Source organism: Candoia aspera, chromosome 7 (assembly GCF_035149785.1).
Source record: "Candoia aspera isolate rCanAsp1 chromosome 7, rCanAsp1.hap2, whole genome shotgun sequence".
NCBI lineage: Eukaryota > Metazoa > Chordata > Lepidosauria > Squamata > Boidae > Candoia > Candoia aspera.
The window spans coordinates 37769577-37841665 of NC_086159.1; the positions used below are offsets into that span (position 1 = coordinate 37769577).

The window sequence follows — 72089 nt, forward strand, 5'->3', positions numbered from 1 at the left end:
AGTGAGATGTAATGCCACCCCACCCCCAAGATGATACACTGAAAGCACAATCATTGTTATAGCACGTACTGAGTTTTTCCCTTTTCTATACAGAGTGGGAGACGTGGATTTTTCTTATTTCAGAAGCCATAACAAGACCCTGAGAGATTGTATTTGACTTTCTTATTGGTTGGTTAGAAGGAACACTGATTGGAGCCTGCCTGTTCCCAGCATTTCAAGGTTGGCAGGAGGGAAGACAATTGTATGGCCAGCTTTAAAATGCTTTGGAAGGATTTGGGAGTGGAAATAGCATATTTCCATATACAAGTGTAAAAAGCAGCTTTCTCTGACAGAGCCCTAATAAGTAAAATTTGCATGAACCTCTTAACCTAATGATTTTTAAGTTTCTGGTTTGCTTTTAGTCATGTTCAGAAAAATGAACTAGCTAATACTTCCAAACCTCCAGGTCAAATAACACATCTCTCCTTCTCCCCCTCTTTCTATCTTAAAATAACTTTAGCTGATAACATTCACACCTGGTTGCAGCCTGAGGGGATGGAGAATGGTGCAAGTCTAAACACAGAATCACAAATCCACCCATTTTATATAAGGAAGGTAAGAACAGGCAAGTTCCATCCTCCATGAACTTATTTGGCAGTTGCCTCTCAGTCCTGCCCCTGTGTGCTGTGAAGCAAGCAACACTGAATTAGGTGGGCTTTTTTTTTTCTAAAATAGGAATTATGGGTAACTTTAAATGCTAATTATTGTAATTGTCTTTGCTGAGACATGCATGAACAGGTTTTGTAGTTCAGAGAGTCATACTACAACATCTTCATCAAAAAACGTATGCCATATATAGTTTCTAATTTTAAAAAAAGAAATGAAAGTCTGATATTTATACTGGTGGGAGTTTGTTAGATCTTGGTTCATACAACTGCCCATTCTGCACTTTCACCTACATTTAAAATTGCTGGTATGACACATCTGTGATCATACATGAGAAGCATCATTCTAGAAGTACACTCAGTTCAGTTTACCTTAAGTAAGGGACACAGAATTGCAGTTTCAGACATTTTATAAAGACCTTGTGGCTTACTTTATTACTATGTAGATATAAAGATATTTGCCAGAAAATCTATTATTTAGCATTTACTCTCCACTGTAATTCTGTATCGTGTCACTCAAATTTCACTTGTCTGCCACTTCTTTGAGTATCATACACTGTAAACAAGAAACCTTTCCAAATAATATTCTTCCTCTGAGATACGATTAAAAGCTGGGGGGAAAAAAAGCTCCAAAGCTAGAAAGTCCTCAAATTAAGTATGAAGTTGGGCATGCTAAAGGGGAAAAAAAAAATGACATCCAGGATTCATGCTGATCTGTAAAAGCATTTAGGAAGTAGAGCACATGAAAAAGAAATAAAGGAAAAGGGAAAAAAAGGGGGCTGATAAAGTTTCTGGCTACAACACAGGAGACATATCATTACCATATGATGTACTGCGGGTGTCAGCAGCCTGGAGTCTTTTCATTGAGGAAAACCTTGCTTTTTAACTGTGCTATGGAATAGAAGAAGCAGGAGGGGTTCCTACCAAGTGACAGTCACGGCTCACTCAACTACCCCTCCTCCTTTCCACACCTGCAGGATCTTCTGCCTGGCTGGAATCTTTTCACTTAATTGCATCTCAGTTCTGAGGGTGCCTGTTGCAAATCCCTGGATTAAAAGGTATGGCTTTCATTAATAATTACTCTGAATGTTCCCACTAACATCAGATTTAAAAAGCAAACTCTGTCTGAGAGTATAAGAAAAGTTCTTATCTGTGGGTGCAAAATGTTGTATCTGCAATATTTGGGGACGTTATGGAGACCATTTGATATTTCCTAGCCTTATTTTACATTTAGGGAGATCTATTTTTTTATTAGTTTTAGAACAGTTGGTATGCTTCTTAAGGCACTTTGCAGCAGTACATTTTCTTGCATTGTGTAGTTTGGAGTGGTGATATCGTAAGAGGAAATAACTGTGAGACTTCATGGTTGCACTTGAAAAACTGGAAGGTTTTCTTTCCCAATTATTTTAACTCAAAGAAGGAATCCATTGTCCATGGAATCAAAATTCTTTCTAGACATTGTAAAGTTGTATATTTCATATGTAAGTAGTGATTAGATGTTTTAGCCAAGGAAGTTCTCAATTGGAAGTACTAAAGATAAACAAACATAGCTGTACAGTGGTAAATGGCAATGAACTGTAGAGGCAGACATCCTATTTGAAAATAGATATTAATATATTTCTCTAAGACTGAATGGATCCTGCAGAATATCATATTTAACTCATCAATACCTAATTAGATTTTGGTGCCTGCTGTAAAATGCAATCCAATTCTTGTTAGTATAGCTTTTCACAGGGTAATTCTGAAGTAAAATAGAGCTGTAGTTTCCTCTAGTCTAAAGGCAAGATAAAGTATTGTCTTCCACAAGTCAGTTAAGTTAAACATTTATTCCAAGGATTGTGGCTACAGCTGATTCATGTTGCAGGAAGAGATCTAAAATCCTGGACAGAAATACCACAACATAATGCAGTATGGAATTAAACCACCCCCCACCTCTGTACTCAGTGTAATGTAATGTATTGCTTCACAGTATAATGTTTCCTGAAGCTGGTTTATAGTTTCTCTTGCTTGTTTATTTATCTTTCTTTCTTCTGGTTAGTGTTTCCCCTGCTCTCATTTTACTGACCTTCTTTTGTGTGTGAATTAATATACTAAAAATACCAATTGTTTTCCTCTTAAGGAATTCAGAGGCTTTGCATTTTTTTTTTCATAACCATGCATATTTATTCTGAATTTCCTATCCAAATTTATGCAGAAGAATATCTCATTAGGCTCATTGGGATTACTCCTATTATGCAGCCATGGATAAGCTAATGAAAAAAATCCTACAGTTACTAAAGGATATTGCAGGATAAGGCCCATTGTTAATTTAGTAGACCTTGTTTAATTAGTAGATTATGAAAATGCTTTTTAAGACATTTCAAAAAAAGTTTGTCTTCAAAATAAAAGATATATTGCTACTGTTTATTGTTGGAACTCAAATTCATGTAGAAAAATAAAGGATGTGCTGCTCTGCGAGACTTCCTTTTGGCTATGATTTACATGTGATAACCATAAACCAGTTATGAATACAGAGTAAGAACCTCCAAACCAATTATCAGAATTAGTTTTACTAATTTGCTACATTTTAAATTGAAAACAATCCTTTAAAGTGTACATTCCACTCTCTAATTCAAAGCACCCCTTTGTTTTTATAGTATCATGATATTTCATTGTTATTAGAGAATTAAAAAATAATGATAATCATATGTATTAGTCCATATGCCATGACTGACTTGGTGAAAGAAATAACAATTTTATTCTATATTTTCAGTTTTTAATTCCCTAGAACATGTGTTCACATGATATTCTTTTGAAATAGAAATACCAGCTATATTTATTCAGTATACATTAGTGAATCAGTTAATCCAGAATCAAGCTATTGGCTGGAAATTTTGGAAACTCTAGTCTAGTTCTAATCTAAATAATCTAGATAACTTTGGGTTGAGGTAGTTTTTTCTAGAGTATTAGGACTGAACCAGGGAGATCTGGGTGCAAGTTTAAACCCCATATTGCAACTTAAGGGGTGACTTTGGGGCATTTTCCCCACCTGCTTGAATCCCTCACAAGATGATTATGGGAATAAAAGGTAGTGCATGCAGATGTGAAGTAATCATGAGGATAATCCAATGTTACACAAAGGGAAATCCATTTGTACAATGGGATTTCCCTTCTTTTCTACATTCTGTGCCTAGAAAACATTTATGGAAGGCTGCAGGGAGGAAGGAAATTGCCTCCTCTTTTCCTAAGTCTAGAATAATTTCCACCTCTGGAAAACCTCATTGGATTTCATTCTCTACATTGTACCAGGTTTTCTATGAAAATGTGAAAGTCTATCGATGCATTACTTTCCATTCTAATTTCCATCCAGAGATTAACTAATAAATTATTGCTGCAATAAAATGGTATGATGGTTTTATGGTATAAGATATAGTTTGTTTATCATTATGGCAAACAACAAGTTTGGTACAAGTATTATTTATAAACAGCAAGCAAGTAAAGGACATTGTTCCTTTTCACAATATCAATGTTTATGTGCAAAATAATTATCCATTTGCCCCATGAGACTTCTGCTGACAAATGGTTACTGATACGGGATGGGATCAATAATAGGGAAAGTATTCATGCCACAGTTATACCATCTGAATTAGGTCCAAAGGCCCAGAGAAGATAATATATTCACCTGAAGAAATATACTCTTGGTTCCAAAAATGCATTAAAAGCAGTGAAGATTCGTGGCTTGAAATATGACTTTACCTTTTAATACTCTATCAATCTTTTCTGTGAGCTGGGTTTTGTTTATCTTTGCTCTTGTATCCAACTCAAGAAGTTGTAATAGAGAAGTTTTACAGCCCTATTTATAGAAACCTGCTAAGCTCCTCCCATTTCTTCTTGCATCATTCGCCCTGGAAGACCTGAATCTTCAATTAAAACTCAGTTGGCTAAATTACTCATGTGAATGTAGGTCCCCTACCATTTTATCAGCTTAAAGGTCATTTGCACTATTATGATAGGCACAGATTTTTCCCCTTGAAAATGATGCATAAAGTTCATTTTAAGCATTTAAGGCTTTCTTTCACATGATCTTACCTGACAACTTTTGTTGAGTGCAGAAAACCAAAACAAACCAATCCTGCCACTCCAACCCCAATCATAAGTTTCAGAACTTTAGAATAACCTTCCTAATGTAAAATGTAGGAACAAAGATTTCAGTCCAGTTGCTATATTGATTAAGAACTAGCAGATGGAAAGTATATATGGCTCTTTTCCATCATTATTGTACAGAGTTCCAATAAAGACATCTGTTATTAATAAAATGAGAGTCAAATCAAACATACAGTTTACAATTGTCTCCATGTTGCTTTGTGCAATTTGGGTTACAATGGTTCTGTTTCTTGTAAAAAATGTGAAAATACAACCCCTCTTCTTATTGTCATGTGGATAGACAGATAGGTATGCCCATGTTTTCTTTTCATTTTGTTGATTTAAAAGGAAAAAAAAACCCACAATGCTAAAAATGTTTTAAAATAATTCAGTAAAAGGCCTCTAAAATATTTCTTAAAATCCATAACCCTGCCCTCCAAAACTATGTGATGTATCATATAACAACAATACCATGAAAGAACAGAAGGTGCAGAAATGCCAGAAGTAGAGGCGTTTGCAAGGGGTCAGGAGGTGTCAAATAACAGCTGCATCATGCTGCTGTAATACAAGCCCTGCCTCCTTTGTACATGCATTGTGGCATCACACACATGTATAAAATAGGTAGAGTTTGCGTTGTAACAACACAATGGTTTCTCAGTTTGACAAAAGCACTGAATCCTTTGGACACCTCTGACCAGACATCTGGATGAACACACACTTCTTAAGCTGATGGAGAAAGTTTTGAAGGCTTGGGGCCAACTATACTGTGGTACCAAAAACTTCTTAAAAGATAAATGTATAAAAGATACCCAATTATGTTTCCATCTTGTACACCTTTGCTTTGATTCCAGATTCATTACTGCTCTGCTGAGTAGATGAACTAAATCATGAAATTGGCTATCCTCTTCCTTCTACTCCTGCCACTTTGCTTGGCCAAACCATTCTATCAAAGAGGCTTGTTTGATTTTATGCTTGAAGATGAAGCAGGATCTGGAACTCCTGAACCTACAGTATATCCTCCTATGCCAGTATGCCCATTTCGTTGTCAATGCCACCTCCGGGTTGTGCAGTGTTCCGATTTAGGTAAGTTGAATGAAATGTTACCTCATAAAATGTTTGCCTAGGCTGATTAAAACGAACTGAATTATACTGTGGCAGTAACACTGGCATATATGTTGAATTTCCTCTGAATAAATTGAAATATGTGATGTTATGTTGAATAATCCTATCAACATGTAGAAAAGTAAGGCCTTGATTTCCATTTCCTTTCCATTCATTTTATCCTATCTTTTATTCCTCAGGAGAACATATTCTGCATTTGATGGAACAAAATGGATGTAATTAAATAAAGGAGAAATGATCATATGGACTTTATTTAATTCATCAATTTAACTGCATTTTATTCATTTAGCAGCAATAAATCTCTGTTTTGTCCTGTTTCTACCCACTTTGTGGATGCGTCTTTTTAAGACTGGCTGGGACAGAAGGAAAACAATTCAGTCAAATATATTCCATAATAAGTAATCAGAACTTGAATGAAAACTATTGAATATATAGGCTATGATGCCATTATGCTTTAAAGTTTTTCCAATTTCCTTCAACCATAGTAAATTGCAGGGATAACATTGGACGTAGCTTTTTTGATATGAAATATCTCCAGATATTTACAGCAATTTTGTAATATTATTTTATTTACAAATATAGAAACAGCACAAAGGACAAGGCAAGAAGCATTAACAGTTCTAGCATATACCTGTATCTGTAACTTAACATCCCGAGTTCTTTTCAGTCTTCAGTTCTTCTCTGAAATTTCAGATCTTTGTTCCAATTCCAAACTGTTTCTAATGTCTTATATACATTAATTATTTTTTATTACTTCTTCCCTTAGGTTGTATAAGAGGTCATTTTCCTGAGCCATTAACTATTTAGTAAAAAGATAGCTATATAGGAATCATGTAATTGTCAGAAAACTAAGAAATATTTGTATTCATCAGTCATTCTTAACCATTCAGAATACCCTAAAGCTGAAATTTATCCTTATATTATTCACTTACTTGAAAACAAGTGCCATTATGGCCTGATCATTCATTTCCAAAACAAGTTTCATGACAAATATTGATGCCAAAAATTTGAAAGCCCACTATATGCCATAAATAATGGTAGTGATGACAAACTAAGCCATGGACTGAAAACTCTTAAGATTTTTTTTTCTACATCACAAAATCTTGTTTTAGTATTTGTGTCCATATTAGAAGTATATTGTTCTTAACTAAAAAACAATACATGGGAACATAAAATAGCATTAACCAAAGGCTCTTGATCCTAAAACATACAAGGGAATTTCAGGTTTTCTTAAATTTCCTACTGGAATCTAAAATCATAGGAATTATATGAAAAGTTTAAACAGTAGCATGTACTGATTTTCTGAGTATATGATGCATTTCTGGATATAACTTTTAGACTATGCTGATAGTACATAAGAATATCTAATGCTTTGATAATATCTGTATCAAGCCATCTATATAAGGCTTTTAAAAAGGTTTGTCTTATAAATGTTTTAAAAAATATTATTGTAAGTCAAAGGGTGCATATCAATAGTCACCCATATTCATCTGCACTGAATTATTTCCTGAATTATATTTCTTTACTTCAGTTTTGGAAATACATGAGTAGAAGCAGTTAACATGCTTCTTTTGCTTGTTAAAAAGTTTAACATGCAAAAAAATAAGAGAAGCATGTTTACGTTAAAAATCCTGTGACACTTTTAGGAACTTCTAAAGGATTCACATATCTTGTATTCATGGTTGACTTTTTCTTAATTAATATAGCTATGTTTTTAAAATTAAATGGTTGAAATAACTCCAAATGATGCTGTGGAATTTGGAGTATAATTTTATTTCAAGCCAGTGTTTCCATTGACCTATATTTATAGAATTCTGGGAATAAATACTGTCCTTACTGTAAAAGAGGAAATTGTTAGGTTGCCCTGCTAGGTAATTCCAAATATTGTACTGCCAGCAGTAAGTTCCAAAAGGTACTACAGAGCTCCACAGAGTGTCTGTTCAAATATCCAAATTTGAAAGATTCTGATTATACCCCAATTCATAAACATATTTTATAATTCTAGCAAATGATTTGCATAAAGTATATATTGCTTTATTCTAAATTACTAGGCTGAATGAATGGGAAATCTGCCTTCCCTTCTTCCCACATCAGGCAAACGATCGCTTTACAGACAGTTGTGGGAGCCCCCAGACTCCAGCTGAATTAATGTTGCTATGGTGTAATGAGACCAATTGCTGTTCTCCAGATTTCCCCATTTCTAATGGGTGAGAGTAAAAAACAGTATTATTACCAAACTTCAAACATGGAGTATCGCCTCTTGCATAAACTGAAATTCTGCTTGAACTAACCAGTTAAATGTGAAAATATTTTTGAATCCTGTGTTTGGCAGAATTTGTACTCAGTGTCAATACTGACTTAACTGTATAACAATTTGGGTGGAGACTGAATTTTCATAATTGGTTTTAATGGATAAAATATACATCTTTTTCCTGATTCTTTATTGCATCCACAACTATAATGCTTTATTGAATCCACAACTATAATTCCATTTAAACAGACAAAGGCACATTGATTCCAGGGTTCATATTCTTATGCTTTGAGTGACTTTTATTTTCAAGAATCCGATCTAATTAGTAAGAGTTAAATTGCTTATTTGAATTTAAGTGGCTCAGGAAGAACTTAGCCATTTCACAGTTCATTAATTCTGGTTTGTTAAAAGGTATCCCTCCCAATACAGATTCTTAAGGAATCTAACTATTTATATGGCAAGAATGTATAATTTATTCTTATTCTCTGTTTTCCATCATGTTGGCTTCCCAGTCTTCTCTGATGTAAGCACTCTTAGCAACATGATACATATATTTATTAGAAGATAAACAATTTCATAGTTGAATTCTTTAAGAACTCTCTGATGGATACCATCTGGAATGAATCTAGTGATCTGTTTGTTTTCAGTATTTTGGAAAAAAAGCTAAATGTTCATATTTAGGCCCTACTTAAAACTTCTCTGGATAACTTCCTTCAGTCTTTCTTTAAACTTTCTAGTTGATTTTCTCCTGCTGATGTATTTAAAGATTTTTAAACTATTTAATGTTAAGGTTTTTAATTATATCTTCTTTAAAATCCTGCTTTGCATCTATTATTATTTTCTTCCAGTTTTATATTTTTTGCAAGTTTGTGTTTATTTTTATTACCATTTGCAGACAAATTCCTTTCTGTAATATTTCCTTTACCACACTGCCTACTGACCATGCTGGGAACCTTTTGGACTTGATGGTAAATTTCTATTACTGTGATTTTAAATAATCTTTCAAATCACCCTTCAGTTCTGGTGATTTGATATTCATGATTACTTTTCCAACTTCTATGTTGCCAGTTCCTTCATTTTTCAGAAGCTCCTTAGAAATATAACTGTAGTAGCCTTTGTTGGTAATGCTCCCCATATATATAAATTAAACTTGATTGCCAGCTAGAATATATTCTACAAAAGATAGAAAGAACAATGAGCATTTATAGGTCCTCAGGCTCAGGCTGAGTCATGTGTGAATAATAAATGGAGGAATCTTCCAGGAAATTAATCATTACCATATGGTTTCTTAAGGTTGGATCTGTTTCATGTGCTATAATCTGCTAAAAATTCAGAAAAGGATGAATTATACAAGTTTATTCAAGCTGTATTTGTAAGAAATTTGACAAATAAGAGAACATGTAGTGGCAAGATGTCTCATCTTAATCCTAAAAATATCAACCCAAAAGGTGGGTCATTAGGCATTAAAACCAAGATAAAGCCACAGACAACTTTTACAACCTCACAGTTTATAGGATTTAGACTTTGAAATAAAGACTAGGAATCTGTGGTTTAAATAACATGAAAACAGCAGTGAATTACTTTCTTTGAAAAAGTATTGGATAGAAGTGGCAAGGAAATGTAGCGAAAAGAATCCAGGAGTATTGTAATTTACAGTGTTGTAGCTGAGAGTGTAACAGATAGAATACAGATAATAAAGAAGGGGGAGAAATCAAATGTGTGCCTCTAATCACTGCAATGGGTTAGGTGATATGGAATTTGAGGGGAAAATGTAAGAAATTTAATTCTGATAATTTTTTGCCAAAATGAGATATTTCAAATAATTAAGCCAAAAATAGCAAAGCACAGCAGAAACTTTAAGTATCAAGTATAAAAGTATCATTATCTCTTAATACAGCAGTTACCACATTTTCTAATTCATTTTATGTCCAAACCCTTTGAGGGAGATGGCCTATGCCAGGAATATTATATGCCTCTGCACATAAAGTGAGCACAAGAGTTCAAAACTCCATAGCCATGTCTTTGCTAATTGGCAACCTGCCCTCTCACCACTTGCTGTTTGCTCCCCTATCCCTACCATGAAAGCTGCTTCTACTCCCCTCCCCCTGCAAGTGCTCTAATAGTTCCTTTGTGCAGCAGTTTTGGCTACCTGTATTGGAAAAGATTACCTAGTTAGCAGTTGTAGACACCAGCAGTACATGAGATTTCAGATGCACCAATGGTTTGCACCGCCAGGATAAACCAAATGCTATTAAGGATTAGTATAGCCCATGTTCCAAGCACTCTTGTCATGTTCTCATTTCAATGTCTCCTTAACATTGTAACGTTTCACATGTCTTTTTCTGTTCCGTGTTCCTTCACCCGGGGTTTTTCCATTCCTTTGCCCTCCATTGTTTTCAGGGCTTGGAATGCATGTTTGGGTTTGCGCTCCTGTTCAAGGTTACTTTCCCAGGCGCGTCTAACGGATTCTCGCACCTGGGAGGGGGAGCGTCCTGACGGGCGATAGGGCGGGACTTGATCGCAAGCAAGGCTTTTAAGTTTGTATTTGGCGCGCTTTTGCTCATTCTCAGCTTTCTCTGTATTTGCATACTATTCCTTTTAATAAATCAGTTATCTTTAAGCCCGAGCTTGTGAGACTGAGTATTTGGGATTAGGCAATCATTACATAAAGCTGAGAATCATTTTATCCATTTGCCGCTAGCCCCATCCAATCCTTGGATAAGAGGGAACGCTAGCGATGACAGAACCTCAACTTCGCGCAAGTGAGGGAAGCGAAGAGGAGCGGGAGGCGGCCAAAAGCCGGCCAGCGCTAACATCGAGAGCGCAAAGAGCAGCACGTCGGGAGTTGCGAGATATCCAATTGGACGAGCTGCTGATATCCATGCAGGAGAGTCTCAGGAGTGAACATAGAACTGTCATGGAAAGAGCACCGGGGAGGGGGTCTCCACAATTGTCCTGGGAGCACGAAGTCCCCTTGTCACCGAGGGTGGTGGTAACCAACCAACCCCAGGAGGAGCCGGTCACTCCGGCCCGTATGAGGGCATTGGAAGATAAAATGGATTTAATAGTGACGATCCTCAAGGATCTACCCAGAGAGGATCTACCCAGAGAAGCAGAGCCCACCCCGGAGGATTGGGAAGAAGAGCCGTCACAGTACCCCAGGCACAGTACCATGTCGACCCGGGGGAGAAGCAAGACTCGATCAGCACGTCAAGGGGGGGAGCGAGAGGCAAGACCCCCTAGGGATCGACCACCCATGGGGGCTCGGCGTACGCTGACATTCGCGGCACCGCCACAGCCAGCTGAGCCGGCAAGAACCTTCCCACCATTTGGAGTGAAGTTCGATGGGGATCCCACAACGCTCTCCTTCTTTATTACTAATGCCAAACATTACATAGAAGATTGGGGTCGAAACTTTCGGTCTGAACATGGCAAGATCAATTTCATTGCCAACAAGCTGAGAGGAAGGGCAGCGGATTGGTATGTGCAACTATGCCAAGCGGAGGCAAATGAGTTAGAGGACTTCGATGACTTTTTGTGGGCACTTAAGGAGCATTTCGAAGACCCCCTAGCTCAAGAAACGGCCAAAAATGACCTGCGGAAACTCTACCAAGGGTCCCTCTCAGTGGCCAAATATGCGTTGGAGTTTAAAGCTTTGGCAGGCAAAGTGGAAGACTGGTCTGAGCCAACAATCATCGAATTGTTCAAGCAGGGGCTAGAACCCGAAATCCTTCGATGGGCACTAGGCAGAGATGATCCCAAAACGCTATATGGGTGGATTCAGTTGGCGGGAAGCGCAGAAAATGCCCTACAAACCTATGCCCATACCAAAGAGCTTAGACAAACACGTCTTGCTAGAGGAGCGCGCACATCTGGACTTGCCAGCCGCCCCAAACCGAAAACCTGGGAAGAGGAGAGGGAGCGACGGTTCTCCAAGGGTCAGTGCCTCAGATGTGGGAAAGAGGGGCATCGAGCCACGTCGTGCCCGAGACGCCGTCCAGAGGAACGACAGACGAAACCCACGGTAAAGTCGCCTGCTCCTGCTCCACCGCGAAAACTGAAGGCAGCCCTCGCGGAACTGGACCCCCCAGACCTACCCTTCGGAGATGAGGAGGAAGAGTTGCAATTCGAGCAGCCGGTGGGAAAAGCCTACCACCTGCCCTGAAGGGCGCCCTAGGGCAGGTGGAAGAAACCGGGCGTAACCATGATTCGGTGAGTGGAAACTTCCCCACACTGACTGTTAAAGTTAAACTGAGTTCAAAAACCAAAACGGTGGAAGTGTGGGCCATGCTAGACTCGGGTTGCTCCCGTTCCCTAATGCACCCTGATGTCGTAGCGGCTCTGGAACTGCCCACGTTCCCGTTGCCAAGACCCATGATTTTCACCCAATTGGATGGAACTATGGCGGGAGGGAAAGCAGTCAATCTTTCCACGGAACTGGTCGCCTTGCAGATGGGCTCCCATCAGGAAAAGCTGCCATTTGTGGTAGCTCCAGTGGGGGGTCCTCTGATAATCTTGGGGATGCCTTGGTTTGTGCAACAAAACCCTTTTATCAACTGGCTGCATAGAACTGTGACGTTTGCAGATGGATTTTACAAAGTACCAGAAAAGGACCTACTGGAGGACATGGAGGGTGGAGGGGTAGCGTATACTACTGTGCAAACGCTTCAACCTCTTGAGGGACTACCCAATCAGTATCAGGATTTTGCTGAAGTATTTGGGGAAAAGGAAGCGGATCGCTTGCCACCCCACCGAAAAACGGACTGTGCCATTGAGTTTTTACCAAATGTAAAATTGCCTCACCCAAAAATATACCCCATGTCTCCCAAAGAGCTTACCACGCTAAGGGAGTTCATTGGCAAAAACCTGGCTAGGGGTTTCATTGAGCCGGCAAATTCCCCGGTAGGCGCTCCTGTCCTATTCCGGCCAAAAAAGGATGGGTCATTAAGGCTTTGTACCGATTTCCACGGGCTCAATGCGGTCTCAATATTAAATAAATATCCTTTGCCCCTGATCAAAGATATGTTATCACATCTGGCCAGAGGCAAAATTTTCTCAAAACTGGATTTGAGAGAAGCTTACTTTCGCATTCGAATAAGGAAAGGGGATGAGTGGAAGACAGCGTTTAACTGTCCTCTTGGGGCTTTCCAATATAAAGTCTTACCATTCGGTTTGTCTGGGGCACCTGGGGTCTTTATGCAACTAATCAATGAGGTTTTGCATGACCACCTATTTAAGGGGGTACTAGTATATTTGGATGATGTATTGATTTATACTGAAACCATGTCAGAACATATCCACTTGGTGCGTCAGGTACTGGCTAAGTTGAAAAAAGCAGAGTTGTACGCAAAATTGTCAAAATGTGCATTTCATCAGTCGCAAATTGATTACCTAGGCTACCGAATTTCAGCTCAGGGCATTGAAATGGACCCTGCAAAAGTAGAAGCTATTGTGGCATGGGAGCCTCCCCGTACCAGGCGACAATTACAAAGTTTCCTGGGATTCTCTAATTTCTATCGGGCATTCGCCCAAAATTTTGCAGAAATCGCCCTCCCCCTTACTGAACTGTTAAAAACTAAAGGACAGGGGGATACGCGACGTTCAAAGAACCCAGGCGCGCTCCTAAAATGGACTCCTGCTTGTCAGCAAGCGTTCGAAGCGCTCAAACAAATCTTTACCACAGAACCAATTTTACAGCATCCAAACCCCTCTAAACCCTTCGTTGTACAAGTCGACACTTCTGATTTTTCCATAGGAGCAATTCTGTTACAAGCCGACCAATCAGGCGCTTTAAAACCCTGTGCCTACCTCTCTCGCAAATTCACTGAAACAGAGAGAAGATGGCACGTTTGGGAAAAAGAGGCTTTTGCTGTAAAAACGGCGTTAGAAGCATGGCGACACCTATTGGAAGGCACTTCAAAACCTTTTGAAGTCTGGACTGACCATAAAAACCTGGAAGCTCTAAGCACCAGTCGAAAACTCAGTCCCAAACAGCTCCGCTGGGCTGAGTTCTTCAGCCGCTTCGATTTCACCCTTAAATTTATACCAGGCAAGAAAAACTTTTTAGCTGATGCGCTCTCGCGCAGACCCCAAGACGCTGGCCCAGGGCCAACGGTCCAAGGTACCGTCTGGACCGACAAACAATTAAGTTTGGCAGCAGTGACTCGCAGCCAAACCCGAGCGCAATCAACTCAGCCTCCAGCCGCTCTACCTTCCAGCCGCTCGCCGCACTTGTCAATTCCTTCCGATTTGCAACAACAGTTGCTTTCCCACCTTAAAACAGATACTTGGTTACAAGCCAATAGACACATTTTAACTTTCACCGATGATTTTGCCTGGCGCAACGATCGTCTCTATGTCCCCGAGGCAATGCGAAAAACCATACTCCAGCGCTGCCACGATGACAAGCTAGCTGGACACTTTGGCTACGTCAAAACTCTGCACCTCGTTCGCCGGCAATTCTGGTGGCCAACTTTGCTTAAAGACTTGAAGGAGTATGTCACTGCGTGCCCGGTATGTGCGGCGATAAAGCGCAAACCAGGCAAACCCCAAGGGCTCCTTCAACCTGTTGCCACTCCATCTGTCCCTTGGCAGGACATCTCCATGGACTTTATCGTTGATCTACCCCCTAGTCAACGCAAAACTGTCATTTGGGTCGTCAAAGATTTTTTTTCCAAACAAGCCCACTTTATCCCATGCGCTTCTATCCCCACCGCCCAACAGCTGGCACGCCTCTTCCTCATCCACGTGTACCGCCTCCACGGTATCCCCGCCCGTTTGGTGAGTGACAGAGGCACACAATTTACGTCACAATTTTGGCGGGCGTTTTTAAAACTTTTGGGTACAAAACAGTCGCTTTCCACTGCCTGGCATCCGGAAACGGACGGATCTACAGAGGCGGTTAATTCTACATTGGAACAATACCTCCGGGCTTTTGTTAACTACCAACAAGACAACTGGGTCGATTTACTCCCATTTGCTGAAGTTGCTTACAACAATTCCGTTCATCAAACCACTGGTCAAGTTCCCTTTAAAACAGTTTTTGGACGTGACTTTGTTCCTATTCCTGAACTTCCTCATCCTCAACCGCTACCAACCACCCTTGCTGACTGGGCAGAATCTCTCAAAGACTCATGGTCTAATATTCTACTGGCTCTCCACCATGCCCAGGCTACCTATAAACGCCATGCCGATGCAAAGCGTTCCCCAGAACCATCCTTTACGGTCGGGGATAAAGTCTACTTATCAACTAAGTTTATCAAGTCCCCACAACCCTCTAAGAAACTTGGCCCTAAATTTGTCGGACCTTTTTCAATTGTTGCTCAAATCAACCCTGTTACGTTTAAACTTGATTTACCTCACAACCTTAAACGTTTACATCCTGTTTTCCATTGTAGTTTACTCAAACCCTGCCTGTCGTCGGACCGTTGGCATCCGCAACCCATTCCTCCACCTCCCCTCATGATTGACAACCAGCAACATTTCGAGGTGGCATCCATCCTCGACTCCCGACGCCAGCGCTCCGCTTTACAGTACCTCGTCCGCTGGAAACATTTCCCTCATCCTGAATGGGTTGCTGCTCCAGACGTCCATTCCCCTCGTCTCGTGACCCAATTCCACTCTGCCTATCCTGACAAACCGGCTCCCTAGTTTCTTTTGGGGGGGCAATATGTCATGTTCTCATTTCAATGTCTCCTTAACATTGTAACGTTTCACATGTCTTTTTCTGTTCCGTGTTCCTTCACCCGGGGTTTTTCCATTCCTTTGCCCTCCATTGTTTTCAGGGCTTGGAATGCATGTTTGGGTTTGCGCTCCTGTTCAAGGTTACTTTCCCAGGCGCGTCTAACGGATTCTCGCACCTGGGAGGGGGAGCGTCCTGACGGGCGATAGGGCGGGACTTGATCGCAAGCAAGGCTTTTAAGTTTGTATTTGGCGCGCTTTTGCTCATTCTCAGCTTTCTCTGTATTTGCATACTATTCCTTTTAATAAATCAGTTATCTTTAAGCCCGAGCTTGTGAGACTGAGTATTTGGGATTAGGCAATCATTACAACTCTCTTTGCTCATCAATGCAACTTATATCTTGATAGAATATATTGCATCCGATGCATCAAATAAGGAACCCAGAACAAAGAAGGACAACGTAGTAGATTATATGAGATTTCAGCTCTATTACATGATTGATCACAACTTATCTGTACACAAACGAATGCCCATGGTTTGTGCATTCTGAACATTGGAGAAAAAGAAAATATGGAATATTGCAGGGCCAAAAAGAAATTGCTACATAGATGATTCTGGGTAGTTGATATAAGCAACTTCCATCCTAAATAGATTTAACCTTGTTCAGTGCCTAGAAGGGAGACATCTGGAAATTCATTCATGCCACTTCGATGAAAAAAAAAAGATATATAAATCTGCTAAACTAAAATTAAACTGATGAACAACCAGTTAAGTCACTTCAACTATCCTTTTAGAGTTTGTGCTCCATTATAAAACAATATTGAAAACCTCATTTCTATATTCCACAGTTGTATGTTCCTATTTCTTTGTCATGCAACAATAACATGGAACCCAGGAACATATCCTATAAGAATATACAATATTTCATTTAGACTGTGGGTGAAGCTAGATGATATTAAATAATTTTAATTTCATCCAAACAATGTTACTTGAAAATAGCTGCACAGATATTTTTAAGCAATCTGCCTGATGGTATTGCAACATTCAGAGCTAAGCAGAAAGGAATACATTTTTCACACCACACACAGACATCTAAGTTTATATTCACATACACACAAACACACACAACCTGAATATAGTCTCGGTTTCAAAAAGAAATGATGCAATTTGTGTAGTTTCATTAATAAATGTTCTTAGTTTTTATTAATCCAATAAAGTGAGCATTTAGATTGTGACCAGTCATGTGAGTGTACTAGTCCTTTTTAAAAAATGTTTTTGAAATTGTGAACATTACAATCAGAGATAATTTCACAGGTTATTTTAGTGGAAGGATACATATCCAGTTAAACATCCACTTGATCTGCCTATATTGATTGTATACAATTTACTCTTTTCAGATGCATGACAAGTAACTGAACCCAAACAGGGCATTTCTTCAAACATCTCTCTGTTGAAGCCAGCAGAATATAGCAGACAAAGTTTCTGTACTATATTCTGCACCAGAGAAAGTTTCCAGGGCTGGCCTCTGATTGTTGTACAGAATTACAGTTTACAGTAGTTCTAACTGACCATAATTAGAACATGGAATTTTCAAAGTGACTGAATGCACTTAAAAACATTGTCTTAACTTTATATAAAGGAATCACTAGTTTGAAATGAAAAATTGAAAACTGATGGATATTTGAGGATAGTATTGAAATGGGGAAACGTGAACAGGACTGGCTTCTTATCCTTTCACATTAATATGAATATCATTTAATCCTGATGTGGCTTTCAAAAAGTCCTCATAGATTAAAGAAAGAGAAAGGATCTCAAAGATTTATATTAAAAATTATATTAAAAAATGGGACTTCAATTAACAGTTGGTTAGCAATTATATACAAAAATTCCCTTCTCACCTCTATGGGTGGTATGTGTCTTCCTCAACCTCGGGTCCTCTATGAGGGGCCTGGGAGTTTGAGGGTTCTGTGCAGTATCTTGGCTGTTCCTAGCACTGCACTCTTCTGGACAGAGAACTCTGCTGTTGTTCCTGGGATGTGTTGGAGACACTTTCTCAGCTTGGGAGTCACAGCCCTGAGTGCCCCTACCACCACTGGGACCACTTTGGCCTTAACTTTCCATATCTTCTCTAGTTCCTCTTTCAGGCCCTGGTACTTCTCCAGCTTCTCATACTCCTTCTTCCTGATGACGGTGAAGACCACCGCTGTCTTCTGGTCCTTGTCTACTACCACAATGTCCAGTTGATTGGCCAGTACCTGCCTGCCTGTCTGGATGTGGAAGTCCCACAGGATCTTAGCCCTGTCATTCTCCATAACCTTCTGTGGAATCTCCCATCTGGACTTGGGATGGTCTAGCCCATACACTGTGCAGATGTTCCTGTACACAATGCCAGCTACGTGGTTGTGCCGTTCAGTATATGCTGTTCCTGCCTGCATCTTACACCCTTCCACTATGTGTTGGACTGTCTCTGAGGCCTCTCTGCACACTCTGCACCTTGGGTCCTGTCTAGTGTGGTATACCCACACTTCTATGGATCTGGTGCTTAGTGCCTGTTCTTGTGCTGCTATGATCAGTGCCTCAGTGCTGTCTTTTAGTCCAGCCCTTTATAGCCACTGGTAGGATTTCCCAATGTTAGCCAACTCAGCTGTCAATGGTACATCCCATGCAGGGTCTTATCTTGCCATGGCATTTCCTCTGTTTGATCTTCCTTCCATGTCTGCTGCTGCCTCAGGCATTCTCTCAACAGCTCATCTTTAGGTGCCATCTTATTGATGTATTCCTGGATGCTCTGGGTCTCATCCAAGATAGTGGCTTGGACACTCACCTGTGTGTGTGTGTGTGTGTGTGTGTGTGTATTGATGGTAGCATTTCTCTGTCCTATTTGAATAAGAAAAATTATGTCAGAGAGAATTGGGATATACAGTATCTACTCCCCAAACTCTTAGCATTGCTTGTTATCGAGTGGAAGATACAGAGTTAGATAAACCATTGTGTGTTCTAAAGGTCATTTGGAATAAGAACAGCTCTTAAAAATCTTCATAACTTTTAGATAATGAAGTTTAGTATTTGTTTGTTTGCTGTAATTCTGGTTAAGTTGAAAGTCTAAAATATAATTAACTTGACCTTCTTTCAAGTATCTTTATTCTTGCTTGTAATCACCTTTTTCCCCCATTATAGGTTTGAAGGAAGTTCCAAAAGATCTTCCCCCAGATACTACTCTGCTGGACTTACAGAACAATAAAATAACTGAAATAAAGGATGGAGATTTCAAAAATCTGAAGTATCTTCATGTAAGTTGCAGCGAAACACACTGTTAATTAGTGTTAAATGGAACTTGTACAAACATTCTCTATTCATCCCAATGTTCCATCTAAATATAGTGTATGAAGCATTATGAAGTGAACAACTTCTTTCATGGAAATGAAGACCTAGTGCTTTGGGTTAGCAGAACTGGCCAGAAAAGAGCAAAAAGCAGTGGTCAAATGCATGATGAAAAAGAAAGGCAGGAAATATTTCAAGCCAATCTTGTCTTGCTGACTATTCAAACCATTGGAAGATTACGTTTCTCTGGGGAATATGGATGGTAGTGGTTAGGGTTAGGAAATACACACACACATGCATGCATAACCATACCGTTAACAATTGCCACTGGAAACACCAGTGTTTGCTGTTTCTCATTATAAATCCATGAAGCTTGCTAATAAGATAATTATTACATGCAAGGAGTTTCTTGGCATGTGTATCTAGGAATTCATAGCCGCTAAAGTATCCAGAAGTTGGCTATTCTCCAAAAAGAGCATTTTTAATACCATGGCAAGTATGCTTTGGCTCTTGCAAGGCTTTTTTAATGTGTGAACTATTTAACATCTACATAAAACAGTCAGGTGTGGTTATCTGGAGCTTAAGAGTGCCATGCCATCAATATGCTGATGATCCAGATCCCAGGAGAGAAAGTGGAAGTGTTTAATCAGTGTTTTCCAGTAATAATGGACTCGGTAAGGCCAATATAACTTAATCCTAGGCACGCATTCACAGAAGTACTGCTAATAGGTGATTTTTTTTCCAGTTGAGTGATATTCTGCATGTTTGGGAAGATATTAAAAATGTCACCTTTGTTCTTAGATGTAAAAATGTATTATGAGAATGAGTGAATTTTATCATCTTGGGTTAATAATACCACCTATAAACCTACCTGGATAAAGATAGCTAGTTTTAATTATTTATATCCTGAAAAACCTCAAGTTTGTATTTCAGGAAGTGGTTAAATATGAACTTATTTCATATAAGCTGGAAGATGATTCAGAAACTTCAGTTAATAGAAATATGATGTCAAGGATAGTGTTTATAATAACCAATCTATCATCACTGATATCATCAGCATCTCCACCATCACCACCATTAACTCATCTTATGCTATCTTCTTCATTAGTTCTCAGTTAATTTCCAGGTCTCTTTATTGCTTAGCAAAATACTCTTACTAACTCATAAAGCCCTGATATTTCTTTGTAGCCTGTTTTAGCCTCTGCTGATTTTATTAAAAACAGTATTGATCCTTTATTGCTTTTAATTAATTAATTAATTAATTTGCCTTTATATTGTACGTCATTCTGAAAATAATAAGCTGTAGCAAAAGTGTTCAAGCTAAAGAAAGAAAAAAAATCAAGATATGTGTAATGAATATTTAAAACATATCCACATACATATTTTATTTTTTACTATGTGGTTTTGCTGTGAAAAAGCAAAAACCTTATTCAGTAATCATAACATCTAGGACTTCACTAGGATTGTTGTTCTTGTATTAGGATTGTCCCAATAGTTTGAACAAAGTCACATAATTCAAAAGATCCTAACAATTTGAAAAAAAAAAATCTGTCAAGTTTGTAATACTTGTAGCCTGGACTTCTGAATATTCTATTTTACAAAATCTAAAGCAAACCATAAATACTAATGCAAGTGATTTGATATATATATCTGTTAATATAAATGAAAACTTCTTATGAGAGGTAGCTTTTGTTAACAGTGGATTTCTGGTTTAATTTACATGGCTTTATAGGACAATTTTGCATAGATATTTACTCTAAGAATTCATGTTTACATTCATGACTCCAAGACAACATAGCATCAAATGTACATACCCACTGTAAATGTTCAAGAGGCAAGTACTTCTGTTTATGTCCTCTATACCTTTGAGAAACGCAGAAAAAAGGCAGGGAGAACTTCTTCTTCTCTCAAAACACCAGGCCCAGGCTTCTTCCAGTGAAGCTTCCTGAAAGGAGATTCAGAAAGTGGAAAGGAAAACACATAATTAGCCTATGGAATTCATTATCACAAAGATGTTATTGGTCACTAGCATGCATACATGGTTTAAGAGAAAATTGAATATATTCATGGAGGTACCAAGCTATTAGTCTCGAAGACTTAACGTCACCCTGCCTCCAAATATCAGTTACAAAGAAACAATAGTGGGTGAAGAGTATGTCTTCATCTCCTGCTTGGAAGCATTCCAGAGTCACTTGGTTAGCAACTTGAGAAAACAAAATGCTGGACTAGGATGGGCCTTGGCCTGATCTGACAGGTCTATTCTTTTCTTATTAGATATGTTGGAGCTGTCAGACATAATCAATGGCATTCCCTTCTGTTGGCTATTAATTAATGGGTTTCAAATTATGTTGTCTAGTGTTATATCATTGAGGCAACTAGTTCAAAAGAATAACTTCATGAGAATCCTGACTTAAAGTTCTTTAAGCTTCACAGTTCTTTGGAATGCTCTGCATGATGATTAACATGGAATGCCCTATAAGGCTGATTCAGAGGGACAACAGGTAATTCTTATCAGGAGGTCCTAAGTTCTAGGTCCTATCTCCTAGACTTCCAGAAACAGAATGTATTGAAGAAGTGATGGCAGGGCATCATAACAATTCAACAGTGTCTGATGGTATACGTCAACCCTGGTGCAAAACTAATTTAATAATTCTTCATTCACATTGCCTAGCAAATGGATGGAACTAAGCTGGTGATATGTAAACAATGTACCATTTGTCTGAAACCTGGTCCAGATCAACTCTGACTTGCTTCTAATTGAACAGATACTGTCATTACATGATCAATGTTCTTAAACATTTATTTAAAAAAATACATTCTCCATTTCAACTTGGAAGGTACAACTTGCCACATGCAAATGCAGTTCCATTCACTTTTTTAATTGAGATCGATATAATTGAGACAATTGTCAAGTTAACATGTTGGTATCAGTATCTATGGGGAAGGCAAGAGAAATAAAATCATGACATATGGATGATGACATCATCATGTAAATGCTGTGATGTATGCATGTGTATCAGACCTCGGGATGCAGGTACATAACGGTGACATTGTGTGATGACAGGATTGCATATCTCTTGTCATTTTGACATCATTGCCCCTGATAAACACTTCCTCGCAATAGAAAAAAGAGTGTTAGGAGTTGGTGTGATTGTCAATTAACTGCATTTATGTTATACATTTACTCTCCTTTTAATTTAGTGTCTATTAGCCTAGCCTGCATGAGCTTATCTACAAAACTAGGTTTTCTCACAGGTCTTTCATTTTAAAAAATAGATAAAGAGTCATTATCTGTAATGCATCTAACTGATCACCCTCAGTAGGGACCTAGTTTTATGGAAAGAGGTGCCAAAAGATGAGAGGTAAAATGCTAGCCAATCAATTAAATGCCCAGCTGTACAAAGATTCCTCTGAAATGTATATCGCATGGAAAGATGAAAACAAGCTCATTTTCTCTCTCTCTCAGTCTTGTTTGTTTGCTTGATATAAGAAAGGTATTTGGCAGCCTTTATTTGTGTCAGGCGTAAAAACACACAGTTCCAAGCTCAGTAATGTTCAGCAACTGGTATTAAAACAGATTAGATTTTACTCTGTCAGTGGATGTCCTTGCAGTTCTTATCTTGGACTGAAAAGCATTCCTATAGCTTCACGTGAATGGTAAACGGTTTTAGGAGGGGGTGATGGGGTGGGGGAGGCTCCTTGCTAGTGCTGTTAAACTGTGCATGACCTTTTCCTTTCCCAAATGTGGCCACTGCTGCCTAGAACCCAGAATTAAAACCATACACATCTCTAGATATGCGCAACAGACCCATCTGTAAAACATACCTCCTGTTTTTACTGATGATGAACAGGAAATGATATACATTGGGGACAGAATACACAACAACACATACTGTTCAAAATGGCAGTTTCTTTCCTTTCCTTGACACTTTCCCACCTCACTTTTTTTCCCTGCAGCTGTTTAGAATGTTTGGATTTCCATTAATGTTCTTTTCTTTAACTTGTGCTAGTTTTACAGATATCTGGTGTATAATTAATGACGAAAAAATTTCCAATGGCTAAAAATCAAAGCATAAAGAGAGGAGCCATCTGTTTTTCCACTCTTGCAAACAAGATGATGCATTTAGTGAATGAAAATGTTTTGCAGCTGTACTACACTGGTTAGAATAATAAATAAAGGAGCTTTGTCCATGAAAAAGTATTGTTCCCCAAATATTTCAAAGCTGTTCTTGCAATCCTGAAGTGTATAATTAGGAAATAGGTAAATGGAAACAGTAGCATTGAGATTTACGTGGCAGTTTCTAGATTTATATGCAAGCCTCAATCCCTCATTAATTTACTAGAAAGGGAAAGCAAATGAGCTGTTCTGTATAAGTGAATGCTGTGTATATATCTGGTTGCCTTTTGTGGTTATGGTTGTTACAAAGAGTGTAGAAGTGAACATGAGAGACAAGGATAGTAAATTCATCCTGCTCCTGACTGGATGATTTTGCTCACATGTTGCTGTTATTCAATCACTGAATGATGCTATCCTTGTGGTCCCAGTGAACTTCAAGCCCCATCTCCTGTATTCTTCCACTGCCCTTTCAACATTAACTTTTGGGTAGGTATGCCTTTACCGTCTCCTAACAATAGCAAAGCTGTCATGAGTGAGAGGAAGTTTGCTTCCTGCTTGCAGTTCAGAATCTCCCATCACCAAGAGAGTTGCTAAGTTTCTGCCAAGTTCTGTAGGGATTTCCATAAGAAGGCATACGATCTCCTAAACTTGGAGTGATGATACTGTGCAACTTTTTTTTTAATTTTTTAAAAAAATTATCTGTGTTTATTCTGTTTCTGTTTTATGTTATGTTTATATGTTTGTTTCTTGTACATTATTTTAATTTTTCCTCTTTTCAATTTTTTAAGTCTTAACATTTAGGTTGTATATGACTCATTGCTGTATTTTGTCATTGCTTTTGTGTTTTTTACCTTGCTGTCGTTGACCATAATTAAATAAATTTGATTTGAATGATTGGTTCCTCCTATTGCCAGTTGTTTCCAACTGTTTGTGACTGAATGGATATATTTCACCAGGATTGTCTGAATTCTTTTCTCATACTTGTGTTAGCAGTGATAACATCTAGCTGTGTTGTCTTTTTTTTTTTTTTAATTGCCTTAACTCTATTCTCCAAATTGTTCTTGCCTTAACTTTGTAGATTTAAAATGTTTAAGTGCTAGTTTCAATTTTCATGCTACCAGTGAGCTGTCTGGCTTTATTTTATCTAGTATGGAATGATTTGTTCTTCTTCTAGTCCAAGGTATTCTCAATTGTTTTCTTCAGCAGCACAAGTCAAAGGCGTATTTTTTTTTCTTCATTCGGTTTTTCTGATAATCCAGTTTTCATAGCCATATATTACAACTGGAAAATCATAGTCTTGACAATGTGTACTATTCTCAGTATGATATTTCTGCATTTTAATATTTTGTCTAGATCTGTCATAGTCTTTCTTCCAAGTAGCATCTCTCTATTTCATGGATACAGTTATCATGTATCCTTCTAAGCCTAGGAAGAAAAAGTCTGTTATTTTTCTCTGTTTGCAATGGAGTTGACATAATCTTTGTTATTGTTTTTAGGCTGCATAACAATGTTCGCATTCTCTTTTTTCACCTACAAGAGTTTCATTAAGGTTTCCCTCACTTCCAACTATCAGAAAGATATCAGTGTAACTGAGGTTGTTATTGTTTCTGCCAGCAATTTCAATTTCAATTTCTTCTAGTCTAGTATTTCTCATGATATCTTCTGCATATAAGTTAAATAAGAAAGAAATAAGGTGACAGCATACATTCTTGGGGTATGCCTTTCCCAATTTTGAACCTTTTGGTTGCTCCATAGTCTGTTTCTAACTATTGTGTTGTGGACATCATACAAATTCTTCAATAGATAGTTTTTAAGAACTAAACACAGTTTGTGGGGTTTACCCAGTTGAAAACCTCTCTGTAATGAATAAAGCAAAATAATGTTGTTTGGGGATTTTCTTACCTTTTCACTATATACTGCTTGTTAGCAATGCGGTCCTGCCTCTTCTGATTTAAGTTTATGTCAGAGTGTGCTGGAGAGTGTTTGGCCCAAGAGATCAGAAAAATCACACACACCAGGCATTTCTATAAAAATAAATGTATTTACAGAAAGCACAAAAACATATTTTACAAGCTGTGCATTCACACATGCTCAGAGAGGACTGGGAGGAACTGGGCTGCAAGGCTACAAAAGCGAAACTAAACAAGCCCAGGCAAGCTGCCCTCCCCTGGGCAATGCAGCTATTAACACCCAAACTGAGGACAATTAAGTTTGACCTCTTCACCCTGCTGATTCTTAAGAAAGTACTCAATTACCATGGTAACCTAGTGGCCAACACTCCCCTTTGTTTTGCTAAGGAGTAAGATACAAACCAATTTTCTTTTTCAACTCTGTATGTTAAAATCCTGTAGGAGCTTTTGAATTTTACTACGTTGGCTTAACAGAAAGCTACCATCCTTCTCTCTGTGTATTTCCAAGCCTAGGTAATTTGTTACTGTTCAAAGGCTTTTTAATGTGAAATGGTTTTTCATGCAGCCTTCAAAATCAAGCCTTTGTTTTTCTGTTGATGTGAAAAGCAGCAAATCATCAACATAAATGCACAGATACTTACAGCCTTGTTTGTCTTTCTACACATATACACATGGATCTGCTTTTCCTTTTTCAAAACCAAAATTCTGCAGTTTTTCATCTAATTTTTGGTTCCAGGATCTAGCAGCCTGTTTTAATCCATAGATTGACTTTTGCAGTTTTTCATAGCCAGGGGGTTGCTGCATGTATAATTTGTGGTCTAAATCACCATAGAGAAATGCACTTTGAATATCATAGTGGTGAACTGACATTCCTTTGAGTGCAGCAATTTTTAACACTAATCTAATTGATTCACCTTTAGTAACTGGTGCAAAAGTCTTGTCAAAGTCTAAATCTTTCTTTGAACCCTTCTGCAACCAACCTTGCTTTATATTTTTGGATTTTGCCATCAGCATCCCTTTTCAGTTTGAAAACCCACCTACAACCTAGGCAGTGTTCATTGGGAGGTAGATTTACCAGTTTCCATGTTTTATTTTCCTTCAAGGATGCTAACTCCTGTTGCATGGCAGAATGCCAATTTTGTGCAATCTCAGGTGGTAAAGTATTCACTTGTTCTAAGGACTCAGGTCCTGTGAATATGTGAAAAGCCTTTACTGTTTCAGCCTGAAAACGTGATGGAAGAACGCCTTTATTACTCCTCTGAGATCTGCGAGATAATACAGGGCTTAAATTTTGACTCCTATCACTTTCCTGAGAAGCATCTGTCTCATCAGACAGATCTTCAGTTTGCTCTTCTGGCTTAATGTCCTCATCAGGCAAAAGATCACTATCAGCAAATCCTTGCTGTTTTGTTGTTAGATCAACTGGAGAGCTAGAATTTAATCTCCCCCAGTTTTGCTCAGCAAAAGAAGTGCTTTTGCTAATTACTAATTTCTCTCCCATTATGAACCTGTAGCTCCTCTGGCTTTGTTCATAGCCAACAAAGATGGCTTTCTTTGTTGTGGGGTCTTCTTTCTTTCTCTGTTGTTTTGGAATATGAACCCATGCAGTACTACCAAACACTCTAAAATGGTTTACCTTTGGTTTCACACCATAAAACACATGGAATGGAGTGTCCTGAATCACAGAGTTATACAATCTGTTTTGTACATAACAGGCAGTGGATATTCCATCTGCCCAAAATCTGAACGATAACCTGGAATCTTTAAGCACACATTCCATTGCATTTTGCAAAGTTCTGCCCTTTCTTTCAGCAACACCATTTTGCTGAGGGGTGTAAGGGTTAGAATTTGTTTTATCCCCTTTTCAGCTAGGAACCTTTTGAATTTGTGAAAAAGGTACTCTCCTCCTCTATCACATTGGAGTGCAGATACAGGCCCATGTCACAAAACTTTTGAATTTCAAAAACACTTCATCTTTGTGTTTTAAGATGTAGATAAATGTGTATCTTGAGAAATCATCAATGATGGTCATTGCATACCTTGCTTGTCCAAGACTTGGAGCAAAAGGACCAATAATGTCAGAGTGTACAATTTCCAAAGGTCTAGTTGTAACTCTGTCATGTGCTTACTCACAGGAGCTTTTAGTGTTTTGCACTCTTTGCAAACTACACTGTCTAAGTATTTGCCACAGGGTTTTATCTTCAGGTCAGCACACAATTGTGGCATTTGTGCTATATACCTGAAATTAGCATGACCAAATCTCCTGTGCATCAGGTGTACACATTGGTCATGAGTTGGAGTGTTGCCAACTGCAGCCTTGCAGCTTGGCTTCCTTGCATTTTGCACAATGTACAAGGAGTCTTTTAACATACCAGTAGCACACCATTTTCCATTTTTACGTATCTCACAACCATTTTTCAAATGTTATGACATACCCTGTTGCAGCTAATTGTGCCACAGATAAAAGGTTTGACTGTAGATTTGGAACATACAACACACCTTTCAGTTTCTCCCAAGCAGGATAAATACAAGTCACCTTGTCCCATAATTTTGGTCACAGACCCATCAGCCAAATATATACTTTGTCTGTCAGTTTTAGAAGTGACACGAAATAACTTTTGCAATTACATAAACGACAATTGGCCCCAGAATCTAACACCCATACATCAGAATTACCCTTCTCAGCAACCTGTGCAATTTGGGTTGTCTGAAGAGCCTTCTTCTGTGTTGTCCTTGTGTTCTTCTTCTCTGTCTTTCTACTCTTGGGTCTCAAGGCACAGTCTTTCTGCAAATTTCCAGCTGAACCACAGTTGAAACATCACTGGCTGGCTAGTGTTTTAGCCCCAGCTTCTTTTCCCTTCTTTTCCCTTGCTTTCTGGTCCTGCAGCTTTCCAGAAGAGATGGGGGGGATCTTTCCTCTCTCTTCTCCCATTCAGTGAGTAAGCGCTGTGTAACATACAACGGGGTAAGTCTGCTTCAGGCATAGCCTCCAGGGTACAAATCAGTGTGTCCCATGTTTCATTCAATGAGGAAAGCAGGATATAGGATTTTGTGAGAGGTGTAAATTCCATTCCTCTCTCCTGCAACTCAACAAACAGCTGCTGAATATAATGCAGGTGCTCAGGAAGGCTATCTCCTTCTGCTAGGTAGGCTTTGTACAGCTTTTTTGTCAGGGTAACTTTACTCCCTGCTGGTGCCTTTACATATAAGTCTCTCAAAGGATCTGCTGCTTTTCAGACTGCATGCCTCTCACATGCACTAGCTGATTGTCCTCAACTCCCAGGATAATGGTGGCTCTAGCCCACTCATCCTGTCTAAGCCATTCAGCACTGGGATTTTGAGGGGTTTGCTCACCAATTGGCAGCCAAAGATTCTCTCTGCAAAGATACATTTCCAACTTCAGGGCCCAATTCAAGTTGTTGGTCTCTGATAGCCATTCCAGAGGCATTGCTGAGGGCTGGGAGGCAGCCATGGCTTCTTCCTTCTTTTTCAAGTCACCTCATCTTGCTTCCTTGTCCTTCCAGCAGTGGCTGGAAAATCTCCAGGCAGCTCCAAAGAAAATCTTCACAGGTCTTTGCTACCTGCCTTTAAAATGTGCATGAGGTGTGGAGCTTATCTCTTTGCTCTCTCTGGGGTTTACTGGGCTGCTTACTGGGCCTATAACCTGTCAGAGTGTGCTGGAAAGCATTTGGCCCAAGAGATCAGAACAATCACACACACCAGGCATTTCTATAAAAATAAATGTATTTACAGAAATCACAAAAACATATTTTACAACCTGTGCATTCACATGTGCTCAGAGAGGACTGGGAGGAACTGGGCTGTAAGGCTACAAAAGCGAAACTAAACAAACCCAGGCAAGCTGCCCTCCCACAGGCAATGCAGCTTTTAACACCCAAACTGAGGACAATTCGACCTCTTCACCCTGCCGATACTTAAGAAAGTACTCAATTACCATGGTAACCTAGTGGCTTGGTCAGAGCAAAAACAAAGAAATGCCAACAGTTTATACATCTGGCAGTTCTCATTCCACGTCTTTGGAAATCTGGATTGGAAAATCTTCTGCATTATCTTAATAGCATGTGAGATAAGTACAATTATTTGGTAATTTGAGTGCTATTTAGCACCGTCCTTATTTAAAATTGGAATAGAAATAGCTATTTTCCAGTCTCTTGACCACCACTGCATTTTCCATATCTGCTTATAAATCATAGGCAACATTTCCTTAAACTGTTATGCTAGTATTTCAGTAATTCCTACATTTTTGTTTGAAGATATGGGGGACTTATGAGTCCTACTCAAATAGCAGGTGGCAGCCATGGCTAGGGGGGCTTTTGCACAAATCCATCTTGTGCATCAGTTGGACTGGGAGGTTCTGCTCTCAGTCGCTCATGTCTTAGTCTTCCCAGCTGGAGTTCTACAATGTGGTCTATGTGGGCTGCTGTTGAAGAACATTCAGAAGCTTCAGCTGGTCCTGAACATAGTGTTATACACCATTTCAGGAGCACCAAAGTTTGCCTAGACTACATCATTGCTGCTGGAGCTGCACTGGCTCCCACTATGCTTCCAAGGTACAATTCAAAGTCCTGATTATCACTTTTAAAGCCCTACATGGCATGGGGCTATATTATTTGTAAGACTGCCTCTTCCCTACCACCAGATCTGACATGGTGGGTATACTCCAGGTCCCTTCTATCAAAAAGTGTCATGTGGTAGGACCTAGGAGATGCCCCTTCTCTGTTGTAGCACCTATGCTATGGAACAACCTCCCTTCACCCTGAGATCCAGAGGGCCTTGACCCTGTTGGCCTTCTGGAAGGATGTGAAGCCTCTTCCTCCAGCCACTGATCCAGGATGTTTGTTGAGCTCAATATTGATACAGTTTGTTGGAAGCTTGCTATGATGCCTTGGTTAATGTATTATGGTTGTATTTTTTATTATTTTGGTTTTATGCTTGAGGGGTTCTTTAATGTATTATTTGTTGTTTTTTGTTAGTTGCTGACGGTTATGTATACATGTTACATGAGTAGCCATGTAAATTGTATAAATAAATAAATAAATATCTAGGGCTCATTTAACTTCACTTTCTGACAGATCACTCCTTCAGAGTATTTATGTCAACCAAAGTCTGTAAAGAGTTATTTTGGAAGAGAGATAGGACAAAATGACTCCTTTAGGACAAAACTTTCCTGGATTCAGCACCAATATAAGGATAATGTAGAAAGCAGTGGTTCTCAGGCCTAGGAGAGCCAATATTTAAACATATCTCAGCTGCTTCCCAAGGCTACCAAGCAACCTGATAAGCATGCATTAATTCAAAGAGCTTAAAGTCTGAAGTGTAAATATGTAAGTATCTGTCTTCTTTGGACTGTAGTGGGCAATCAACTGCTGGACTTGATATTTCATTCTTGTCTGCAGGATAGATTCTGATGTAGTCAAGTCAGATCTGTGAGTCTTCTGCCAAATTTATCTGAGAGCTGAATTACAGATTACATGTTTGGAGACCTGTTTGCCAGCCCCAGCTGTGGAGCCTGTCACCTAGTGCAAATTTTCCCAGGAATGAAACAGGGATGAAAAGTTAAGGGGCAGAGAATTATGCAACAAATATACTTGTGAATAGGGAGGCTAGAAAAGAGGCAGGGAAATTTGAAATATTAAGTATAGTATGGGGAAGAGAATTATTTAACTGCACAATATACTGCAGGAAGGGAGTAGAACAAAAGGAAGATGCTGAAATCTACGGCTTAGAATAATTTTGCAATCTACTAGATTATTCTGTAAAATTATATGCTATATTAAATGACAGAAAGAATATTACCCCATGATTGCACTTAATATGAGTACAATCTTAGTATGGGAAATAAGTAAAATGAGAAAATATGATTTAATAGATATAGCAAAGACTTGGGGGATGAAGTCTATGATAGGAACATAGCAAATGTAGGAAACAAATATGTTCAAAAAGAAAAGAACAGAAATAATACCTATATATCTTCATCTACATCAACTACATCATCTAAATCTATACTTATCTACAGCTCAGCTCAGAAATCCAAGTGAATGAATTTGGTAAGGCTGTTAGAACATCCCTGAGTTTGAGGAAAGGAACAAATAAAAGCAATACAGTTGTTAGAGTGGACTATCATGTATCCAACCAAGGAGAAGATGTGGATAATGCATTTCCACTTGGAGTCAAGTGACCCTTTCCTTTCTCCCCCTGCCCCCACCCTCCCATACACATAGAGATTTTCACTGCAATCTACATTATTCAAGCTTTGTGAAAAGCATCTGGGTAACAAAAATGGTCCCATGCTAGCCTTTCAGCATCACATTAGCTGAGGCTTTTCAAAAGAAACAGAAGGTAGGGCACTTTCACAAACGTAACGTTGTTGTGGAGGTGGTAGTTTTTTGTTTTTGTTTTCTGCCAACTGTACAGTACGTACACAAAAAAGGGAAGGGTGTACAGTCACAATTTATGTAATCTTACAGTATGTGTGAGTTTGTGAGATAACAAGGTGATTTTTGTTACTCCAGTAACTGCTGTAGCTCAGAAGACAGGGCAATCTTTAAGACCCAGTTTTTAAATGTTCTTATTAGTTTGCTAGAGGAAAAACCAATTCAGTCATGGTGTGTCCTGGATTTTCTCAGTGTTTCAAAACTGGCAGAAGTGAAGATGATCAAAGTTCAGCTTCAAACTAGTTTTGTAAGGGATTGAGGGGTGGAAGTAGTAAAAACTGTGCCCAGGGAAGTGCCATAATTATATAAGAAAATTGTTTAAGATGTAGCTGTTCAGTCGGGAAGAAAAGTGTGCACATACTTCAATTCACTGCTGATATTAGGACTTGGATCCTGAATTTGTCTCAACTGAACCGTCATGGCAATTTCAGCAATATATTTCTCAGCTACAAATGCACCTTCATTCAGACTCAGATGCATTGAGCCTTAACATCAATTAATTAATTAATTTTCTACAGAAACATTTTGTTTCATCATTCAAAAATTGTAATTGGTCTGGAATTTCTTATATACATTTGGACTTCAACATGAAGCCTAATTCAGTCATGTAAACATTCATTGTGCAGAGAGAGGCTGACTTAGAAGTCCCAGTTTTGGTTTGAGATTAGCCCTGTGGGGTTCAGATTATATTGTCATCAGGGACTTGACTTTGTGAGCAGTTGTGATCTACTTCAATTGTTAGTTATACTGATGGAGAAATGTTCTTTAAAGGTAACAGATGAGGAAGGAGAAAGATACCCATGTCCAGCCAAGTTAAAGATCCTTTATTACCTGGCATACCAGCATTCACAAAATGGCTAGGGATTAGATATTTGAGAAGGGAGGGGAAGCATTCTACTTTCAGCAGTTTTTCTCCTCCCCACCACAATAAAGAGGGAGAGAGATGGGTGATAACCCATCACTCCATGCACAGAGGTACATCTCTTCCCCTATGGCTCAGACATCCCTGTTCAAGTCTCTCATTTCTTCACTGTTGTTTCTCACAGGCCCAACCAGCCAAATATCTGAAACATATTTGAAAATATATTGATGAAAGCTTTCACAGCCTGCAGGCTTTCACAGCCGACACCAATTCAATAGTGATGAGCTTCTGAGTTAATAGGATAACACCATTGGATATTTGAAAAAAAATCAAAACAGCCTGGTTCAATTTTAGGTGTGTTTTAAAATGGATTCAAAAGACTGGTTATCTGGATGTGCCCTTTGTTTTCAGGGTCTTACTGAGTAGGCTATAATTGAATTTGAGCTCTCATCACAATAGTTTATGCAATTTCCCACTTAACATGCTAAGTATGGTTTCTCTGCAGATTTTTGTATCCTTCTTTCATAGAAAACTTGGTGAGTCTGATAGAGACAGAGTCAGGGCACAGTTAAAGCTCCTTTCTTTATGCCACAATCCAAGTATTTCTCCCACTCTATTGGCAGCCATTTTAAAATTTCAGCCAAACCACATTTCATTATGCTCTCAAATAAATACTGGCTGCATAAAACTAGCACTGCCAACATGTACTTCAAAAATAAAATTCAAAACAGGCCACTGAGAGATTAGCATACAAGCATTCTGGTGAATGTTTATAATCTTGCTCCTGATAGTATGTTTCCTGTCTGGCATTAACAACTATCCTACTTTACTATCCAGGCATTGATCCTTGTTAACAACAAAATCAGCAAAATCAGCCCTGGAGCTTTTTCTCCACTCAAGAAACTGGAGAGACTTTATCTTTCCAAAAACAACTTGAAGGAACTTCCAGAAAACATGCCAAAAAGTTTGCAGGAACTGCGTGCACATGAAAATGATATTGTCAAATTAAAGAAAGCTGTCTTCAGTGGACTGAATAATGTGATTGTCATAGGTATGCACCACTACTTATAAATAAAGTTTATAAGAGGAACTTTTTAGTTGGTAAAATACAAAATATTATTGAAATTTGACAAAATCCAAACTTCATTTCAGCATCTTCGTTGGACTGTTAAGGTAAACTCTCCAAAGAGAATTAAGTAATTATGTCATAATGAATAGTTCAGCATGAAAAAAAAATGAGAAAATGTAATTAGATATGTAGTATGGTTCATGCTGAGGTCAATAAATTGATGGTTAATTGTATCTTACATTGCATTACATTACCAAAAGATGTTTTAGATTGCATTGGGATATAAATGTAATAAATAAATAATCCACTAAACATTTCTAAAGGATGTTCATGTGATACAGTCTTCATCAACTCCCAACCCACTATGGAAGAAGCTTACTTTTGTCTTTAGCTTTTCTGGTTTTAAAGAAGTATCTTTCCAGTATCTTTCTCCTGAAAGATTTATCATACAAATGTTCCTTGGTGATCCTATCATGCACTCAGGGCAGAGTTATCCTCAGTTTTCATTGGCCATTTTTGGCTGCTGCAGGCATGCCCTTCTCTAGATGGCCAGTTTGGCTTTAGCTGTATGGGAATCTGGCACCTTCTGCAGAGACATAGGCGCACAGAATGCCTAACCAGCAGTCTGCAAACTGTCATTTAGGCATTACACAGTTTCCGTATATGCGCACCTCTAGAGTTATCCTAGAAGAGCATTAAACTTGTTTTCAAATACATGGTTTGCCATGTTTTGAAAGAGCAATAGACCTGTGTTTAAAAAACAGGACTCTCTACACAAGGGGTTTATCTAAACCAGGAATATGAGTTTTATATATGTTGCCAGATTTATCCCAAATGAAAACATTACAGATTTTAAACTGTTTCTGCCAATTTCAATCCTTCCAGCCCAAGTGACAGACCACAGTGTCAGCAGAGGAGCACTATAAAAGGTGGGAATGCCTCTGATGCTCCATGAAACTCTTCTGCCATACTTGGCTTTTGTCACTTGGGCTACTTCTGAACGCAAGTCTACCAAATAAGTTGATGCACCATGTGGTTTTCTTCCTGCTTCAGCATTCCCCATCCACTCTACCAGACTATTAGCTGTGCTATTTTTGGACATGGTCTTCCAGACGATTGACAGAACTATCTTCACAAACCTGCTAGGTTACCAGAATAGAGCACTTCCATGCCAGTGACTTGTCACTCAGGAAACTGGAAAACTGGCTAAAGCCTCCGTCCCAGGCACCTGCCCACATTCACCCAACTCCCCTCTACCACATGTTAAGGGAAGTAATTAGTAGCAGTTTTTCTCACTGGCAAATGATAAAGGTAAATGAAGGTAAATGAAGGTAGGGGAATCAATCCATCACATCCTAAATTGTCTACCAATTCAAGAACCAGAGGAATGAACATCAACAAAGAGATATTCTGTTTTGCTAGTAATATTTGAATTTAAAGTGATAGGTAAAAAAGAAAAATCAAAGCAAGAGTTACAGGAAATACTTTTATTTATTTCTTTGTTTAATATTTTTGTTTACTACTTTCTACTATTACAAAGCTTGACGATGTCTTCACATTACAAATGTAGAAAAATGACATAATTTAAAAAGTGAGGGGAATAAAAACAATAAAAATGGTTCACATAACATTCATAAAAGGAAGACCTGGGTGAAGACCTGCATTTAACAGACACCTAAAAGATGAAACCACTGGGGCCTTAGAAATTTTCTAGGGGAAAACCATTCTGACTGATCACAAGATAGCAGTTTGGAGTTGTCACCAGACCCAAACAACATCTTCAGATAATCTTAGCAATCTACCCGGCCAGTAGCAGGAGGGACAGTCTTTCAGGTCTCCTGGTTCTGGGCCCTAAGTATTGAAATCAACAGTTTGACTTGGCTTGGTAGCTAATTGACAACTACTCCACACATTAGATCAATAGAACTATTTCACTTTTTAAGCTTGCCAATAAACATTCTATTTATTTTTAATTAATAGCACTTCATACTTGCTAAAAATCAGAAAATACTATAAGGTAAAGGAAAACTCTAATAGATGTCTACAGTCTGAATGCTATTGTCTTTTATCAATTTCCTTCAAAATCAAGAATAATTTCATAGAGATACAACAACAGTTAACTGCACTGGTTTTCCTTAACTATAGCAAAATTGACTGAACACAATTACAGAAGAGTTAGAATTAGTATATTATATAATTTTGTGTTGGTGATTCTATAACCAGTATACTACTTGTTTTTGTTGTTTTCCTAATGTATTTTAGAATTGGGCACCAATCCATTAAAAAGTTCAGGGATTGAAAACGGAGCCTTTCAAGGGATGAAGAAGCTCTCCTACCTCCGTATTTCAGACACAAATGTAACTACTGTTCCTAAAGGTAAAATCACTGTTTTAGAGGTTATGTGGAACATCAGCACTGAAGTACCCCGCTTATCTATATTTCAATTTTTGTTGTTGTTTTAAAATAACATATAAAATAAAAGATGTCTGAGTGTAAGGAATTTGTCATGTGAGAAAACCTTGATGTTCCGAAATTAGGAAAATGCATTTGAATCTTAATAGTAACTTCAATTGATATTTGGATATTTTGTATTCTCAATTTAAGGGAAGAGTTTTCTTGCAAAACAATGGCATAATATAAAGGACATATATGTTCACCCTTTTGTTTTCCTAATGTTTTGAGTTCATTGTTATCTTTGTATAATTCTTTTTCCTCCTCCTATCAAGAAATGGTTGCCATTTACCCCTATGGCAGCAGGTGAAGGAATGAAAAAAAAACATTGATGCAGAGAATGCTTCCATGACTATTAAATAGAGTAGCCCTGGTGAAAGACTGGAATTCCATAGGGGGGATGAGAACATAGGCTTCTTGACAACTTCACTGAATCTTTGCAATATGTGCATTTCCAGTCTATTTGTTGTGAGTAGATAACCTGCAGGTCCAATTCTAAGAGAGCCAGTTTGGTCTAGTGGTTAAGGCAATGGGTTAGAAACCAGGAGACTGTGAGGTCTAGTCCCACCTTAGGCATGAAAGCCGGCTGGGTGATCTTGGGCCAGTCCCTCTCTCTCAGCCCAATTCACCTCACAGGGTTGTTGTTGTGGGGAAAATAGGAGGAGGAAGGAGTGTTAGGTATGTTTGCCACCTTGAGTTATTTATAAAAATAATAAAGACGGAATAGAAAATAAATAAAATAAATACATGGAGCAGGGGAAAAAGGAAGTTGCTAAATTGGTTTTCAAGTCTTTCTTATAGATTTATTTATCAAATGGATTTGTTGCTGCAAGACTCAAAACTCATAGCCCAACTTATAGCTTACTGGGAGAGGAATGGTATTCCAATTTCAGTGTCTCAACTTCATTGTTTCTTGCCAACATATCTCAAGAGGCAGGATTGCAACTGACTCAGTATACCATATCAATATACAGTATACCATATCAATATATCCCACATACATATTCAAACATAGGAAACTACGTTCCCTGTTTTTGGCAGAGTGGCAACAATACTAATAATTATGAGCTAGAGGCAATTTCAAGCTTTACTAAAAGATATGTTGAGTACACATTCAGGACCATCCATCTTACAGTCTTGTCCCTACCTCACCAAATCTTATATTCAAGATAGCATATATCCAGTCTTCAGTGTTTATTAAGATGATTTGTACTTCTGTAGCTCCATTTGTTGGTTCCTCACTTGGTATATGGTGTAAGACACAGCAAACTAATTAAGCATTCTAGCAAATTAAACATTCTAAGAGTGATGCAGTACTTTCCAAAATTCACTCTTCTTAACAGCAGAAAATATGAGAGAATCCTTTCAGACCTTATCAAGAGTATATGTTAATTACAGTAAAGACATGAAGAGTCATCCCCAAAATCACTTATGCTTCTGACTGTATTCTTCAAGGTGTCTTAAATGTATTTCATTCATTGTATTTCAGCAGATCCTTCTTGTTGCATGACTGTGTTATCATAAGAACTGGCAGGTCAGCTTAAGGGTAATTTGTATCCAAGAGAAAAGGGCAGAGTGACTCAGTGCCAACAGTATATTAAAGTGCTGTTAATTAAACTGCAAAAAAGATTTATGCATCAGTACCACATGATGCAAAAATTCAAAATATAATGTATATAACTGCCCAGAGTCAAGATGGGCAGTGAAGAAATATGATAAATAAATAAACAAACAAATAAATGTTGTCCAGGAATTTTGCAGATGTATGTATGTATATATGTATGTATATACACACATTTTTTTTTTTAATTCTAGGCCTTCCTGTATCTCTGACAGAACTTCATCTTGATGGCAACAAAATCACCAAACTTGATGCAGATAGTTTATCTGAACTTCCCAATTTGGCTAAGTATGCTTTATATATATGTGTTTATGTATGTATGTATGTATGTATGTATATTAAGGCAGATCTCATTTTGTAACAACTCACAGTCTCTTTTAGTTTTGATTATGCCTAACATGTTTGCAAAGAAAATTAGAAATACAGAAGAGTAGTAGTATTCAAGTTACTATAGAAAACACATTTTATGATATCCTAAAATACCACATTAACTAGTCTTCTAATTTTGAACAGTTATCCTTCATTATTATAATACTTTATCAGGGTAGGCTAAAATTCAGTAAATGAATACTTTAAAAAAATGTGCAAGTTAGAAAGGATTTAAAGGGTAAAATTGCAGAGGATTAGAACAACTATTTTGCTCCTTATTTATCTGGATATATAAAAAATGGTCGAGGGTGGGATGGGGCCTTACGTGATACTATAGAGGGTTCTGTAAGGCTTAAAATACAAACTTTATCCATTAAACTTTCCCTCCAAAAGAGAGTCAAAATATTATGTCTGTTCCTACTCTGGGGTGGATTATAAAGCACAAAAGAGGTTCTGGAAGGATCACGTGTAGCCCATAGATGCTGTAAAGCATTAGTTTTTAAAAATATCTTACTTTTGATGGGACCTTCATAAACCTATAAACTCTGCACAGGGCATCTGGCTTCTGTGGAATAAATGTTTTTGCACATAGCAACTTATAGCATAGTAAAAAAAATACAGATAATACAGAATAAGATCACAACAATTCAAGTTGTTTATTTATTTTATTTGTTTTTCAAATTTCTATCACTGCCCATCTCCCCTGAAAAGGGGGACTCTGGGCAGTGATAAAAAGGAGGAGTGGGTGTTCCTGTATGTTCATTAAACATGTTAAATTATGTTTAATGAACATACAGGAACAAACATTTGCTTTAGCATAGTTAGCACAATGTTTTTCTCTTTATAGGCTTGGCCTCAGTTACAATCACATTGCTAGTGTGGATAATGGATCTTTAGCCAATGTGCCACATTTGAGAGAGCTCCATTTAGACAACAACGAACTTGCCAAAGTACCTGCTGGACTAGGAGAACACAAATATATACAGGTAAAGTATGTCATAAGGAGAATAATTAGAAAAAAATGTTAAACTCACAGAGAAAATACAGTATATTGGAGTGGTACCTAGGTCTAAGAAAGATATGTAGTGTAAAAGAATGCTGCATTTTTGCTTCAGAATGACAGGCTGAGGAAGTGCCATTTTAATAATATGACATGATGGTGCATGTGGTGATAGAAAGCAGTGATCTGAAGATGGTAAATGCAACAACCAACCTGAAAGAAAGTAAGTCTGGGTCCATGATAAGTATTCAGATGGGAGTTCACACAGGAACCTTAAACCCAGAGTTTATTCACAGAAGGAAGCAAACAATCATGCACTAATAGCTATATATTGTATTTATAAAGATAACATAAAATATGCCTGAACACAGGCATAAAAACGTCTTTTCTTGAGAAACATTTCTATTTTTCTATCTCATATTTTAGATTTTCTTTTCTTTTCAAGTTTGTGTTTTTGAGCTTTTTTTTTTTAGTTGTCTGTTTAATGCAGGGTGTTTTCTGGTGTACATCTCCCCATCACTTTGCAATCTCTCCGACTATCAGTATTTCCTGATCTGATACCTTTCGATTTAGTTATGTAGGGAAGCCCTGGGGACTGTAGATTGCTAGAGAGAAAATTTTATAATGAAAGATGAGTTACATAGATTCTTTTGCTACCATGTAACTGCAGGTGGTACAAAAGGCTTACATCATACCATGAGAATTTCATCATTTTTTTCCCGTCAAATTATAATGATTAAGGCGTATAGAATCACAGATTTGGAAGGGATAACTTAGGCCATCAAGTCCAATCTCCTGTGGAAGAAGTATCTATTGGGGTATTTAGTGTTGATGATATTTTACTTTATATTGTAAAACTAATATTTAGACACAAGTATTTCAATCTAATAGAGGTTTAGAGAATCACAAAAACCATTATGAAAAACCGTCTTATTGCTCTCAATATTAACAAAATCTCCACATTCAGATCACTGAGTAATGCAGAAGGATATGAAGTATCTGTGATTAGAATATGAGAAGAACTTCTGCTTTCTCATCTTCTAGCTCAGCCTTTCTCAACCTTTTGACCCTGGAGGAACCTGTGAAATATTTTTTCAGGCCTCGGGAACCCCTGCACATTCAGGCTCAAATATAGGCCAGAAGTTACAAAATTATTATATTTGTTTCATGGGTAGGCCTGTATATATGCATTAACAGTGTTTTTAAACTAAAAATAAAGAATGAATCTTGCCTCTTTAATGTGAAGTTGCCAAAATTTGAAATATTTTTAAAAATAAACTGTGATCTCCCAGGGAACCCCTAGTGACCTCTCATGGAACCCTAGGGTTCCATGGGAGCCTGGTTGAGAAACCCTGTTCCAGCTGCGAGAGTTTAGCATCTGAAATTTATGTACTATATCTGAAAGATTCAAATAGTTGGAAATCTGTGGAAAGTAAGTATTTGGAATGTACAAATATATGGAACTGACAGAAGACAGCAACATAAAGCACTGAAGTTTACTTGTTATTCCACAGAAAGAACTGACTGCAAGTGTTCACAGATGCTCTGTTTGCAGTGAGAATGGATGAAGTTGAAAAATATTTTAACTCAAACATTTATATATTCTTATATATTATTCTTTTCTTTTCTTTTCTTTTCTTTTCTTTTCTTTCCTTCCTTCCTTCCTTCCTTCCTTCCTTCCTTCCTTCCTTCCTTCCTTCCTTCCTTCCTTCCTTCCTTCCTTCCTTCCTTCCTTCCTTTCTTTCTTTTTGGTTGATTGCAACAAAACAGTCTGTTTAACTTCTATGCTTCTGATTTTTCAGGTTATCTACCTTCACAACAACAAAATTGCTGCCATTGGCCCAAATGATTTCTGTCCTCTTGGATACAATAGCAAAAAGGCTTCTTATTCAGGAGTAAGCCTGTTTAGTAACCCTGTGCAATTCTGGGAAATTCAGCCATCTGCTTTCCGATGCATCTATGAACGATCTGTAATACAACTTGGAAACTACAAATAAATGCACAAAAGTGTTTTCAGTTAAATACCTGTTGCTTTTTAAAATTGTTGGTAACTATTAAAGCCAAATATTGGAGACTTAACTGCAGAGTGGAGATTATTATATTTGTAAAAGACCCAAGAGATAATTTCCAGAGAAAAATAGTTGAATTTACTTTGTTTTTACTTCATCAGCACACATAATATAGTTTGTGGTATCTCTCCATTAGGTGAGCACAACAGATTTTTCAATATTTCACTGTGCATGAGATTTGGGGGTAAATATTTTTCATAATTAGAAATGGTATAAAGCACATTTTTACTCTGCAGTGACAGAAAGAAATTACTTAGAGGAAAAAGAAATAAAGTACAATTTTTCTAAAAAAAATTAATCAACCAAGTCTTAATGAACTCCCATCTGTTTAAGATTTAAAGCATAAGTACAGGTATCAAAATATCTGATATACAGATAAGCAATATAGAAATGTTGCTTTTGTTAATATTTTTGGTTAAAATGCTATTTTAATATATGCCTTGCTTTTCTGAATATGTTTAAATCTTCCCATATAATTTATGAACGATTAGGAAAATATTCTACAGCTCAAAATACATTCCTGGCCCTGACTTCTTCTAGAATATAAGAATTTGAGCTGCCGATCGGAAGGTCGGCGGTTCGAAACCGCGCGGCGGGGTGAGCTCCCGTTGCTCGTCCCAGCTCCTGCTCACCTAGCAGTTCGAAAACATGCAAATGTGAGTAGATCAATAGGTACCGCTTCGGCGGGAAGGTAACGGCGTTCCGAGTCGTCATGCTGGCCACATGACCCGGAAGTGTCTATGACAACGCCGGCTCCAAGGCTTTGAAACGGAGATGAGCACCGCCCCCTAGAGTCGGACACGACTGGACTTTACGTCAAGGGAAACCTTTACCTTTACTATGGCTATTGACACTTTCAGTGGGGTACCATGGAATGGAGATGGTGCTGCCTCGCCCAGCTTATAATGAAGGTCACCAGGGTCTGCCATGTCTCATTATATAATTGAGGTTGTACTAAGCATTAGGTAATCTTACCCATATCAGTTAGCATCAGGGAAAGGACTTGTAGCCATGTCCCCAACTTTCTGCTTCATTCTCCAATTCTCCATTGTCATTCCTACCTTCTAGGGAACAAAACTAATGTTTTAAAGGTGCAATTTGTCTCTCCTTGTTCACACACTCACTGCTCCTGTTCATAATCTGCTAAAAATATTCCAATACAATTCCCATTTCCTTAAGAAAAGTACTCTGTGGATTATGATCAGTAAATCTGCAAGCATGTATAAATTAAGCAAGATTGGCCTACTACATTAATAAATTGCTCTTCAGTGCAACAAGGGACATTCATGTACTTTAATTAATTTGAATTTTAATACTGTTTTCAAATATAATGTAAAGAGATATCCAGATTATTTGTTTAGCAATGCCTAGATTTACAGTTAGAAACGGAATCATCAACTGGCCAGAAGTAGAAGAGCATTAACTGGAAATATTCTTTTAAAATATATCTGAAAGCAAACTTTATTCTTACATTTCTATAACTGGTTTTATTTAGTAACAAGAATATAAAAAATGGCTGTACATTTCTGGAATCTTTGTCTCCAAATTCAACTGTGTCTCTTTCAACATGACACATTAAAGAAAAGTTTGGATACCTCTTAATTGTTCAAAATACAATATTTTCAATGTATGTATGTTTTATATTAAACAGTACTGGCAAACTCCAAAATCCTGGTGTGTGTTATATAGGCTTTCCCATTCAAAGCAGTGGAAGTGAACCTATTGGAAAGGCACAGATTAACTGTCATTTTCTAGTCCTATTCAAAGCAGTGAGTCCAGTTGGTTATAATATCCTCTATAATATAGTCTGGATCCAGTTCTTCATAAAATGAAATAGCTGATGTTAAAACCTGGATTATCATATGCCTTAAGATAGTACATACAATATTGTTATTAATAAATTAATAAAGACATTTATTAAAATAAAAAAAAACACCATTATGAGAGAAACGTAAAAATAACAGCTCTTATTTCTACTTGTATAAAGTGTTAGTTTTTTATCATATAAAACACGTTATATAGGAAGCTTCTTTATAAGACTGAACTAAAGGGTATTAAAATATCATGATTTGTCTGCTGCAACAAAAACAGTGAAAAGTCTTAAGGTGTCCTGAAGGCTAATGGATTTACTGTGTCATGAATTTTCTTCACCAAATGCATGAAGAATTATTCTGAGAGGATAGTATACATGCATCAGTTGTTATGAAAGGGCAAATATTAAAAAGAAGGGGTAAGGGGAAATGGAAATGAAATGAAATGAAGGAATTATGGTCAAATACTTTTTATAAACACTGTTCACAAAACAGTACTAGTACAATAAATATAGTATGATAAGAAATATTCTTTGACTTTAACCAAATAGTGTATATGAATGTCTATTGATATAATAATAATAATAAAATAATATTTTTTTAAAAGCCCCAAACCATCAACAACATATGTTATTTCATTTAAGGCTTTTACCATACCAGCCTAAAACTATATCCAATCTGATGTTTTCTTGTCAGTCTTCTCCAACATGCCCTCTGCGATGTTGAACCCAACTTCTATAATTTTGCCACCTGAACATTTATGTGAGTTGAAGTCTAACAGATCTGGTAAGATTTGGTTGGGGTAAGTTGTTGCACACCTTCCACACATTACCTCTCATCCTCCCTGATTAAAATCTTCTGGAGATCTTACACACACACACACACACACAAACACACAAACACACACAAAAAAGTCAGGCATAATCTTATACATAGGTTAACAGATTGAAGGAGCTGGGACTGCTAGCTAAAACTGAAACTAGATAAAACAACAAGGATCTTTATTGGATTCTGCAGGAAAGGCATTGTGAATGAGATAAAATACTGGGATTTTCACAATTTTCCTCATGACTTTTTCCAAATAAAATTGCTTTACTTAATTAGAAGAATTCTATCTTTGGGCATCCTGCATTTCTTGTCCATTAGTGTCTTGGCTTTTTTTAACCAAATGTTTTAAAAGGTTTGGTAATCCAGACATCCAGTTCAGCTCTGAGGTATGACATTTAAAACAGCTATGTGATATTATGGGAGGGAATGAGGGTACTCAGGAAACCTAATGATTCTATGTCCAAAACATGATGCAACTTTGGAAGAAAGAAGTCTTCAAGGTAATGTTTAAGGTAGGGACATATTAAAGCAGATAATGGGAATAGATTTGGCAGTTTTACAGTCTGCATACAAGCATACACACAAATGCACTTGCATACAGAGAGACAGGCACCAAATTTATTCTAAAAATTGATTCAATAGCATGATAGTAGTGCCACTAGGAAAGAGAAGAGAGATCTCTCTCTTCTAACCAGCATTTCTAACTGGAATTGAGATAATTATCAGTAAGCCAATATCTAATGTAATTTATGGCTATTAAGTCTCCAACTTCTTTTTAAATAGGAAGGAAATGAAAAAAGAATTAGTATTTTCTCCAAGAAAAGTAGCCAGAACTCGTAAAAAGCTTGGCAGAAATAGAAAAATCAAGCTGGAAATAAAGAAGCCAAACATGCTCATCTGTTAAAAGAATGCAGCTAATTTTGCACAATAGTGGAAATGAGAACATTGTCAGTTGAAGTTTGGAAAGAACAGGAAGCATATAAAGATTTTGTGAGCAAGTTGAAGAGTCTCACATAATTAAGTTGACTCAGGCCATTCTGGGATTAAGATTTTGAGGAGTCAAGAGTTGAAAAATGGGATGCCTTAGGATGGATGAATTTGAAAATATATCATCATTATCTTTAATCCTCATGGCGCTCACTTCCTTGCCCAGCTACCTTCAAGAAAGTCACATAGTTAACCACTAAGTGTCATAGTGGCCTCTAGTGATCAGATATTTTCCTTGCATGCTGCTTGAACTGTCTAACAGAAAAATTTAATTTCATACATTCATTATAGCCATACAACATGTGAATAGTTCATCATTAAAAGATACTCTGTTCCTCAAAGAATTTTAATTCATTATGTTGTAGTTGATTGTTCTCTATTAACCTTTTAAAAATCAGCTGCTTCTGAAGAATAATTATTAGCAGAATATCCCGATTCTGTTAATAAGACAGAAGTGTCATTTTTTTTCCAGCTATTCTGTAGGCATTCCATCTGGCCCAGAGACCTTTCCAATATTCACTGTATTAATACTATCAGTTTTTCCCCCCCATAAAGTTAGTCATGCAGCTAAATCTGTTGATTTGGCAGCATAGATTTCTGGAAGATGTATTCCATTAAAAAAAACAAAACCTCATAGCATTTAAATGGGTATTTCTATATTTTCAGAAAATAAATCCTTATAAAATTCCAAAAATTGGGAATTAATTAACTAACTATGAATTATCTCCCATTTATCTTTTATTGCAGTTATTATTTTACTTTCTTTCAATTGTTTCAGTTGAGAACCAATAATTTACCAGATTGTTCTCCCTATTCCTAAAGCATTGGTTTAATATACTTTAATGAGTATTCAGCATTCAAAGCATATGATTGATCAAACTCCTATTTAATTGAACTAATTTTTTTTATTTATATTTATTAAGAATTTTTGCATACAATAAAAGACAAATCAAAAGAAAAAAATAAAAGGAAAGAAGGAAAAAGAAATTTAAAAAATGCAAGAAAAGAAAAGGAAAGAAAAAACTAAAGTTAAGAAATGACTTCCAACCTTCTTTTCAATGAATAATTATATTATTATCTCTCCTCCCTCTCAAATGTTATACTAGTCCCTTCAGGTCCTCATTTAATCCCTATCTTTCTTAATCTTCAGATCCATAAATCATCAATTCATTTCTTTCTTATTTCAACAAAAAGTCTATATAAGGTTTCCAGTCTTTGAGAAGAATTATTTATTATTTAAAAGTTTGAATAGCTACAGCATAACCCTGGACAGCTCACAAACAATAAGGAATCAGTAAAAAAAAGTAGAAAACAATATTATTATTAATAATATAATAATCTTCAGCAAAGAATCGTTACCTTGTTGTGGTGCTGGAGCTTGAGCACCTCAATGATGCCATGAGCTAAACCGTGAAGGGCCACCCAAGACAGGAAGGTCATGACAGAGAGGTCAGACTAAATGCGATCCCTGGGGAAGGTAATGGCAACCCACCCCAGTATTCTTGCCGTGAAAACTAAATGGATCAGTACAACCAGAGATATGTCGGTATACCATCGGAAGATGAGACTCCCAGGTTGGAAGATGGTCAAAATGCTACTGGGGAGGAACAGAGGATGAGTTCAACTAGCACCAGACGTGATGACGCAGCTAGCAAAAAGCCGAAAGGATGGCTAGCGGCTGACGGTGCTGGTGGTGAACGGCGAATCCGATGTTCTAAGGATCAACACACCATTTGAACCTGGAATGTAAGATCTATGAGCCAGGGCAAATTGGATGTGGTTATTGGTGAGATGTCAAGATTAAAGATAGACATTTTTGGCATCAGTGAACTGAAATGGACTGGAATGGGCCACTTCACATCAAATGACCACCAGATCTACTACTGTGACAAGAGGACCACAGAAGAAATGGAGTAGCCTTCATACTTAATCATAAAGTGGCTAAAGCAGTGCTTGGATACAATCCAAAAAATGATAGAATGATCTCAATTCGAATTCAGGGCAAGCCATCTAACATCACAGTGATCCAAATATACGCCCCAACCACAGATGCTGAAGAAGCTGAAGTAGAGCAGTTCTATGAGGATCTGCAGCACCTACTGGACAACATGCCTAAAAGAGATGTTATTTTCATCACGGGAGACTAGAATGCTAAGGTGGGCAGTCAAATGACACCTGGAATTACAGGTAAGCATGGCCTGGGAGAACAAAATGAAGCAGGGCATAAACTGATAGAATTTTGCCAAGACAACTCACTCTGCATAACAAACACTCTCTTCCAACAACCTAAGAGACGGCTTTATACATGGACTTCACCAGATGGACAACACCGAAATCAGATTGACTACATCCTTTGCAGCCAAAGGTGGCAGACATCTATACAGTCGGTAACAACAAGACCTGGAGCTGACTGTAGTTCAGATCACAAACTTCTTGCACAATTTAGGATCAGACTAAGGAGATTACGGAAGACCCACAGATCAGCTAGATATGAGCTCACTAATATTCCTAAGGAATATGCAGTGGAGGTGAAGAATAGATTTAAGGGACTGGACTTAGTAGATAGGTTCCCGGAAGAACTATGGACAGAAGTTCGCAACATTGTTCAGTAGGCGGCAACAAAATACATCGCAAAGAAAGAGAAAACCAAGAAGGCAAAATGGCTGTCGGCTGAGAGACTAGAAGTAGCCCAAGAAAGAAGGAAAGCAAAAGGCAACAGTGATAGGGGGAAATATGCCCAATTAAATGCAAAATTCCAGAGGTTAGCCAGAAGAGATAAGGAATTATTTTTAAACAAGCAATGCGCAGAAGTGGAAGAAGACAATAGAATAGGAAGGACAAGAGACCTCTTCCAGAAAATTGGAAACATTGGAGGTAAATTCCAGGCCAAAATGGGTACAATCAAAAACAAAGATCACAAGGACCTAACAGAAGAAGAAGAGATCAAGAAAAGGTGGCAAGAATATATGGAGTTTACCCAACTTGACAGACTTAGTGAAATGGGCAGATACCCTCAGGGAGACATGGTCCCACAAAGAAATGGCTTTAAAGGTAAAAACTATAGTGGCTCTTTGAATCACATCCAAAAAGAATCTGGAAGCCAGTGAAGCTGCTGCAGCAGTGGTATAACATGGCAAATCATGGGTGTCCCAAACTGCACATGCTGCTGAATTCTGGAGCAGCTGTAATTTCCAGATGATTATCCAGGGGAGCCTGATACAAACATTAGGGATATAACTCCTAACATAGGTGTTCTACACTTCTTTTACTTCCATTTCTAGCTTTCAAGTGTGATTCTCTGTTTTTTTTCCTCTGAGAGGCATAAGTCCTGTCCTACCATGTATAAATGTTTCAAAGGCTATCTTCACAGTAGTTGACTATTTATTTGAAAACCAAACATTATGCTTACGCTGTTGCTGTTGATCAACAAACTGAGAATGATCTAACAATAAAGTATTTTTGTAATGAAACATATTACATTATGACCACCAGATCTACTACTGCGGACAAGAGGACCACAGAAGAAATGGAGTAGCCTTCATAATTAATAGTAAAGTGGCTAAAGCAGTGCTTGGATACAACCCCAAAAACGACAGAATGATCTCAATTCGAATTCAGGGCAAGCCATCTAACATCACAGTGATCCAAATATACGCCCCAACCACAAATGCTGAAGAAGCTGAAGTAGAGCAGTTCTATGAGGATCTGCAGCACCTACTGGACAACACGCCTAAAAGAGATGTTATTTTCATCACAGGAGACTGGAATGCTAAGGTGGGCAGTCAAATGACACCTGGAATTACAGGTAAGTATGGCCTGGGAGAACAAAACGAAGCAGGACATAGGCTGATAGAATTTTGCCAAGACAATTCACTCTGCATAACAAACACTCTCTTCCAACAACCTAAGAGACGGCTTTACACATGGACTTCACCAGATGGACAACACCGAAATCAGATTGATTACATCCTTTGCAGCCAAAGGTGGCGGACATCTGTACAGTCGGTAAAAACTAGGCCTGGAGCTGACTGTAGTTCAGACCATGAACTTCTTCTTGCACAATTTAGGATCAGACTAAAGAGATTAGGGAAGACCCACAGATCAGCTAGATATGAGCTCACGAATATTCCTCAGGAATATGCAGTGGAGGTGAAGAATAGATTTAAGGGACTGGACTTAGTAGATAGGGTCCCGGAAGAACTATGGACAGAAGTTGGCAGCATTGTTCAGGAGGCGGCAACAAAATACATCCCAAAGAAAGAGAAAACCAAGAAGGCAAAATGGCTGTCTGCTGAGACACTAGAAGTAGCCCAAGAAAGAAGGAAAGCAAAAGGCAACAGCGATAGGGGGAGATATGCCCAATTAAATGCAAAATTCCAGAGGTTAGCCAGAAGAGATAAGGAATTATTTTTAAACAAGCAATGCGCGGAAGTGGAAGAAGACAATAGAATAGGAAGGACAAGAGACCTCTTCCAGAAAATTAGAAACATTGGAGGTAAATTCCAGGCAAAAATGGGTATGATCAAAAACAAAGATGGCAAGGACCTAACAGAAGAAGAAGAGATCAAGAAAAGGTGGCAAGAATATACAGAAGACCTGTATAGGAAGGATAACAATATCGGGGATAGCTTTGACGGTGTGGTCGGTGAGCTAGAGCCAGACATCCTGAAGAGTGAGGTTGAGTGGGCCTTAAGAAGCATTGCTAATAACAAGGCAGCAGGAGACGACGGCATCCCAGCTGAACTGTTCAAAATCTTGCAAGATGATGCTGTCAAGGTAATGCATGCTATATGCCAGCAAATTTGGAAAACACAAGAATGGCCATCAGATTGGAAAAAATCAACTTATATCCCCATACCAAAAAAGGGAAACACTAAAGAATGTTCAAACTATCGAACAGTGGCACTCATTTCACATGCCAGTAAGGTAATGCTCAAGATCCTGCAAGGTAGACTTCAGCAGTTCATGGAGCGAGAATTGCCAGATGTACAGGCTGGGTTTAGAAATGGCAGAGGAACTAGAGACCAAATTGCCAATATCCGCTGGATAATGGAAAAAGCCAGGGAGTTTCAGAAAAACATCTATTTCTGTTTTATTGACTATTCTAAAGCCTTTGACTGTGTGGACCATAACAAATTGTGGCAAGTTCTTAGTGGTATGGGGATACCAAGTCATCTTGTATGCCTCCTGAAGAATCTGTATAACAACCAAGTAGCAACAGTAAGAACAGACCACGGAACAACGGACTGGTTTAAGATTGGGAAAGGAGTACGGCAGGGCTGTATACTCTCACCCTACCTATTCAACTTGTATGCAGAACACATCATGCGACAAGCTGGCCTTGAGGAATCCAAGGCTGGAGTTAAAATCTCTGGAAGAAACATTAACAATCTCAGATATGCAGATGATACCACTTTGATGGCTGAAAGTGAAGAGGAACTGAGGAGCCTTATGATGAAGGTGAAAGAAGAAAGTGCAAAAGCTGGCTTGCAGCTAAACCTCAAAAAAACCAAGATTATGGCAACCAGCTTGATTGATAACTGGCAAATAGAGGGAGAAAATGTAGAAGCAGTGAAAGACTTTGTATTCCTAGGTGCAAAGATTACTGCAGATGCTGACTGCAGTCAGGAAATCAGAAGACGCTTAATCCTTGGGAGAAGAGCAATGACAAATCTCGATAAAATAGTTAAGAGCAGAGACATCACACTGACAACAAAGGCCCGCATAGTTAAAGCAATGGTGTTCCCTGTAGTAACATATGGCTGCAAGAGCTGGACCATAAGGAAGGCTGAGCAAAGGAAGATCGATGCTTTTGAACTGTGGTGTTGGAGGAAAATTCTGAGAGTGCCTTGGACTGCAAGAAGATCAAACCAGTCCATCCTCCAGGAAATAAAGCCAGACTGCTCACTTGAGGGAATGATATTAAAGACAAAACTGAAATACTTTGGCCACATAATGAGAAGACAGGACACCCTGGAGAAGATGCTGATGCTAGGGAGAGTGGAAGGCAAAAGGAAGAGGGGCCGACCAAGGGCAAGATGGATGGATGATATTCTAGAGGTGACGGACTCGTCCCTGGGGGAGCTGGGGATGTTGACGACCGACAGGAAGCTCTGGCGTGGGCTGGTCCATGAAGTCACGAAGAGTCGGAAGCGACTAAACGAATAAACAACAACAACAATGATTAGAAACTGTAATTGAACCAATATTAAATTTGCCTTCTAAAATAACAGGTTTTTTTTAGATTTTTTGTTTTATCCCACCTTTATTATTTTTATAAATGACTCAAGGCAGCAAACATACCTAATGCTCCCTCCTCCTATTGTCTCCACAACAACAACAATCCTGTGAGGTAAGTTGGGCTGAGAGGGAGGGACTGGCCCAAGGTCACCCAGCTGGCTTTCATGCTTAAGGTGGGACTAGAACTCTCAGTCTCCTGGTTTCTAGCCCATTGCCTTAACCACTAGACCAAACTGGCTCTAATCTATCAACCAACCAACCAACCAATATATTAAAATATTCTGTGACATGCTAGTTAGATATTCAAGTATCTATCAAGTATTCATAATTGATTAAAGTAAAATCCCAGCAGTGATATTGAGGAATATTCAATATATCAGGTTCGTCTTTGGTTGGATCATAAAAATTTATTCAAGCCACCCAGTAATCTCCATTTTTCACAACTGAAATTATGTAATGTCCCTTAGAAACCAAATTTTCTAGTTTAGCTGTATAATTAAAATATTTCTTAATCAAAACTCCTATAGCAGATTTTAAATTTCCATTTATATAAGTCTGATCAACCCACTTTCTGGCCCAACTATGTTTTTCATGATTGGAAAACAAAACAAGAACAAAAAAAAGCTCTTCAGACTTCATTGTCTTCAGCTTATGAAGAATCCTTAGTTATATCTGTCATTCCCCTTGATGTTTTATGAAATACATGTTGTTTTCATTTACCAGAAATCAATATGAAATTACTATAATGTAAATATCATAGTGTGATAAATTCTCAAAATACACACAAACAAAATGATTTTGATATGTTTGAATCCACAGTCATAACTAAAAATCAACCTGCCCAATAAGATTGGAAGATACAGTTTCAAGAATCCTGAAAAGCAATTTTTGGGGGGTGGGGGGTGCCTGTGCCCTTAGCGAGGTTACAGAATTCCACAGAAATGGCATTTTCCAGAGTTCCTCCTGGCTACAGTGCAGGCATAAAAGGTCCTAGGACACAAAGACCTTTGTTCAAACAATATTGTCTGGCTTACATAATACTAGTGTTTCTCATTTTTTTACAAATCAGAAGGGCTTGAATTAATCTTAGAGCCAACCAGGATAAGAAGCTAGAGTCTGATTCACATTTATTATTTAATCAGAACCTGGTTTGGGTGGGTAACTCCTTTCAGCTTCATGCTTTATGGAAAAGGAAAATATCAACCATCATTTCTTCAACCAAATACATTCTTCTTTCCTTTGTATTTATACAACATGCTTTAGAGATCTGAAGAGTGGCTGTTTAGCCTCTTTGTCTCCTTTTATCTTTGGAAGAATTTCATTCCACAGTTCCTCAGGTTTTGGGCAGAGTATTGCTCTGCAGGATATGCAGTAAACTGAAGCAAGAAAAGGAAAAACCGTCTTCATTTCACCAAATAACATGCTGTCTTTCTAGCTGCTACTGCTTGAAAAGTAAATAAATGGAAAGGCAGTAGGAGTTGGAAGCTGAGGAGCTGGCCCAGAAGTTAGATCAATTGTCTGAGCCCTTGGATTGGCTTGAGAAGAATGACCTGAGTTTCAGTTAATCCAAGAATGAATCACCCAGCTCTACTTGTTTTTTCCCTGATTGATGTCTCACTCCATGCATGAGAAATGCACATCAGTATTGTCTTCTAAAGGTGCAAGAACAACATTTTACTGCTTCCCATCTCAGCCTCCAGCAAAATAAATTATTGCATAATTTAAGTCATTCTCCTAATTTACATAAAGTTATAAAACAAATTATGCATGTTGATCATGATCAAACATACACGCAAGACATTACATCATCAGAGAAAAAATAAAATTCAAAATAACCCTTCCCTCATCCTTCTTAAATTATTGATTAATAAGTAACTTTTTCTAATATATTACGAAATTATTAATATCCAAACTAATACAAATAAATTGTGTTTTATTTCATCAATATATTTACAATTTGTGTATAATTTCCCATATAATTTATGACTAATACTAACATACATTCTCTACTTTTCTTGCTCTTTGACTCTCTGTGCTGTCTTAGCCACTAATTTAGGCTTCCTTATTTTTCTCTCTTTAATTGTTGGCAAAATAATTTCTTTCAAAAAACTAGAATTCCCCACCACCACTAAGTTTATTGTTAAGCAGAAAAGTTTAAAAGTTTAAAAGTTCTTTAAAAATCTATCTTGTTTCAGTGCCCAAGACAAGCACTGTTAAAATGTTAAATGTTGAAATGTTTCTCAACCTTGGCAACTTTAAGATGTCTGGACTTCAATCTCAGAATTCTCCAGCCAGCATGTTGACTGGGGACTTCTGGGAGCTGAAGTCCAGACATCTTAAAGTTGCTAAGGTTGAGAAACACTGTGGTGTATAGATTGTATAGTCAATCAATCTATACACCTCAAAAAGCAAGCATCATTGTGAATGATGAGTTAACTGACCCATGTCATATAGAAACAGGAACAAGACAAGGATGTCCTTTGCTCTTTATCTTGGTGTTGGAAGTTTTTAATAGAGATATTAGACAAGATGAACAAATAAAGGGCCTAAAGATTAAAAAAAAGAGATCTTTAAACTGAGGGCTTTCGCTGATTATTTAGTTTTGATATTACAGGACCCTTTGGATACTGCGGAATGAAGAAATTGAAATAATTTGGGTCATTGGCAGGACTTAAAGTAAATAAACAAAAAACAAAGATGCTGACTAAAAATATGACTTTGTCTAATCAAGAAAACCTTGATGAACAAACAGCAATTCCTTCTTGCCTGGGTTCAATTTCAATCTTTTCTGTCCCATCCACAACCAGTTTCCAAGTTCCTGGATAAGATGTAGATAGCATCAGCTCTACGGCATGGGGTGGCAATGTAAAGTTGAATATAATCAGTGCATTCATGATACCACACCCCAAACTGTCAGATGGCATTACCCAGCAGCTTCATATAAATGTTAAAGAGGATGGGGAGAGGACTGAGCCTTGTGGCATCAATTGGTCAGGGGCTTCTGGGCCAACATCTCATCCTCTGCCACTATGGACTGAAGTCTCCTGCTGAAGGAGTAAAACCATTGCACAACAGTGCCCCTACTCCCAAGTCTTTGCAGGTAGTCCTTTTGATGGTATCAAAAGCCATCAGCTGGTTTAAAAGAACCAGGAAAAGACCACTAGGCCTATCCAGGTCTTTTTAAATCAGCTGATAGATTATCAAGAAGAGCAACCAATGCAATCTCATCCCAACCCCGGGTCTGAACCTTGACTGAAAAGCATACAAATAATCCACTTCTTCCAGGGTGGTGTCCACCATCACTGTCTTAACAACCTTCTTCAAGATTATCAAATCCAGGGAAAATCTTAACAAGATGGCACGCCACAGCTTCCTTAAGGGAATTGCAGACAACTCCTCTTCCCATAATGAGGCATTGACAATCTCCAAGATCCAGGGGGTAATACATTTGGCCACTAGCCAGAATGGTAGGCAACCAAGTTACAGCTGGCAGAGAACAATCTTGACAACACCTTATCCACATGCTCAGATTTTCTGGGCTTGTATAACACACTGAACCATAGATAATTTATTTGATAGGTTTCTATCCCACCTTTGCTCCAGGAGCTCAAGATAACTTACCTAGCACTACCACCTCCATTTTTTCCTGTATCAACAATGCCATAGAACTGTTCAAAGTCACCCAATATATTTTCGTGGCTGAGGACAGACATGAACACTGATCTTCCTTATCCTACACTGATACCTTAACCATTATACCACATTATCTATGATAAACTACAGATTCCATTCACACTACATTAAGTCATAAAACAAGGTTAATACTATCCAGGGTTACTACTAACTAAGCTTACTATGGTGTGTGAATGCAGCTGTTAGCTGACCTGGTTAAGTATATTTTGTGAACACAGCCTAAATACTGTATATGAACTTTATGCATGCAATAATATTTATTTATTTGTTTATTTATTTGTCACATTTCTTTACCACCCAATTCTCATATACAACCACTCTGAGCCAATTTTTTTATCACTTTTATCATTTTACAGATGATAAAAGTAACGTATCACTAAAATAATACGGTATAAATATAAATACATATAAATATAAATATGCCCATTTCTGAAGATCCTCTTCAAAGTATTATATAGCTATTTCTAAGAACGGTATTATTTTGAAAGTTGAAAAGCATCATTTCTATCAGGATTGTCTTCTAAATTAGTCAACAGACAGTTCTGATGATAATTCATCATGTCTTCAATATAAGAAACAGCAAAGTAGTTAAACTGACACCTCCAAGCACAGGAGGTCAATTATAGTTCTTATTCCCCCCATCTCAACTCACAATAAGTATAAGGAGACTGAACAGTCTAGTAACTAATAAAAACACAAGTACTCCAAGCTGCACAATGTGCTGGCTTCTCTTCATGAAGTGTCCTCTCCTGCAAGAAATACAAAAAACACAAAAGGCGTTGCATATGGGAATACAGGCTCAGCACTAGGATGTCCTTCAGAAAAAAAGCCCAGGAACAGCCAAATAATTAACAGCCAGTTCACACAAACTAGACTAGATATCACTTCTGATTTACATAATATTTCAGATATAGGCTTCCAAGACAGCCTTTGGAACAGTTCCTGCTGTATTATTTTTTTAAGCTTACAAGATTATTTACAAGAACTGAACAGTTCTCATCAACCCTTAGAGACATGCAATGGTCGATTCCTCCCACAAAGTCACTCTACTGCACTAATCACATGAAAATAAATAAAATAAAACAAAGACTAAGGCCGTATTTTCCAGATGTATTTGCAACATAATCCTTTTCTTTTCTTTAAATCTGAAGGACAAAAAATATAATTGTCCTTTCCAAATTTCATTTTTCCCAATCATAAGATTAATTATAATGTATTAAAAAAATAGGGCTACCATATCTGAGCTTCAATTTTCCAGATGTCCACAAGATGGCAGCAAAAAGAGTTTTATGTATCTCTTTGCTGCTATCTAATGGTAATCTGGATCTCTGCAGGTTAGATATAGCAGCCTTAGTAAACAATGCTTGGTGATTTATTTATTCATTGATGTCAAATACAAATCTTTGGTGCAACTTACCACTCAAATATATCATTAACTTTGTCAGTCTCTTTTCTGCATGTGCATTCTTATTTCCTTACATTAGGGAGACTCTATCTCTGATACCATCAGAGCACTCTATTTTTTTTTTTTCCAGACTCCTCCTTTGAGCATTGTGAAACAAGACAGTAAGAAACAACATGGGATAATAGTAGTCAGTTTTAGACATTTTGAAGAAGGGAAACAAGGCAGTAAGTAATTTTAATTCCCATAAAAATGATATAGTGTTTCGGTAAACAGTCTTGTGGTCTGTTAATAGGTTGTACCAGAACTACCACGTTGTAAATCCTCAAATCTCTCATTTCCATTTTAGGAATAAAAAACAAGTCTAAAATGACCACAAATTCCCAATACTTATTACATGTCCTAATACTTTCCATTTGAAATGTGAGTGCAGCATGGATGTTAGGCAAATAAAATTATAGATTGGGAGCCTTCCTATTTAAAATAATGAATGCCTTCACTAGTTGAAGCTGAGTGTCATCATGGAATGCCTTCTATATAAATCAAATTTTAGTTGTAGTTCTAAAAATAAGATTCCAAGAAAATTAGATTGTTGCTAAAATCTAGTCATATTCTTCTTTAGCTAGTGCAATAATGCACATACAAGGCTTATTTACACACTTCCCAAAAGGTACAATTGTAATTCTCATGCTGTGTATGCAATATTTTTTTAGTGGCAAAGAAGCCTACATATTTTGATAGTCAAAGCATCCTCTATTTAGCAAACAACAATATGTAGTATACTGACTACAACAGGCATTATCGGCAGTTACTTAAGACAATGTATGTATCAGTGGGTCGACATGGTGAATGCAAGGACTATTTGGAAAGACAGAAAGGTATAATGAAAGATGTTGGTTCCTTTATCCCTACCCTATCCCCTTATCCCTTTAATTTAATTTGGTTAATATTTTTTACTCCTTTTCTAGAAATTTTGTAAATGAAAATTTTTGAAAGGTTGTTCATATGTACTTAACATACAATATATTTGGGATGCTATGGCAGATAGAGTACCCAGCTACTCTTGACCAATATTGACAAGTTTAACAAGGTCAGACCTCATTGGTACTCAGGCATGAGACCTCCCGGATATGCCAGGGCTATAGGCTAGACAGGGAGAACAACTGCAATTACTTCTGAATAGCTGCCAAGAAAATGCATCATTGAAATCACCAGGAGCTGAGCTGGCCAAAAGGAAACTTTATCTTTCTAAAATGCAGATGAAAATGCTCTGAACTTTTACAAAGGATCCTGAACAAAAAGGATCAAAGGATTTTGAATTATGGTATATAATTCAATCAGGTATATGGTACATGGCCTGAACTGGAAAAATATGATGGAGAGATATTGGTTATAACATCACAAAGTCACTATGGTCAAGAAATAGTCTAGTGTTATTCAGGTATTTTGTCCATAAATAAAACTAATAGTTTTAATGTGGAAGTTAGTTTAAAATCAAAGGTGTTGGACATGTAGAAACCCTTAACTGAAAAAAACTGTGGTGCTGAAGCAGACTGTTTTCCATTATGCTTCATACCATGTTTCAAATGTACTAGTAATACATTTCTGTGCACATTTCTTGGTTATAGAATTTGAAAATCTGAAAAACTCTATTTTGCTTCATGTATTGCTATGGGAAGTATATATTAGGAAATAGGGTTCTGCAACGCTTTGGAATTGAAAGCACAGAAGTCCTTTGGAGCATGCAGGGGCATGAATGTAGCACCTGCCAGCAACTCCTTAAAGCAGCTTTTCCTCTTCCCAGCTTTTTAATAAAAGGACAAAATGGGATGCAGGTTTTTATACAAATGAAGTATTGATTAAATCCTTGTAAAAGGGAGCCTTTGTCCGAAATCAAGGGAAATAATGGTGTAAATTGTATGTAAGCACAAGTATTACTAGAGGTTGGCAGATGTTTCTTGAGTTGCAGTCTTTTTCATGTACATTGGACAGCCTGGTGCCTGATAGAAGGCCAAATTCTTTGCTTCCATTTATTTATCTTTACTAAATAAAACATGTATACTGCATCTTTCTTCAAAGCAGCTCATTGTATAAACTCACAATAAACTAAGTATCAAAATTAAAAATTTAATAATGTGTAATAGAGCAACTATAAAATATACAATTAAATCTGTGCAAATCATTCTCAAAGCTGTGAAACAGATGCTTGAAAGCTTGTCATAGACCTCAATATTCTTCTGAACATATTATAACCATGCAAAGGACACAACTTAGATCAAGACATATGGTGCTAATATTTAAGTTGATCATTTGCATCATGATGCACATGTTGATATTAGATGCCCCACCCAGAAGGCATTTCTGCAGGACAGAGCAGGTCCACAAAACTGTAGCACCAAGCCTTCCAGCAATGCTTTGTGTTTTCACTGAGTAGGTCTGATAGGTTGCTCTGTAGTTTGGCAAGAAGCTTGCGTAAGGATTTGTAGAATCCTATATAACAGATTAAGACTATGCTTCTGTATCCAATTCCTGGGCATAACCTTACCAAACTTAATAAGATTTAGTTCAGAGTAAACTCAGATATGAGACTCAGATATGTGTCTTTTTCCAGGCTCATGCAACCACTCCCACCTATTTCGACATCCTTGTGCACGTACAATGACTTTGCTTTACTGTACATAATTCAGAACAAAGTAAAATGACCAGGAGCAGCTTCTAAAGCAGCTATGAAAATCCTAAAATATGTGGCTTTAATTAAATAGAAAGTGGTGCTTTGTATGGATTCTTACATGTTCAGAAGAATCTGTTCTAAAGTATTTCTATAAGCAATTTTATATAAATAATGGACACATAATGGGGAATAAACAGTGAGACAGAAAACTCCTAAAAATAATACTTCTTAAAAGAATCCTTTAGTAATTTAAATATATGCACCGTACAGTAAAACACACAATGTATGTAATTAGTGGTAATAGAGTTTTAGCAGGTTTTTTGTGCTATTTTTTTGTTTTACTGGAAATAATAGAGAAAATTTTAGTTCAAGCTAAATAATGAATTTAAAGGATTTGATCTCTTTCTTAAGTACTTTTTTTTGCTAAGTTCTTGCTAATATTTCTTCTAACTGTCTTCCTTTATTATCACTAGGCCGTTAAAAAGAATTGCATCGTTGGGAAGCATTCTTTGATTTTGCACAAATGTTACTTTACAGTTGTCTAGCAATGTCAGTTTCTGATATGCTATTTTGGCCTACAACATCATGCATACAGAGGTTTAAGAGTGCAACTGTACAAAAGCAAATTCATGTTTTTAACAGGCACAAAATCAAAAAGTAAGCATCTATAGACATATTGCAAAACGGGAATGTGCAAGTAGACTTGTTTAAACATGGCTGCCAGAATGAATTATGTAATTAACTTTTTATCCTTGAAATTTCTGGAGCCCAAAGAGGGTAAAGGAGTATTTAGATTCTCTCTCTTCTTCTTTCCCTCTCTCTGTCATTTTCCTTCCTCCTGATCTGCTACTGTTTTACATCTCCCCTTTTAATTTTCTCATTTCCTCTCACCCCCAGCACCACAGTGACTATGTGATTCCAAGTAAATGATGACAGTAGTGCATCACATCACTATTTAGATGAAACGATAGTCCTTGAATTGAATCCTGTGACCATGGAAACCAAGGCAAGGAGTTCCTTATTCCTATACTGATGTACCACCAGACCAATATTTACTCCCTTGTAAATAGCAAGCCAAATCACAGCAGCCATGCCACAAGATAACACAGTGCATTTTGGCATTTAGCCAATGAAGAAAACCCCTGAAGTTGTACAAAGTTAGTTACCCTTTATTAACTCTCCTACAGATATTATATTCTCTAAACATACAGTTGATAACTTTTTTCTTTGATGATCTTTCTAGGTGATCCTGAAAAACTCACACTTTTCTCATTTTCTTCCTGTCACTTATCGAACCAGTTGGGTCCTTAAAGGAAGCATGTATCCCAGAACAAACAAGGTCTTTCATGGGAGTTTCTTGGTGATATTAAAACCAGAATAAATACTTACAGTTTTGCCAATCAGTTTATTCATTACTTTTATTCCATTTTTGGCAATGTCTATTTCAACAACATTTGCATCCAAGCTTTAGGATGCATTCTTGAACAGCATCCATGAAATAAGAAACAGACAGCCTTCACTTGATTGATTCCAGACCCCAATGGTCCTAAAAGTGACAAATGTTTGTGTACTTTTAGGAAGCGGCCAACTATTTATCTCTATTGTGGACAATTCAGTTCTGTTATGTAAATATTTAGATGGATACATATACCATTACCAAATATAAATATCGTACCCAATCTTACTTTGACTGTGCTGATGAACATTTTTGACAATACAGTATGACAAAGGAAAAACTTACATGGTTCCTTCTTTATTTTCTACTGCAAAGACTTTTAGTAAGATATTATATATATAACTTAGTACAAAGAAAAAAATGAAAAAGTGAATGAGTCACTTGGTTGAAAAATTGTGGTTGAACTGAGGCATGAGGATTATTTGTCAGATCTTGCTAAAGGCTATAAAGCGAGTTGGGGAAATGAAATGTCTGTTTGCAATCTGGACATTGTTTAGAATAATGTCTCCCTTTACAAGTCAGTAGTTTGTGCTACAGCAGAGCTTGAACTTTCCTTAGGTTGCTTAAAGGGGTTATCTCTCATTCCATGGAGAGAATAGATGGGTTGTCTTTTACCATTTTCAGCCTCCACCTGCATTTGATTAGACAGCAATAGTTTTACATACCCCACGCCAGAATACCATGATGACATAGCAGCTTCAGACAACAGCGTGACTAGGATTCCCCCCCCCCCTAAACCCTTGAATCACAGAGGATCTGGCAGCCAGTTACCATCTGACACTGTTTATAGCATATATTGTTCGATCCACTCCCTTACTGAATCTGCTGTGGGAATTAAAGCAAGCAGCTTCAAGTCAGAAAGGTAAGTGCTCTTGCATGTTTTAACACTTAGAATCAAGCAACTAACAAAGCAGCACTCAACTTTGCCGGTTTGCAGACTGGACACAATTGCTTCTGTGTATTTGCTTTCTGAGTTTATGGTAAAAGGCTCTTCATGTTTTGTGGGTTACTGTTGCATTTCTTTGCAGAATCTAATCATTTCCAGAAGGGCCATTCCATACAAATGGCCAAACCATGGGCAGGAACACAGTATCCACCTAATAAATATTTCTACTTACTAGCAAAAACTCTGATATTAAATAGGTGGATTATATTGGAACAATGCATTGATAAAACAATAGTCCACATTACTGAAGAACATCAAAATTATTATAGGTTATTCCTCTAGCAATATACATTTTAATTAACTTTTATGGAACTGTCGTGATGGTTGTACCATGAAAGTTTGAAAAAGAAAAGTGTACAGACGAGGAGTCCTTCTTTGCTAACTGCTAGTGAAAAAGATTTTTTCCATCTGGGGGAAGGTGCCAGATGACAACTGTAGTCCCTGAGTGCAAATTTTTAGCAGATGTTCACAGGAATACATTCAAACATTTGTATCACAGAAATATCCTTATACTGCAAATAGAAGTTTCCTACTGATCTTGTAGGAAATAATATGCACATTTAAACATGTGCATGAAGTGTACACAGAACAAAGAAGGGTCTCACAAATTTCAAAAAGTAGAATCTTGGATGAAAAAGATTACCCTTGATTTTCTAAACATCTCATGGATTTTTCGCATAATTAACCAAGTGAAAATAATTAAAAGTAATACTGCACTTCTTGTTTGAAAAATTGTGTGTACTATGTTATCAAATACAAATGGCAACTTTGAACCAAATCTTTTTTAAGTCTTAAAAAAATAATATAACCTCTCTATAACATTTTAGAATGTTTAACTAAATATTAATACATCTCATATTTTCTACAGAGTAGTTCATTGCTTACCAGTCCATTTTCCTCTGTAATGCAACGTATGTCAAAGTGATTCAAAAAGTATAGTGGTACAAAGAGATCAGAAATGTCTTAGAAATATTTCCAAGGCCAAAGTGAGTAATTCTAAATGAGGCCTTATTTTTAAAATGTTCTGTAGTTTGGTTTTTTTTTTTTTTTTTAATAAGAGCAGAAAATGTTGCTTCACTGTTAAAGGAAAGATTGTGGAATATCCCTGATCAATCAACACCACTCTATTATAGCTGCAGCTAAGATTACTCATTTACAGTTAATACTATGTTCTTATAGAAAGACATTTACAATTGAAATCTGTACGATGAGACTTACACTGTAGCCAATGGGGATTTCTCCAGTATCTCCAATGGCAATTCAATTGCATAAAATAATACTAATCTTACACTATATATATTTTATATATAAATTTGCAAGGCACAGAATTGCCTGATATGTACAAACATTTATTAGATTAATATATTAATGCCAAAATTCATAACAAATACTTAATATTCACTGATCAGAATAAAAATTTCAGTTATTATATATTCAGCTATAATTTATCTGTTACTTCAACTCTTCCCCCCACTTTTTTTGCATCTAACATTGTTGCTAGCTATGATATTTTGTAATTCTTTGCTAGTGGAGAAATTAGTGTCTTAGACAAAATGGTATTTCCTTTTAATTAATTAATTTATACCCTCCCTTTCCACTCCAAAACAGTGCTCAGAAAGGGAAAAAAGATTTTGTAGTTCACAGAAAATTAATGCCAGAAATAATTTCTGGCACATTAAGATAGGAACTTGTTTCCTACAAGTTCAAGGTATCCCTTCATCGTGATATAATTTGTGAAGAAATCAAGTGACAGCAGAATATATTGTAGTATAGAGATCCATTCAAATGTGGCTGTGATAGCTTTACTTCAAAGATGTAAATTTTATTATAATTTACCTGTCTGTTTCTCTCATACTAAATCTCTCACCTCAAACATTTTTAATTGAATAGTTTTATGGGGTTGGTGGTTCCTATGGATCTTGAAGCCAACACATCTTTGTTATTATTATTTAGTAAATAATAAGCAAATACTCAGTCCAGGTCTGCTCCAGCATCTTTCAAAACTTTGGATCAGATTTGGGAGACACACAGAGAGTGGAGTGCAGTGGGAGGGGCAAATGCAATTCACTCATTTGACAAGCTATATGGGTCATTCACCCTTAGCTTAAATAACACAGTGCCTAATTAATAAAATGTATAGACTTCTGTAGAGAATTGAATGGAACAGACATGATTGGATATCTACAATTTTGATATAGATTATAACAAGGGCCATTTAATATAAGGGTGAATGACCCATATGGCTTGTGTACTGTCAGCTGAGTGAATTGCATTTGCCCCTCCCACTGCACTCTCTGTGTGTCCCCCAAATCTGATCCAAAATTTTGAAAGATGCTGGAACAGACCTGGACTAAATACGAAAGCACAGAGGTGTTGAGAGCAAGAGGATACCCATTTCCTGAGAGGAAGTCCATTTGCATACTATTGAATATGGCCCTTGTTATAATCTATATCAAAACTGTAGATATCCAATCATGTCTGTTCCATTCAATTCTCTACAGAGGTCTATACATTTTATTAGTGTTGAAATTTATTATTCCATATGCAGTTTTCTTTAATCTATACATTTGCCCCCCATTTATCTTCAATATGCATTAAACCTTCCATAATAATAATTAGGAAATGCAAATTACATCATTTCACATGGAAATACAGGGGAAATATATATATATCCCTGTGATATTTGTTTATTTATTTAGATTTGTTATGCCTGCCCAGCTCCAGTAGATTCTGGGCGGCATACAAAACCAAAAAATCCATAAAACCTCTAGAACCCATAAAAACTAATTCTGTGAATGTAATATTATTATTTTTTTTAAAAAGAGAAAATATGGCTGTTGCCAACCATCCAATATAATAAAATAAGATGTTTTTATGTTTCTATATGATTCTGACAATGGCTCAATATAGGTTTTACATATGGCATATATCTTAAGATCTTCACTGTGAAATAGAAAAATGACAAAGTAAATCAATATTATACTTATTTGTACCAATAACATTATTTTTACTGATGCTGTTTGCCCCTCTATCTGCTTTTAGGTTTTGGCTCTTTCTACTTACCTGGTTTCTGTGGTCCATGATCTGCTACACATCCTCAGATTCCCACCATGTTGTTCATTTCTAGGAGTTATTCTGAAGCTGAGCTAATTAGCTTCAGGTTCAGTATAGCTCCTGAACAAATACTAAGAAGACATTTTGCAGCATTAAGATTGAAGCTGAGAAACACACAGTTTACCACTTATGAGAATTCACATATAAACCATCCTCCTTACCTCTTATCCCACCCTTCTGTAGTTAAGAAGCCATAGTATCTTACCAATCATTTCATTGTGCTTCTTAAATTGAAAAAAAGAGGTGTGTTTTATCTGTCTCTGTCTCTCTGTGTCTCTGTCTGTCTATCTCTCTCTCTGTCTCTCTGTCTGTGTCTATCTCACTGCAAAAGTCACTGTGAGACCCATACAAAGTTGGAGGATAAAATGGTGGTTGGTTCCAATTGTACATACTGTCCTATTGGTTGGTTGGAGATTAGATAGATGATGGATGGATGGATGGATGGATGGATGGATGGATGGATGGATGATAGGGTTTTTTAAATAGTCACACAGACCAAAATAATAATATACCATAAATAAAGAAAATGTGAACATAGTACAATAAGAAGCCAAGCATTTAATAAAGTGGATAACAATTCACTTTCAAACATCAGTAAATCAACCTGTAGATATTACCAATATTAAACTGAGAAACCTTGCAATTAAGCAAAAAATGGCAACCCTTTTATATATTCCTATAGACTGATCTGCTAGGAAGAAGATAATATTTTCAGACCAGCCTAATATAAGGTGCAGTACAGCAAAATATATGATCCTAATCTCAGTCACCCCTTTCAAACATACAGGCAATTTGGTGTGAAATATATTACTAAATCTCCCTTCTAGAAACATGGATGGCAAAACTAGACATTAAGTCTAGTTAATAAGAATTTGGTCCATGTGAGAGATAAATCATTGGGAAATAATTAAGTAAAGTGAGAGAATTGTCACTCCCATTTCTATGTCAACCCAAAGACTTGCTGCTTTGTTTCTGAAGTGGCTTTCTTAATCCTCAGTATCATAAAGAACTGAGGTGACAAACCACTGGTTTCTTGACCTTTCTTCCAAGAAGAAGAAAATTTATCAACAAAAACTACTTAACACCTACATGAAGCCACTGGAGGAGGTTATCTGTCAGCAAAGATTTAGGAGTCATCTGCATGTGGATAATATATGATATCTCAATCCCAGACCAAATTGGAGATGCAGGTGACGTCCTTTCCTGAGGCTGTTAGGGTCTGGGTGGAGAACAGCAGACTTTCACTTAATGCCATCAAGATGGAGTGGGTTGTAAGCCATCCAATGCCAGTGTTGTTCCATCTTTGGATGAGATCATACCTCCCTCCTACTCTTCCCTTGATGAACCGGTTTTGAACTCCTGCTTAACAAGCAGATCACTGCCATGGCCAGAAAGGCCCTTGCACAGCTCTATCTTTGTGCCAGCTATGACCATTACTGGATTGGGAGACCCTTCTTATAGTCATTCATACTTTGGTAACTTCTTGATTGAACTATTACATGTTGTACATGGAGCTTAAATACAGCTGATCCACAATACAGCAGCTTGAGCTTGAATAGTTATGGATATACTTGGGTTGCCATGTAACACCAGTACTTTGAGAGTTGCCAAGTTAATAGTTGACACCCAGGTGCAATTCTAGGTGCTGGTTGTCACCTTTAAAGTTCTACATGGATCAAGACCTGGGTTTCAGAGAGACTGCCTGCTCCTGTGTCATCTGCCCATCTATTAAGATCTGGAAGGGAAGGTTCCCTTCAGATCTATACTAACAGGGAGTATCACCAGCAACAACCACAGAAGCAGACCATCTCTATTACTATCTCCCCTTGTCTGGGACAGTACTGCATTGTTGATTTGATTGGGTCTCAGCCTGCTAGGATTTTACTAAGTCATTAAGGCCTGGCTGTTTCAGAGAACCTTTTGGAGTTGATAGAAGTTCTATTTTTTTTTAATTTATTGTTTTCTATCCCACCCTTATTGTTTTTATAAATAACTCAAGACGGTGAACATACCTAATGCTCCTTCCTCCTCCTGTTTTCCCCACAACAACAACCCCGTAAAGTGTCTGCTGTTGTGTGTTCTTTGTGAAGTTATACATTTTTCTTACAGTGTTTGCTGTGTTCTTGATGCCCTTACAGATTACATTATTTTGTTATTTTGTTTTAATCTTGTTACTACATATGTAGTGTAAACTGCTGAGAGTTGCACAGGATTAGCTTCTAGATATTTGAAGTACTTCAGATATGGATAACATTAAATTTCCAATTCTTCAATATGGTTATCATAGATTTTTCGATTCTGAAAGCAGTTGCCTCCTAATGAATGAAACAGCTTTTATTGTGGAATAGTTGAAGGCCAATTTTTCTTTGCCCTCAGTGCAAAGTTAGGGTTTTTAAGCATTGCCTGGGACCAAGAGTTCTTAACCTTCTTGTGCCATGGACCCCTTTGAGAGTCTGGTGAAACCTATGGGCCCCTTCTTAGAAAAATGTATGTATAAATAAATGTATTAAATAAAATATGTAGATATAGATTGTACTATAAATAAAGCCAATTATGCTCAAATATAATTATCAGAATATTAAAAAGAATAAATATATAATATAGTAATATGTGTACTTCTTTATTAACCCATTAAATCAATAACATGACAAGCTTAATTTCAGTTAGAGGTTAGTGAAAATAAAGTTGTAATTCTTTTTCTCATCCAAGTTCACAAAGCTCCTGAAATCTAGCCATAGACCCCAGGTTAACAACTGCTGCCTCATACCTTCCTACCTCAGATAACTGCATTACTGGTAAAATGGAAGATGGAAGAGTGTTTATTGCCAACAACGAATGGAGAAACTTGCTGCTATGCAAAACTTGAATAATGGAATTAATGTAGAAGTTAAAGGGAAGAAGACTAAGTATGCATCCTTGTCTAACACCTTTTAAAATAAGTATTGTGACAGACTTCCAAAGATAACTCATCTAACCTGCATTTAGGTGTTTTATCAGCAACATAATTAATTGAAGGGAAAAAAAAAGGTGGTCTGTAGTTATTTCTGCCAGTTTAACCCTAGGTTGATTTTGGTTACTGAGTCTAAGGCTGCCTTCAAATTGTTGAAGGCAGTATAAAGCATTTCATATGACTGAACAGAATACCAGAATTCCAAGTACTGAGACAGTGCGTTATCAAACATTAACAAATCAGTTCTGAAGCTAGCTTAGTCCTCAGCCAGCATCTTACCTTGAATTAAACTAATGAGACCAGAGTTAGCAAACTGATGAGGAAAAAGGTTTTGAAGTAAATGTCAAAGTTCAAGGAGAGTGTCAGCACAGTGTGCATCCACCGTAAAAAAGGCCAATAGCATGTTAGGAATAATAAGAAACAGTATTGCAAATAAGGACACCAATATTTTAAAGCCTTTATATAAATAAATGGTGTGAGTGCATCTGGAATGTTGTGTGCAGTTCTGGTAGCCACACTTCAGAAAGGACATAGTGGAGCTAGAGAAGGTTCAGGGGAGGGCAACTAAGATGACCAAGGGGCTGGAGCAACTTCCCTGGGGGGAAAGGTCGCAACACTTGGGGCCTTTTAGTTTAGAAAGGATACCAGCAAGAGAGGATATGATTGAGGTGTACAAAATTATGCAGGTTGTGAATAAAGTGAATAAGGAGAAGCTGTTTTCCCTTTCCCAAAATACTCAAACAAGAGGTCATCCAGTGAAACTGAATACTGGAAGAATCAGGACAGACAAAAGGAATTGTTTTTTACACTGTGCATAATTTAGCTTTGGAATTCACTAGCTACCAGGTTGGCTGGCTTCACAAAAAGTTTGGACCAATGCATGGAAGCCATGAAGACAAATGGCTATTAGCCTTGATGATGGTGTGACTGCCTCTAAAGGCCATCTGCTGGGAGACAGGTGGGCTTCTTTGTGCTATTGGTTAGACATTATGAGAACTAGTCCATGCATAATGGACCAGGGTTCTGGTCCATTATGGCATTGATTATGTTGTTATGTTCCTAGTCAATATAGTTTCCAAATTATACTGGGATAATTGGCCCAAAATTAGATGAAATGTTTTTATCAACTTTCTTGAAGATTGGGGTTCTTACCCGAATCTTACTTATAGACCAAAAAAGATCTTGAGGTAACTGCACTAAGAATTCAATAGTTACATATTCAAAAAATGTAAGAACATAAGAATAGATGTCTTGGATCAGGTTCGGCATTTTGTTCCTCACAGGCCAATGGTGGAGGCAAATTCCTCTCCCGCCATTGTTCTCTGCAACTGGTAATGTGCTGTCCCCAACCCAGAGATAACATCAAGTTTCAAGAATCATAGCCCTTCGTAGACTTGCCATCCATACATTTATTCAATCCCATTTGTTTATTTAATTGCCACAATTAAATACATGCCACCCAAATTATATGGTTCCTGGCAGTTTCCAATTTAAACAAACGCAGCTTTAAAGCTATCCAAGTTAGAGGGCCACCACTACATCTCATGATGAATTACCTAAATTATTCATTGTGTAATGAAGTATGTTCTTTTCCCTGTTCTAAATCTCCTTCCAATCACCTATACGGAATGACTCCTGGTCCTAGTGTTTTGAGAGGGAAAGAGAGAATTCTCCCTTTCTATTTTCTTCATAGTACAAATGACTTCATTCAGCTCAACCATGTTGCCCTTCAGGAGCCCTTTTTTAAAATCAAAGAGTCCTAGCCTTTTCTTGTAAAGCAGCTATTGGATCCTCTTATAATTTTGGTTCCAGTATTATATCATTTTTCAAATATGGTGACCAGAACTATACACAGTTTTCCAAATGTAAAGATACCTTATATTTATATAAAGGCATTAAAACATGTCACTAACAAGTGATTCCTCTCATAATAAATGCATTTAACACTATCCACCCACCGTTTCTTCTTTGCCAGTTCTGTAATCCCCTAGCACAAGTAGTTACATAGAGTTGGAATAAAGCATAGAGGTAAATCATATATATATATGGCTGTCTTTCTCTGCGTGTGTATTTTTCTCTCTCTATGTGTGTACATTTGTTTATGGATTTCTTCTCTGTTTGGTTTCAACTGAAAGTAGTCATCATAGCAGATTTATTGAACGTGTTCACCATAAAAGAAATGATGAATCAGCATTTTGCAGTCATGAGGTTTTGAGCAAGCCACTAGGCAGATTGGCATGTAAAGTGTAGTTAGCAACATCTGTATATCCCTCCCATTTTTTCTCCACGAATAAAGCTATTTTCACCCACATAGACAGATATGTCAGTTTGGAAAAGAATGGTTGGCCAAAGAGATCCATTTCCTTAATCTCTAGGAGTTTTCAGTCAACATTTTAGCAATTAGAACTGTTAATAATATATTAAATTTCTTTGCATTTTCATATGAAATTCATAACTTTCATATATAATAACATTATTAGGAAATTTTATTATTGTCCATATAAATATTTATTATTGTCCATATAAATATTCCATAACTATTGCCATGTCACATCAGAAGTTTGCACTTATTGCTAGTTTTAATATTTATTTTGTCATTGATTAAAACTGTCACTTAATATAACAATGTTATAATAATAACCGATACATCTAAGCATGATAAATGCTGCAGTACACAAAGCTCTTTATATATACAGAAGTTGTTTTAGAAAATATTTTTTTCCTTTTTTTGCTTTTCTGATACACTTCCTTATAGTAACAATGAGGTAACTCTATGCATTTTGTCTCCTTTAACAGAAACAATCCTGACTGCAAAGATGTATCTGACTTCTCTTCCTTTCGTCCTTTTCTTGATCAGCGGCATCTCCTGTCAATATGATTATGATTTTGAGCCAGATTTTGGTTTTCAGTTCCCAATGTTTGACCTATCAAGTGCAGTCTGTGCACCAGAATGTAATTGTCCTATAACATATCCTTCAGCCATGTATTGTGATGATCTTAAACTGAAGAATTTCCCCATTATTCCTTCTGGAATTAAATACCTGTATCTCCGCAATAATCAGCTTGAAGGCATAGAAGATAATGCTTTTGAGAATGTGACAGATCTGGAGTGGCTAATCCTAGATAATAACCAACTGAAAAATTCAAATATTAAAGGCAAAGTCTTTGCCAAATTAAAGAATTTAAAAAAGCTGCACATAAATCGCAACAACTTAACTGAAGTTGTTGGGCCACTTCCCAGTACTCTGGATGACCTGCAACTCACTCATAATCAGATTTCAAAAATCAACCCCAATACACTTGAGGGACTAGTGAATCTGACTGTCATTCACCTACAGCACAATGAACTGTCTGAAGGTACACTTTCTGGAGTTTTTAAAGGCTTAAAATCACTTTTGTATCTTGACTTGAGCTTTAATAAACTGACTAAACTGCCTACAGGACTGCCTAATAATTTACTGATGCTGTATTTTGATAATAACCAGATTACCAGCATTCCTAATGAATATTTCCAGGGTTTAAAAGTACTGCAGTATTTACATCTCTCCCACAATAAGCTGATAGATTCTGGGATACCAAGCAATGTTTTCAATATCTCTACCCTTGTGGAGCTGGATCTCTCCTATAACCAGCTAAAGAGCATTCCAACAGTCAATGAGCACCTTGAAAACTACTACCTCCAAGTCAACCAAATTAACAGTAAGTAATATTTCCATTTAAAAAGAAAAGAAGAAAAAGAAAGGAGTTGCTAATAGTTAAATGAGGTGACCAGCTTATAACTCTCAGAGTTTTTTTTCCCAGTCTTTATGTTCATTCTGTCCCTTCTTAAAAATAACAGCCAACACGATAAAAACCTGCAATTGTTTCAAAGAATAATTGGTAATTGTACATACCCTAGCTAGTGACAGCAGAAGTCCATAGATCTTGCTTTAACCTCATAACGTGAGGGCCTTTCTCTCTGGAAGTAACAGTTTCAAGCCATTTCTGGATTCTGACTCATAATAAATTATGTTGATGATGAAGGTCCTAATTATGATGGCTCATCAAAACAGTTTGGTCAGATTTTTAAAAAAACGATCATTTATCTTAACTGCCAAACACATCCATACATTTTCCATGATCTGCTATGTAATGCATGTTACTTATTGAGCATCACTTGCTCAACTTCTAATAAGTTTATTGGCTTCCATGCGTCTTGTTATAGTAATTTTTTTAAAAAAAATTCAACTTCACTATACTTCTCACAATAATAATAATAGTAAAATAAAATAATCATCTGGTAATAAATATCACCAAAGCTACAGGTACTATGCATTTTGGTCTGACCAGGATGTGAAGATTCCCAAAGTAATAATGGGAATTTTATTATATTTGGTAGTTTTTAAAATTGTTTTAGTCTATATTTTATATTGGAATTTTATTGTATAGTTATTGTTTTATGCTGTAAGCCACCCAGAGTCCCTCCATTTGGAGGAGATGGGCGGTGACAAATTTGATAAATAAATAAATAAATAAATAAATAAATAATAAAAATAAAGCTTTATTAGAAAACACTTGAAAACAAATTAGGGAACTAGTACAGATATTAACTATATTACATTCTGTTACTTTCAACAGGAGATTAAACAAATGCATTAAAACCTAGTTAATATAATTCCTTCAGTATTATTCCAGTGGAAAAAACTATGAAGCATAGAATGGGAAGTCTTACACATTTAATGGTTTGTTATTTCCATAATCAAACAAGCATAGGGTAAGGAGAAAGTGAGAAAAAAAAATCACTTGAAGAACCAGTGAAGGGAATATCAATAGTTGTCCTGCATACTTACCTGAGAATAAGTCACAATAACATTCCAAAATCCAAAACCAAAAACAGGCAAGACAATAGATGCTGATACATATTTTTACTATTTTATTCTCTAACAGT

At 37.2% G+C, this 72089-nt stretch overlaps 2 protein-coding genes across 2 annotated transcripts in view; both read left to right on the top strand.

Annotated features, from left to right (window-relative positions):
- The first annotated feature begins 1466 nt into the window (after positions 1–1466).
- On the top strand, positions 1467–41404 carry DCN (decorin). Its single transcript, XM_063308921.1, has 8 exons — positions 1467–1702; positions 5618–5849; positions 18998–19110; positions 33323–33536; positions 35817–35930; positions 37821–37914; positions 38843–38981; positions 40798–41404. Exons 2-8 carry the CDS (start codon positions 5654–5656, stop codon positions 40990–40992), a joined length of 1065 nt encoding a protein of 354 aa, XP_063164991.1. The 5' UTR covers positions 1467–1702; positions 5618–5653; the 3' UTR covers positions 40993–41404.
- Positions 41405–60760: 19356 nt separating this feature from the next.
- LUM (lumican) overlaps positions 60761–72089 on the top strand; it is a 12834-nt gene continuing 1505 nt past the window's right edge. The window contains exons 1-2 of the mRNA XM_063308922.1: positions 60761–61014; positions 69959–70861. Of these exons, the coding sequence (XP_063164992.1) occupies positions 69979–70861 (883 nt within the window). The 5' untranslated portion in view covers positions 60761–61014; positions 69959–69978. The remainder of the gene's footprint in view (positions 61015–69958; positions 70862–72089) is intronic.

What these genes read in the sequence shown, in the direction of transcription:
- DCN (XM_063308921.1), top strand. Translation starts at nt 5,654, where the DNA reads ATGAAATTGGCTATCCTCTTCCTTCTACTCCTGCCACTTTGCTTGGCC. An exon ending in TGTGCAGTGTTCCGATTTAG is followed by an intron (nt 5,850 to 18,997) that starts GTAAGTTGAATG and finishes CCCCCATTATAG; the next exon opens with GTTTGAAGGAAGTTCCAAAA. An exon ending in GAATAATGTGATTGTCATAG is followed by an intron (nt 33,537 to 35,816) that starts GTATGCACCACT and finishes AATGTATTTTAG; the next exon opens with AATTGGGCACCAATCCATTA.